We start from the raw sequence: 72089 nt of genomic DNA, 5'->3' as shown, positions 1-72089 counted from the left end.
CTGCCAATGCATCTGGAGTTGTACACATGAACTATGCCTCATTTTTTGTTGTTGTTGAATTATTTAAATGAATTTTATTCTACTGACAATTAACACACACATATATACTAAACGCTGACTATAAGCACATATGCATTAATTCATTATGTACATGTACATTATTTTGAAGTATTGCACCAATGAAGAAATAGAAGACTAGTCAATTCATCACTCCACTCGCTTTAAGTACTGCCCTGCAGTATTGTTCTAAAATGGACTAACGCCTGACGACAATCGCAAAATTGGATGCCATCTGCATGCACCACACATAGATCAGCTAGCAAAGAAAGCTACTACACCATCATGCACCTGTACAAATGCCCTATGAGACCAGTTTGTTTTCCAAGAAATGCTGACATGCAATTGCATACCACGACTTAAACAATCTATCTTCACGAGTGCATTTCAACGCATGAAGGCCAGAGATTCCTAGAACTTCAACATTAGTTTTTATCTTGCGTATTGCTTGCCTGCAATAATGTCCACTCAGTCTATCATTTCTCTGTTTTTTTCAAGTGTTTTCTCATGAGCTGTGACGATTGCGTGGTGTAGAATGTGTGTCTGCATACTTGCTGCATTGGCAACTGAGCATTCTGACTAGTAAACAGAAATTCTGCATATCAGGAATGGTTAAAAAAAAGAAAAAAGTTCAGGATAATTTCTCTGAAGACATGCCTCCTGTTATTAGAAATATATGCCCAAGCATATAACAGTACTGTCAATATTCTAACACATTATAACCGCATCACAAATCAAAGAGATTGCATAATATAATCTTCTACAAGCTTACCTACCTCACTTACTCAAACATTTGAAATCTACAAATAAACTCCACAAAGCTATAGTATACAGTATCTCAATGTACTATTCTATATAATCCAATTCATGCACATACAATAAATACACAAATGATATACATGTACTCATTTTCACAAACATGTAAATAAATGTTGCAGTTTAAAGTCGATGTTCCAACTACAGGACTAATATCCATTCTGCATTTCATATTTAGTCCACAGCCCTTAAAGGGTTAACTGTAGGTAGTGCATAAAACACCACATGCCAACTATATGCACTGCCAGCATTAAAGGTACACTCAAGACTAAACCAATGGCTATCTACTTTCTTCTTAACATTTGCCTTTGAGTAGCAGCTGCTGTTTAGGTTGATCTTGTGTGAGCACCAAACCTTTCTTTTCTTCTTCTTCTCCTTTTTTTTTTCTTCATGCAAATCAAATTACAAAATAAATGTACACAAAGTACAAAGATTTGGTTGCAGCTCAGACAAGGGCCTGTTAAGGTGGGTATTACAGCAATTCATCACTTTATAGGTGCATTGACCACTAACAACATGTTTAGAGTCCATTCTCTGTTTGTAGTCAACACTGATGCATGAATGCTGCCTGGAAAATAGTTCCACTACCACAAGTACTACAATGTATCTCAGAAATGTTCAATCATCCACCTATCTATCCATCCATTCATCTATCTACTTATTTATGCATCTATGTAAATTGAACATTTCTGTGTTTTTGTTTTTGTTTGTTGTTTGTTTGTTTGTTTGGTTTTTTTTTTTTGGGGGGGGGAGGTTGTAGAGTTAGAAATGAATTCATAATTCAATATGAATGCATATTTTGTCTCTTGCAAAGCTTCTGTGATAATAAGCACACAACTTATCAGTGTATCCCAAAAATGCTACAAAACACAATTTGTCTATTTTGTTGATGTTGGTGTAGTTGTTGATGATTTTTTTTTTCAAACTCCCTTCAGGGTTGAATGTAAAATAATCTGGAAACCCAGTTTATGCTGGCACATTCAAATACATGAATATCACTGAACTTGAGAGTTTTGACACACTGGCAGAACCACGTTCTACTTGAGTTTTCAAGTACAACTATTTCTGCAATGCCCTAAAAAAAAAAAAAGTTCACAAAGGTAAACAAGCAAGGGCAGCGTCGCTTTAAGCAGTACAAAGTCATCGTTACATCATTTTGCTTTCATTCTGGGAACACAACTATCATCATCCAGCCTGCAAGGTTGTCAGTAAACCTAAATACTCTGCCTCAATTTGTGCCATGCTTATCTCAAGCTGAAGTCGTCATCATCGTCGTCCTCCTGCCCGTCCACAGCGCCTCCCTCCGCCCCGCCGGCACTGACTCCGCTGCCTCCAGCCCCGCCTGCTGCTGATGACGATGAAGCCTGTTTCTTGGACCCACCGCCTCCCCCTGGAACCCTCAGGCTCCTTGCAAGCTTGACATACTGAGAAAATGAGAACAGAGGATAAGTCCTATACCTCACCGCCTATTAACATGCAAACATCAGTGATTCTACACACTAAAAAAGAAAAATAGACAGAAATAAAAACATGTTCACTCAACTGCATAAGAGTTTTTTAGTCAACCCATCCTTTTGATACATGGCAAGCATATTCTCAACAGTGGAAGATGAATTTTCGAGTCCTTCTGAGAAGTGTGTTTTACCTTTAAAGGGAAAAAATAGACTGACATCTCAATGTTACGTTCTATGGGAATGACAGCAAAGTGTAATTTGACACAGTGAGAAAAAAAACCTTTTTTTTTTACAGTATTATCTTCAAAAGAATGCTAGACAGTAAATGATGCTAACATAGAGAGATTGACCATGAAAATTCTTCTTGTATAGATGTCTTGACCTTTGACCTTTTTGATAATTGACCCTACTGCCGATGTCATCATATCTTTTGAGATATGAAAACCTGACATGGTAAATGTTTAACCCTAATCAGGCTGGGGGGGGGGGGGGACGGAATCCGCCCCCCCCTCGACGTTTCGCGCAATATCTTCGCAACGCGATAAGCTCCCGCCGCGATGTTTCATGACTTTTTTCTTTCAAGTATCGCGCAACTTTTGAGACCCAAATTGTTGCGCCCGCGCGTACCGTTTTGACGCGACGCCCGTTCGAAAAAAATTTGTCAACCCCAAAATTGCTCCAAAACGTGATTTTGTGTACAAATCCAATGCAAATTGTGTTTTTTCAATTAATTCACATAAAAATTCATATCTTCACTTAGAATGGCCGAAATAAATTTATTTTAGCATAATAATGCTTCGAAAAATGTCTGTGACAAATTTTGGCCAAAAACAAACAAAAACAAAAGGTCAAAAAACAAAGAAATACATAAGAAATTCAAAAAACAATAAAATATATAAGAAATTAATTTCGATACAGATTTTTTTTTATCCTATGTCTCAGAAGAATGATACAAGAAACATTTTTAAAAAGAAATTAGCTTAATTGGACCATTAATAAGTGATTTAGAGCCCCAAACTGATTTTATGCATAAATTACAATAATTAATTAATATAAAATGTAAGAAAATTTTTCGGAGAAAGCAACCATACATTTTGATAGAATACGTCGCGGGCGTCGCGTGTGCCGATTTTCGGCGCAATCGCGCGTTCCATAGGCGAGATCTGAAGGGGGGGCGGAATCCGCCCCCCCCCCCCAGATATAGCATAGCCAAAAAAGCCCAGCCTGATTAGGGTTAAACAATATCACAGACAAAACAAGCACCTGAAAATAGAAACTCTGGTCATGACTACAGAACAAACAGAGGAAAATGAAGAGGAGGAGAAGGAAAAAAAAAACAGAAGTGAATGGTGGGTGAAAAGAAAGAGGCAAGGGAGCCAGGGAAGATCAAACTTACACAGTTGTCCATGTATCTGAAGAGAGGAAGGTTGAGAATTTGTGCGAAGGTCTCTTCATCTTGCTTGTCGTAGGATTCCAGTAGATGGTGCAGCGCTGAGGCAACGTCGCTGCCAGCGTAACCATCAAAACTGAGGACGTGGATGGTACAGAGAGATAGAAACACTCACACCACATATTGCCTCAGTCCACGGAAGGGAAATTTCATCTTGAAAAAATTGTCACGGTTTAAAATGAAACCACTGCCTGTATTTCTATACCATAGGATTTCACAGTGTCAAGTCACTGCACGTTGCTCTCGTTCTAATATTCTGATTTAGCTGATGTTCAAACATACTTACTCCATTTTAACCCTAACTAGGCCGGGCTATTTAGGTAGTTGATAGAGCCGGGGGGGGGGGGGGGGGGGGGGGCCTCCCAGGCCCCCCCTCCAGATCTCGGCCGTCGACCGCGCGATCGCGACGAAAATTGGCACACACATTGCCTATGATGTAATCTAAAATACCATGAAGTTAATTTTTCAAAAAATTATCATTTATGCTAAATTATGCTAATTTATGCATAATGATGCATGAAATCAGACTATTTGGTATAAATCACAAAATAAAGCTCAAAACAGGCACATTTTTTGTGTAAATATTCTTTTTAGTGTCCTTAGCAAATGTAATTAAAAAGAATTGTGATATCAGAAAAAATTCCTAAGTATTTTATTGTTTTTTGAATTTCTTATGTATTTCTTTGTTTTTTCGACTTTATGTTTTTCAGTGTTTTTTCGATGAAATTTGTCCGCGACATTGCTCCGAACAAGAAAATATGTTATTCATTGATTTTAATCAATAAAACACCAAAATAATCATGCTTTTATGAAATTTGTCTGTAAGCACAGTTTGCATTGAAATTGTACACGAATTCACGTTTTTGAGCAATTTTTGGTCTGACATGCATGTACATATTTATGCGTAACTTCGAAACCGCGCGACTGGGCGTCGCAAATTTGGTGTCAAAAGATGCGGGAGACTCGAAAGAAAAAAGTCATGAAACGTCGCGGCGATAGCTTTTTGCGATTGCGATACATCGCGCGGAACGTCGAGGGGGGGGGCCTCGGAGGCCCCCCCCCCCCCCCCCCGGCCTAGTTAGGGTTAAAGTACCACATATTGTAAAACCAGATGTATTTGAAGCACAAAATGTTCCCAAATTGAAGCCAATGGGCTTTTTCATGGCACGAATTACCTCTGACATTCAATGTATTGTGTACACAAACATTCTCATGTGCATTTCACTTTGGCGAATCTTGGCTCCTCACAAAATTTGCAATAGTTTTAAGCGCGAACATTTCTGGTTTCACAGTACTTTTTGAGGACATTTAGCGGCAAGGGGCATTACTAAAGAAATATCATATCTATTTTACCTCAATTGGCATTTGGACTTGTGTGATCATTATAACAATAACATATTCATTGATTTTATTTGCCAAATAGTGAGTTTGGATTGCCCTGAGTAAGCAGGTATGTTGATTTGTAGCATCCTGACTGAACATGGATTCGGTACTTACCTCATTGCAATTCCACACATTTTGTCCGCTGCCACGTAGTCTCCTCTTTTGAGGTGAACTAAGACCAGTGCCGATACAGTCTGCGGGGTGAGAATAGAAACATAGTCGGTATTATAAAGAAAAAGCTTTGAATATGCTCCGAAATGAGACATGGTCAAAGAATTCACAAATATCTGACATGGTGATTGTCAGCTGTCTCATTTTGGATGTAGTCTGGTGACAGCCAAGAATACTGAGCACAGCAAAATCCATACTAGGCTAGACAGAGTAAGAGAGAGTGAAAAACAAAACAAAAAAGAAAAGAAAAAAATAAACCCTGAGAGAGAGGCTTGATCATGACTGCATCGATGTGGAATCAAAGTGACTTTATTCCATCACAACAACTTGAACACATGCAGTAAACTTTATGGTGACACAACATTTGCTCCAGCGACAATTGCTCCAGTCCTATTTTCTCCAAGGACTTAGGGTTAGGATTAGGGTTAGGGTTGTGACACGATTTTAGGATTAGTTTGATTGGGGATTAGGATCAGGGTTAGGGTTACATTTGAAGGTAGAATTTGTTTGGCTTAACATGCAAATATTTTATGGGAGCAATTGTCGCAGGAGCAAATGTCATGGAACCAAACTTTACATTCTGAAATGGCAGTAACACAACAAGTGTGGTGCAGAGCAGGAGTGGATCAGTGGAGAGTGTGACAACAGGTCTAGCATGAGAGCAGGAAGAGTGTGGGAATGCAGAGTTTATAGAAATGCAGAGTGTGGGAATATGGTGATAATGATGACAAAGACTGTAAGGAGATGATCTAAATGAGGACACAATACTCACCCTGTTTGTTGCATCGATATCTCCTAAATCATTCCTCATGTCTCTCTCTCTGGACAGGAGCTTGGCAGCCTGATCATAGTCTTGTATATTCACCAGGATCCTCGAAGATTTACCGAGAAAATCTACAATCTGTCGAGGGCGCTCTTCCAGCTATATCCAAAACAGACAAACAAATTGTACAGTCTCCATTGTATTTCAAACAGTTCTCAATTAAAACACACACAAAAAAACAAAAAACAAAAAAAAAACAACAACAACAACTGTGTCAAAGAACTGAATACTTTCCTTCATGTCAGAGGCTACATCTTGCTGTCAATTTTGACATGACAACTTTCCTGAAATGGTTTGACTTTGGACTGGCCAGAGTTGCAAGCAATAAGGAGCTTCCACTTCAGGAACTTAAATCTGGCAGGATGAAGACTTTTGGTGACCTTCCTCATAAAACCATCTGTCTCTGTCTCTTACTTTTATTTGAATCACAAGGGCAAGATATGGTGTGAAAATTTGTATTGCCTTTGTTCATCACGCTTCCATTCCAGTCTTCCATTTGCGCATGAAATGCGTAAATATGATTTATGACAGGAGCACCATTTTGGCAGACTGTGTAAATCAGGGCTGCCAACCTTGAGTGAGAGTTTGGCGTGAGACATTGCGAGGGAGCGGACCTCCTGGCTAGCGCCTGGCGGCCTGCTGTGCGGCCGTACGTACGTATACATACTACGTACACAGTCAGCGTATGTAAAGCGATGTAAAGCACACGTCATAGCCATACATATGATACATGTACTGTAATTTGCCAAAAGTACAAGCTATGCTCACGTGGTATAGGTAGAAACCAATCGTAATCCAATAGCTCGTCTTTGCGCGCGAACCAAACATGATTATTATTGGTTAAGCTTTACATCCGCGCGGGAAAATCTCGAAATTTTGGGCATGGGCATATCGATATTCGGAATATCAGAGAATTTAGAGATATATTTATTTTTGTAGTCATGTACATTCCATTTTGGGGGTTTAGCATGAGATTTCGTTTATCAGAGTGAGACAGTCAAAATTGGTTGAATTGCGTGAGTCTCACGCTCAATGCGTGAGAGTTGGCAGCCCTGTGTAAATTAATTTTTTTTTTTTTTTTTTGTATGACTGAGCAATCTTGGCAGTTGTGACAAGCAGACGCTGAATATTATGTGTGGGACTGTTGGCAGTATGTAACCTTGCGGTTTGACACAGCTATGAAAGAGTTCAACATCAGAGTTCCAAATTAAGGTCTCAAATCTAACAATGTCCATAAACTAATTTCAGACCCCATTGCTCTCTTTCCAGATGTGAGAAATGTAAAAAACATAACTCTTGAAGGTTAATTTCAATATGATCAATTTCATGTCACAGATTTACATCAGCACAGTAAACGTCAAGCAGCACACTGCTACAGTGTACATACAGTGCTTCCATCCAGTTTCCAGATCAAACGCTAATTCCGGCAAAGACCATCTGAAAATTGAGGGTACATCTATCAAAGGTCATTGGGTTTCACACATGCAAAGATTAGTGTTGCAGTCAGTTAACTGTAGTCTTGATTCTACTGTCCTGTTTGTGAAAGCTCCCCAATGGATTCTGCTGCTGAGCGACTTGCACGAGTGATTAAATGCATCTCTAGAAATATCTATTCAGTAAAAAGTAGGGCAAACCATCAATTGTGCCCATAAAATTTCACTGAATATGTGAGCTCCTTTTTCCTTACCTCCACGACATCACATGCCTTCTGGTAGAATTCCACGGCCATCCTAGGATTTCCCGTTTCCAGCATCCTTTCAGTGAAACAAAGAAACAAAGTCTTGATGATACATCATACAACATGGAGGTTGGCCACAACAACCTCTGAACACATCATATATGCCACATAATTTTCAAGAATGATAGTTCGTGTAATGAGACTTGAATGGCAATTCACTAGTGGAAAATTTTCTGCTTGAGACCACAGTCAGAGAATAAAACTAGGTTTAAACAATTTTCAGGGAGCAAGGTTATTATCAACCACAAGAGATATGATATACATTGCATCTGTGCTTTGGGAGGCACAATATTGGTGTGTTGTAAACTTTGCAAATATCAGAAGATGTGCAAAAAAAAAAAAAAAGAAGAAGCAATTTGGCATTTCAGAAGTTAGACAATCCCTTTCTGATGGATTAAAATACTAGTCCCTGAAGACTTTTTCTCCAACCACTAATTGGCAAAGAACTGATAACATAAAATGGTGATAATTTAGCAGGGATTTGCATTCTCACCACAAAGAGTAGCATTATAGAGCAATATATACCATGTGTACTACACAGCTGTTGTGCACAGACAATCCAGCATAGTAAACCCAATTCTCTGAGCACTCATTTCAAGACTGGTGCTCATTTACATACACTACAGCATATGGTTCTTCAGTCACAAGCACAGGTCTATGAACTGGAAACACCTCTACAAAGTACTGTAAGAGCTGTTATTTTCGCGTACAAATATTTTCACAATTTTCGCAAATGGGGAAGTCACAGATATTTTTGTGAGATGCTGCTTTCATGATTTGACACCCAAGACTATCGAAAGTGGACTCACCCCTGTCTGTTCATTTCGCTACTTGATGCAATCAAGATCAGGTGGCAATATTTTCATGTGTTGTTAAATTTGCGGCCCAACAGTGATTCGCGAAATTCGCAAAAAATTAAACCCTTGTGAAAAATAACAGCTTTTACGGTACTTAGCAGTGAAAGGTTGGGGTGGGGTGGTATATCTCACTTGGCAGCTTTCTCCAGAGTGATGGCAGCAGTGTCTGGAGTCCCATGTTCCTGGTAGAGACTAGCAGCCTTCTCAAACAGCCCCATCACTTCACCCCAGTCCTTCATCTCCTGTAACACACAGATTTGACGACATTAATTTCAATTAAGAATGCATATTGATACATACTATCATTTCCCCCCCCCCCCCCGACCAGATTGATGTAGTTTTTCAAGCACTGTGTGATTTGTATCTACGGACTCTAATTTCATAAAGTCGAACACATGACTCTGTATATGGCTGTAAGATGATTACATTAATGATTTGAATGCAATCTTAATAACCTTTAAAAATATATACAAAATTTACAAGTTGATATTTCTTCAGTTTCAAAATTCACAAATCATGAAGAAATCTATATAGGAATTCAGAATGTTTGACAACACAGGTCAGAACTAGATTGCAATTCAAAGGCAGAGTAACTCTCATTTTCCTTTCAGGAGCTTCAGCTGAATCAAGATTGCAATATCTATTTCAAATAAAGACAGAGTACAGATGACACATACATCCCTCCTTAATAGTGGCAAGACAATTCAATGGTCAAAATACATTTGCCCTTTACACATCGAAGCTTATTTAACTCTACATAGCAGTCAAACAACAATGCTCACCTTCATTATGAATGCAGCCTGCTCATATGCTTTTCCAGCGTGAAATAATCTGTGATGTATCACTAAGGAACTGCTGCTGGAACAGATTATGGCATTTAGAGCTTTGCACTCTGAACAATTTACACATTTCACACACAATTCAAATGTGAAAGAGTCAGGGATATTCTGATATATCATAAAGTGATTGTTAACAAAATACCATCATTGTTCTTTCTGTGCATTTTTTTAATGATATGGTCATTAGCATCTCTGAAATCATCTAATATCAGTAAGAAAGTAAGCTGCACAAAGAGGTTTTTAATGTATGACTGAAAGCAAGGAAGTCTCCACTCTGCCAATTTTCACATATTTTACACACTCACCACTCTGCACATGCAATCCACCTCACACCCCCCGTCCCCACGCTCCCATCCCAATACTCACCCTGGATAAACATTATCTACATTTGTCAACTGGGCTGCTTCCGCTCTCAAGCGTAAGCTTATAGGATACAGCCTTTTTCTGCATTTGCTCCCCTTAGATTGCACCTTTAAATCGTTTTTCTTCATTATTAATGTACCATGTAATTTGTATTAAACAATTGTCAGTATTTTGTATTCATCAAGTTTATCAATTCTTTTTCAGATATCCTATGATTTGTACAAAAGAAAAAGGCATTGGTATATTACATTTGTCATGAAATTGCAGAAATGAATAAATATCAGATATCAAGAGCCAGTTCCTTATCCCTATGTCACAATCATTAAAAAAAAAATTAAACCAATCAGGGATGTCAGTTAGAAGGCCTGATATAGATCTACATGTAGCTACTTTGCACACCAAAGGGCCTGAACTTCGATACTACCAGGGCCTGAATTCAGGCTTTTTGCCTGAAAACTAGCTTCCCTGATCAGTCAAGCATTCAAATTATGACTGGAGGCTGCATGAGAAAAAGGTTTCCTTGATCCCTCTTTCCATTCTGTAGTCTACACAATTTCACATCGAAAATTCATTTCATGTCGGCAAAGTGCAGAGAAGGTACTTTATGTTGTGATTATTATCATTTACATTGCAAGGGAAAAAAAAGGAAGTGTTTTCTGCTGAAGACATCTGATTGTGTCTTGCTGATGATGCTTTCATTGAGGGATACTTTCAGAGGAATGTCTCACAGATTCAACTAAAAAGGATACGCATCATTGTTCCTGTGGGCTCCAGCTGCATTGATGTATGCCTTCTTGGCCTCCATGGGTTTCTTGGCATTCTTGAAGCAAATTGCTTTCAATCAAGAAAAACATAAAATCAATGACTTTAAAGTCAGTAACAAAACTTGCTTTGTACAATCAAGATATCATAGATTCAGCAGAAAAGGCTGAACATGCCAATGAAATGGTGATGACCTACTTATCAAAGGAGACTTATAACATTCATGATCGACTTAATAAAGAAGACTTATAAAATTCAATCTAATCCTGCAATTGCAAATGCATATAAATGGCTAGTCAAAAGAACAGTGCTGTATGTCATTTGGTCTAAAGAGCTACAGATTGCTATGGTAGGTTTGATTCATGCAGTGGGGAAACACATCAGGTTCTGGAATATCTCAACTCCATATAGAGGTCAAAATGAATATAAACTGAAAAGAGAATTCATAAATTTAGGAATGACAGCACGAATGTGATAAACAACTATCATTTGCACAATCTTAGACTGCGTCACATTATCACACAGATACACTAGAGCCCATTCACACTTAGGTTACAGCTCTTTTGAAAATCTGGGCTCTCTTGAAAAAGAAAATACAATATTATTTTCAAAGGCAAATTTGATGACCACAACCAGAAAATATAGAGTGTTGTATTTTCTTCTCATCAAAAACTGTTCATTTACTGGTAATAATATCAACATCTACAAAGGAAAAATCAATTACCAGCTTGTTCATACTCGTGAGCTGCACTCCCAAAATCTGGTTTCCACTTGAAGAAAGATGTTTTAAGACTGCAAGAAATAAAAATGCAAACTTATTTTATGAAAATGAAAAAAAAAACCCAAAATAATCACAAAGACAACGCTGCACATTGGCACTGGTCTGACGGTCCACGACCAGTAAAAATCCTTGTCGGACCAGTAAATTTTTCTGGAATGGACAAGCAAAACATGGAAAAACTGGGTACCTATTGGTCTGACAGACAGGTCGGACCAGTAGAAAAAATGGATTAGTGTGCAGCCCTGACAAAGATAAATTTGATAGAAACAATAGCTTGAGTGCCAATGTAATTATGGTGATTTTACTAGTGGAAGTGAGAAACTGAATTTGGAAATGGGTGGCTTTTGAAACTATATCTTACATGATAATTTATATTCTTTGGGTTCAAAGATGCCAGCAATTTCACAATACATAATGCAACATACAAATTACTTTTGTAAAAAGGAAACTAAAAACTAGAAAGGAAATATATACAACTGTATATGGTTGGACCTACTACTCATCAACCCGAACCGCTTAATGTTTATTTGCTTGATAAGAATATTTAACACTGAAATTCACGTAAAAAACTTGACCTCCATGATTAAGAAAATCCAGCACTATCAAATGCCTTGTTCCCTTTTCGATTCGAAGTTTCAGTGCAAAAATATCGCCGTCGAACTTGCGTGGCCTCGTTTCAGCTCCCCGCGGTAAAGCTCCTTATTGAGATCGACCCCTGTTTTTGCATTGACAATGCACGCAAACCGAGTTGTATTGAACACCGTGTTGTACGAAGCTTTTTAGAAACTTCCATAGACATTACATTATGAATCGGTGAATATATTCATTCGAAATTTTGTCCTTGATTAAAACCATTAATGAACAGTGAATTTTCGCGTTTTCCCACACCATCCCCATCAACGGTCAAAGCCAATCCATTTTTATGTGCTCTGCGCGCAGTGAAGTGCGTACTAAGCATTCTGTGCGCCAATGTATATGCGGTCGGTTTCAAAAAGGGTGGTCGATATGTAGTAGGGCTACCATACATATTTTATTATATTTTCAATCATGAAGAATTCAGTGCAAAACACATAAAATGATCATAGTGTTGAAAATTTCGGAAACTGTGGAGGAAAACTGTGTTGATTACATCCATTTTTCTTAAAATTCAATCGGTGATCATATCCAAATGTGTGGCACAACAATTATAATCTAGGCCTATATAGATCAGGTTTCTGTTGTCTTTTTCCAACATACATTGTGTGTTTGTACCATGCCATGATTGTATTTCTGGTTTGTGGCATTCCCAGACTTGGCCTAAGCTACATTAATCATACAAGTTCTTCCCCCATTGTTTTTTTTTTTTTGTGTGTGTTTTTTTTTGTGTGTGTTTGTTTGTTTGTTGATGTTGGGTTTTTTTTTTGAGGGGGGGAGGGGGAACAATCAATTACAAATCTTCATTTACTTTAGTTTATAGGTCCTAAGGATTATTATATTAGAGAAAATAAACAGTAAATGCGTCACTGGCTTTCTGTATCAATTCTACAAATACAACCAAGAAAGGAAAATCGTCACAATTGAGTCATCTTTGACTGACGACATGTCGACTTTCGCAGTAACTTTTGGCAAACGCTCGTGTCGATTTCCATCAGTTTACCGAGCTTGCGAGTACCGAGGGAGAATGACCCCCTATCAGACGGGGCGGGTAACAGCTGACACGGCCGGGCCAATCATCGCTGGCCCGAGGCCGAGCCGTGTGGGTCGTAAGGGGTATACAGAATACGCCGAACAGGCGGTTGAATTGACCTATGATGGAGCCGTACAAATCATAACAGATATCTTCACGATGATTGCACAGTCACTTCGACATTTCATTCGCATGCATCATTATCGAATGAACCTGAATTACAACAGACAAGAAAATACGGGGCAAATTATAATAATTCATACTGTGTAGGCTGTACTAAACTGACCTCTTTTCTGCTGCAGCGATGTGCTCATTAGCTTCGGCAAGTCTCCGTGCATCCGCCATGATCACAAATTTTGTTATGATTAGTCTCATGTCAAGGTCCTTTTTGACACGTAATATCAGAATGACGTGGAGACGGTGCCTCACCTCCGCCTCCTACCGAGTCCCATAGCTCCTATAGCTGGTGTGGATGAGCGCACGACTCACCTGTTTTGAGTCCGTGTGCAGGTATATGCGAAAATATTTTGACTCGAGGCCGATACACGTAGGCCCTAATGATAAAAAATAAAAGCAAAAATAGCAATATTTCAACAGATGCTGATTTTGTTTGTTTACGTTATAGGCCACGTTTCATGATTGTGGAGGTTAACCATTTGGAAGAAACAACAAAATCTTCAACGGAATGACCATGTCTGCATGTGCATTCATTAGACCTATTAAAAGCAATAAGTGCATATAAACCATGGGCATTGATTTCTTTTTGTCATATGTTGTCAGGCCCGTAGACAGGATTTTTCAAGGGGGGGTGCGGTCACTAAAAAAACGGACCTTCGGTACCAATACCAATGATGACACACACACACACACACACACACACACACACACAATTTTTTTTTCTTTGGACGACCGAACTACAAAAGTTGTATAAGAATTTGCGCGCGAAGCGCGCCGCAAATTGTGAATTTTGACTGTTTTAATGACGTTTTAAAGTCTCGAGGAAATTTGTATTTTTGTCTGTTGCATGCAATCGCGTTACGGTATTTCATCTAGGAAATAGTAAAAACTCATTTTGCCAGGAAGTTGCAAAGTTTCATTGTGTTCGAGACTCTGCGCGCGTAGCGCGCCGCAAAATTGAGAAAAGTGATTTTCCTGGTGTTGTTTTAACTTTTATTTTTTCTATTGTATACCCGCGTTAGCAGGCCTGAAGCCAGGATTTTTAAAGGAAGGGGAGATTGCGTTAATTAACAAAACGGTCCTTTGATACTGTCCCGGGAGGGGTAGCGACAATCAAAAGGTGGACACCATGCTCATACATGGACTTTCAAAATGGCCCCTAAACGAGTAATGATCATATGATTTTTTCGGGCCTTAAAAACAAGTATTCCTTAAATGTTTTCTGCACCCTAAAGAAGTACTTCATCATGATTGAACAATGTACCATTTTCCCAAATTTCGGCCTTTTTGATACCCTTTGATTATATACGCTCGTACATCACACTTTCCATCTAATCCGTGAGAAAAAACGACCCCTATTACGCGTTTTCTTTAGCGAGTATGGTCACGGTGTCCACCTTTCAGTTGGAGTTTTCCATCCCATTGGATGCTGATTGGAAGATGAAACATTCACTTTACTATACAGTATATCAGCCGTTGGTATGCGAGTTTGTCAAAAACGAAAATGAATAAGAAAATTTTTAAAACAAAATTAATTGTAAATGTGAACCATTTATATTTTGCCTCCTTGTGGTAGGATATTTCCAGCATTTCCGAACTTTCAAATAATCATTTTAGATTTAATAATATCAAAGGTAGTAGATCCGATTCGCAAACATCTCCAATATCAGTCAAATGTCATATTAACCATCATGCTAAGAAGGTTTTCTTTGTGAAATTTGGAGGTCAGTGAAATTCAAAAATTAAACATCCGTTCGCCATTGGAAGAAGTTGAATGCAAATTCAGACCTCAGGCTTAGTGCTCAGATGTTTTCCTATTTGATTTGATCTGTCTTACTGTGCACACTAAGATACATACTGGAATGGTTATTTCTTATTTATTAAATTATAGTAGCATATTTGGTTACTAGCTGTCTCTAGGCTTTTTCGAATTTGGGCTGCAAAGAGATCCACTACCTTTAAGTTAGAAGAGAGATAAGTAAATAATGATAAAATAAACAAACAAAAAAGAATGAGTTTCTTTTGTAATAGCTAGATACTATCTGACAAACTTTTTACTTTACCATTTTACTTCATAGCTCAGCACTTTCCATTCTCTCTCATACCCTCTTACCAGTGGCGTATCTAGGGAAAACGGCGCCCGGGGCAAGCACGAAAATTGCGCCCCTAATTTCTGAAAAAGTGTTCAACCCCAACACCATCCCAGTCGGGACTTTAAACAAAGTCCACATGATGCTTTTTCAAGCACTTAAAAAGAATCTTTTGAGGGTGATTTAAATGTAATGAATTTTGATAGATTTTGGCGAGCGAGCGCAGCGAGCGAGCCGAAAATTTTTGTATTTCAGCTTACAAAACATGGAATTCTTGTCATTTTTTGCTTACCAAATCTTACAAAATCTAATCAAGATATAGTGACGGCCTTATAGATAACGATTTATACCCAAAAACTGCAGTACGTATGAGGACTTTAAAAAATACTCTAAATTAGTGCGTGCGACTGAGCTGAAATTTGTATATGTCCTCGTCATCATGATGTATTGTTCTTATCTTTTTTTTTATATAAATTTTGGCAAGCGAGCGCAGCGACCGAGCCGAAAATTTTTGTAATTCAGCTTACAAAACATGGAATTCTTGTCATTTTTTGCTTATCAAATCTCACAATTATATTGACGACCTTATAGATAACGATTTATACCAACAAACTGAGGACTTGAAAAAATACTCTTAATCAGTACGAGCGAGTGAGCCGAAATTTGTATATTTCTGCGTCATCATTACGTTTTTTTCTTATCTTTTTTGATTTTTTTTTGCGCCCCCCTCCCTGTATGTTCGAAATCGTTGGCGTCCTCTTTTGATCCAATCGGCGATCGCTTCAGAACGAATGAAATTGCAGTCGCTGCTCCGTGTAACATTTTTCCTGCTAAATATAAAATGACATGAGTGAACACAATAGACTTAATCATTTTGTCCGCGTCATCGTCACGTTTTGTTCTTATCTTCTTCTCTTTTTTTATACAAATTTTGGCGAGCGAGCGCAGCGAGCGAGCCGAAAATTTTTGTATTTCAGCTTACAATCATGAAACTCTTGTCATTTTTTGCTTATTAAATCTTACAATTCTAATCAAGATATAGTGACGGCCTTATAGATAACGATTTATACCAACAAACTGAGGACTTGAAAAAATACTCTAAATTAGTACGAGCGAGTGAGCCGAAATTTGTATATTTCCGCGTCATCATTACGATTTGTTGTTATCTTGTTTGATTCGGGTTTTTTGCGCCCCCCCCCCCTCCCCCAATTGGCCATCGCTTCAGAACGAAAGAAATTGCAGCCGCTGCTCCGTGAAAACATTTTGCCTGCTAAATATAAAATGACATGTGTGAACACAATGACACTGTCATTTTGTCATCATCACGTTTTGTTCTTATCTTTTTTATATACATTTTGGCGAGGGAGCGCAGCGAGCGAGCCAAAAATTTTTGTATTTCAGATCACAGAACATGGAATTTTTGTGTGAACACAATAAACATTGTCATTTTGTCCGCGTTATCATCATGTTTTGTTTTTATCTTGTGTGATTTGGTTTTCTGCCCCCCCCCCCACCATTCTCCCTCCCCCCTTCCGAGCGATTTTTTTCCTTCTTCTTTTTTTCCTTCTTCTTCTCCTTTTCTTTTTTTCTTCTTCTTTTTCGTTTTTTCCCCTTTTTTTTTCTTCTTCTTCTTCGTTTTTTTTTTTTCGTTTTTTTTTGCGCCCCAAGGAGTGGCGCCGGGGCACGTGCCCCCCTTGCCCCCCCCCCCTAGATACGCCACTGCCTCTTACCCATTACATTTAAATGAAATACAACTAAAATGAGTTTGCGTGCCTGCATAATACTCTTTGGAAATTATAAGTGAAAATGTTCTTAGGTTTTGGCTCACTTTAAAATGAGAACCAATAGAACTGTCACAACATGAGAAAATGTGTAAGTAATAATCAACACTACATTTCCGAATTTGGCCTGCAAAGAAATCCGCTACCTGTAAGTTAGAAAAGAGATTAGTAAATAATGATAAAATAAACAAAAAAAAAAAAAGAATGAGTTTCTACCGCCGTATCCAGAACAGAGCCTGAAACGGTGCAGGCTCAAGAAATCGTTTGTACTATAATACGTCTTGAAGTACTGTGTGATACTGTTGACTCAGACTTCTACAAAGCTGTAAGTGAGAATTGTAATCCAATCCGACTCATTACCTGAGATATTTATGAAAATATATCAATAAAGAATGTAAATTAAATAACGATGCGTCACAATGCAGTCTAACGCTCTCACAATGCTATCATACATAGGGTTTTTCACTGACTGTTTTTACTCCGGAGCTCTTGCAATATTCAGGCTTTTGTTATACTATCTGACAAACTTTTTACTTTACCATTTTACTTCATAGCTCAGCACTTTCCATGCTCTCTCATACCCTCTTACCCATACATTTAAATGAAATACAACTAAAATGAGTTTGCGTGCCTACATAATACTCTTTGGAAATTATAAGTGAGAATGTTCTTAGGTTTTGGCTCACTTTAAAATGAGAACCAATAGAACTGTCACACTGCTGACAACGGCAGACAGTGAAGGTCAACGGCTCAAATTTTCGTTGGTAGTCTCGTCACGTGATAGTTCTGTATGGATTGTACATGTTCCCTATGACAGCAATTGTGAATGGGTAGTCTAGCTTTACTGCAAATTTTCGTCAGGACTGCTCAACCAATGGACAAGATTCTTATGTCACAAAAATGGGCAGAACCTCTACTTTCTGAAACCGTGCGCCCCAAGTTTGTGCGATCTTCCGTTCTCGAGATATCCCGTCTGGAAGAATTGCAAGACGGCAAAATATGCTCAAATTCGTCAAATTTGGACTGTTCGCCATAGACAATTCTACTCATAAGGTACTTTTCTGATCTAATTTGCATCACTGCTACAAATGTTACAATAAAGATATATACACATAAATAATCCCTAAAGTGTCCACTTTCAGAATCCGGGCGCCCCAAGTTTGCTTCTTAAACAGTTTAAAAGTTATGGCAGATTTTGTGGAAAAATGCGTCGATTTTTGACCCGTTTTACGTGTTGTATATAGCGTTCGCGCGGAAGCGCGGCTTCGCAGATGACCGAAAGTTTTCAATATGTAATAGCTCGCACAAATTGATACATAACATTTGTGTTTGTGTGCATGGGGACGATCCGATGGTTCATACAACAAAAGGGTTTCGTACAATTATTTTTAACATTGTTAAACGTACTCTTCCACATTTACGTAGCATATAATATGTCTTTATATTCATTTGGATTGTTATCTTGAGAATTGCTAAAAACCGTTATTATGAAAAAGTGGACCTTTCAGAATTTGGGGGGGTGCGTACGCACCCGACGCACCCCCCCTGGCTACGGGCCTGGTTGTTAGAATCTTCTTCCTTCTTTGAGGGATATTACATCTTGTGTATGAAAGCATGGCATATGGCGGGTTAAAGGGCCCTATAGGCCTACTGGCAAATCGTCTGATAGGGCCTACAACCTTGTTCTCTGTACAGGGTGACGTATTTGACAATTTCCCAACAAGTTTCGTAAAATTTGTGATGATAATATCATCATGATATTTATAGATGTATTTTTAGCCTAATTGAAAAATCAACGAACAAAGAGAAAGTACATTATCCACACGGAACGTTTGTGTGTGTGTGTGTGTGTGTGTGTGTGTGTGTGTGTGTGTGTGTGTGTGTGTGTCAATAGGCCACTTAGTGAGCTCCTTTAAAAAAAGTTAACAAAAAAAGTCATAATAATGAATTTTTTCAGAGTTGATAGAGATTATCCTTTCACCCTTCCATACACACACACACACACACACACATACAATGATAATAATGAACACGTGCAATCTGAGGACAACAGACACAAATTCAATCAGCACATACACTGTCACAGACTAACTGGATTCTATATATGGTCATAGGCCAATAAAATGTTTTAACGTGGATGAAACCAAACTGAAGAAAAAAAAAACTATCTGAAATTTGGAGGTAGAAACACACCATTACGCTTTTTCATCGCTGTGTTATTATGACAAGAATCAATTCAGTATAGTAACGAATAGAATCTTGGCTTATCATAGAGCCAAGAGGAGTGACAATTATTCTTTCTTCTTCTTTTTTTTTTTTTGCTTTTTTGTTTTTGCTGAGCTGGACATAATTTCACATCTTTAATCAGAAAAAAAAAGTGATTTAGCCCCATGTGTTATTTTTATTATTATGAGGTCCCTAAATAATATGAGATTTTATTGCCTATAGTAATTTGCTCGATTGAGATGAAAATATCGCTTATAATCATAAGTTTGTCTGAAATCTTTGAATGCATGGTGATACTGGTATCCGTGTGTCAGTCCAAATTTCAAAACCAATTTTCATCAAATAAACTTTTAATTCCTCTTAGAATATGCTCTTTAACATTTCATAAAGTGATTTCTAAATCTCACAAAAATAAAAGCTGAATCCTCATCTCAACTAAAACCAAATCCAGTCCAAATATAAGTTAGTCTGATAAGAAAGAGTAAGATATTACGAGTTCAACGGTAAAATTTTGATCGAAATCGGGTGAAAATAAAATATACGACATTCTGAAGTTTTGCAAATTTTTCAGGAAACGGCTAGTTCTTGAACGGTCAATTTGAATATGCAAATGGCAAAGTGAGCATGTCATTCCCTCACAACTTGCCATATAGGCTCAAATCCTGGTATATCTGTAACTGATCACTATTCTGAAGTTGTTCAACCAGGAATAACATCATGTTTCAGACTTCAATGACAGTAACACTGAATTTTCATCATTTTTTGTAAACGATCAATGGAAAATTGTGAGGTTTCTATTATGACATGATCAGCTCACTCATTTGCATATTCATATCCACTGTATACAAGAACTGTTTTGCAGAAATTAGCAAAACTTCAAAATTTCATAACTTCCTTATTTTTCATCCGATTTCAGTTAAATTTTTAATAATCGAAAGATTATAATATATATATATATATTTTTCATCAGACTAACTTATTTTTGGGCTGGATTTCCTCTTTGATTAAGGGGGTTCCAAGAAAAACGTTAATCTCGTATACATGTATAAGAATAGGTGAGAAAAAGTGTCGTTTCTATATACAGTGGAAACACACAAAATGAAGGGTCAACCTGATTTTTTAAAATGGTTTTGAGTGATCTTAATTTATGAATCATAGATGCGTTGATTGTATGATGGTATTATATTGGTATGAGTATGAATTCGCGTCTGTTTCAGTAGGTGTCTCTACACTGATGGGCGCGCGTCACATTTCCTGAAGATCGTTGTGCTAGGGGTGTAGACCTATATAACAAGATAATCAAGACGGACTTCAGTGTCTCGCCGGGAGCAAAGCGGACCCTTGGGTTTGTTTTTCCAATGGACAAGAGTAAAGAACTGGTTCTGACAAGGACTCATTCTTGAAATGTGCCAACTATATTCCACAGTGTATTCATATACCCCATAGGTCCTAGATGATCATACCAGAATAATCAACACTTTGTTTAATAATGCCTTTGTTTCACAAGCTAAACGCATTAAAGGGTAATGACATCTGGTTACTTTTATTCCAACATATCATAGTCTGCATTTTTTTTTTTAAATACCGATTGCCCCTTCCCCCCCCCCCAAAAAAAAAAAACAAAAAAAAAAAACAAACAAACAAACACATTTGGGTATATCGATTGCGCAATAACCGTCAGAACAGGCTGACAAAATAATGAAACCAACTCTCTTCTAACCATCCAAACATAGGTCCATGCTGTTTCATTACAAAGTAGTAGGGGGCCTATTGATCTCGAACAAATTTCACTCAGGTAGGTCGATCAATCGCAGAAGGGGTATTTAATGGTCCAGCATGGTCCATTTTGCACATACGCCTTTATCCATTTTACCCGAGAGAGACAGAGAGAGAGAGAGAGAGAGAGAGAGAAAGAAAAAAAAAAACCGCGGACATTTTTATTACAGAGATAATGACGAGCCGATGTTCATGTAGTTAGGCCTAGTCATTCACACAATACACTTTCCCCTACATAATAATAACGATAATTGGGTATGAGAATGCGAATGATTAAATCAGAGCGTCCGTTGAGTATAGCGACAAAGGCCCTTTTCCATGCATGGAATGTCACTCATTGACAACATGGACCGGATGTGTTTACTACTGCACTAAGTTCTTAATAAAATTATGCATAGGCCTAATCATAATCATTAACTCCTTTTAGATAGATACCGGTATATTGGCCGTCGACGTTTGCGCTGATAGTCTAACACTTAATTGTCTTGGGCCTAATACAGGAGGGAACCCGGTATGACAAGTCCCCCTTCATGTACCATGTGGATTGAGTGAATGCAATATTAGCAGAACACATCAATGAGAGTTTGGAGAAAATCGGACAATCCGTTCAACTTATGAATTTTTAAAGTATCTGTGCAGTCACTGCTGGATGAGAAGACTACTACAGTGTGTGATGTCAAATGCGTACAACGATAATAATAAGGAAAATAAAAAGAGAATTTCACAAAACTTTACTTTTTTGATAAAGTGCACATTTCTTCGACTTGTTACTGACGTATATGTTAAGGGTATAAATGTTAAGAGTATAATTCTCCCTGCCTTCTAAAAGAGAGAAGTCGAGTATTCTTTTGTTATGCGAGAAAAATGAAAATATGTTGAGTTTTCTTTATTCTTTATCGTTGTACACAGTCATGTCACAATCATCACAAGCTATAGAAGTCTTCTCAGCCAGCAGTGACTGATCAGAAACTTCAAAAATTCATAACTTTTGAACGGATTGTCCGATTTTCCTCAAACTCTCACTGATGTGTTCTACTAATATTGCTGCATTCACTCAACCTACATGATTGTCTATGAAGGTGAACTTGTCATCAGTACTTGCATCGTGAAACTCTATTTCTTAATCATGCTGATATCACTGGCCCTTCACTGAACATAATATATCGAAAAAGGTTTTGCTTCACGCCGTGTCATTTTTCAGAAAGGTGGAGCAACAATTAAAAAATACCTCTGGTAATAATTACTAAAATACAAAACATCTGGTATGGTTGTAAAACCTTCCTTAAAGTAGATCAAAGTTGTTTTTTTATTTTAATTGAAGTGATTTATTTACATTTTGTCGTCATCATTCAGATAAATATCAAAGAAATAGGGTAATAATGGTTGTCCTTGCTTCTCACACTTTAAAGTCTGCTATTGTGTGTGTGTGTGTGTCTGGTTGTGTGGCAAAAAAAATAAATAAATTAAGGAACATATGTGTTCAACGCTTGTGATAATCATAACTGGCAGAAAATACATTGTAGTCTTAGAAAAGATGTCTTCAAAAATGATACATAATAATACCATTTTTCGCCCTCGTGTTCTGCTTTTACTTCTCGGGACATGTACTAGTACTTCTATCGGATCACTGTTAGATATTATGTTCTATGTAAATGTACCGCTGTATTTTGTGATTGATCAGATTTTATAATGTGAACTGATTGAACTGAACTGAGAAATTTCCCACCGTACCGAGTATACTAGCCTCTGTGCAGTGTGATTGTAACAAAAATAATGGACAAGGCGTGGGGCGTTTGAAAATTTGCGGCTGATAGATGGCGCTCTATATTCGCTTCACAATACAAGACTCTGATTGGCCAGATACAAGCGGCGAAATTAAAACGGGAGAGCAACAATAAGTAACAGCACGGCCGCCTCCGTTGATTCGAACTCGAACTCCTGTACCTTAAATGGCGACATAAATTGTCTTCTTCGTCACCAGTTTCTCGTAGAAAAGTCACCACATAGATAAGGTCTTGATTATTTTCGTCAAAATGGAGGAACGACCGCAAATCGACGACAAGTACGAATACAACTGCCCTCAGTTTGTGGACTTCAGCATGCCGCAAACGAACGACGATAGAGCCGATGAGTACTTCGGTAGGTGGACCGATATGGCCTGGTTGTATTGTGCGTGCATGCGTGTAGTAGGCCGTGCAGGCACCTACGCCTAACTAGGCCTACGCTACGGCAAATTTGAAATGTGGTGAACGTATCCAGTCGTTGAAAATATGATAGAGTCTAATGCTAACACTAATGTACTTTCATATCCATGTGAATATCTCGAATTCTACTAAACCAACTTGCACAAAAATCACAGCAGACAAAGGATATTGAATATTGTATAATTAATAGACTAGACCCTAGAAACTTAAAGCTGGCAAATTTTTAATACATGCAAATTTGTGTCGTGAAGCAAATTGAATGGCATACTCGTGAAATAGGCCCCACCACTGCGTGTCCGTACAAATACTACGGCGGCTCGCCTGTTTATACTCGTGAATTCAGCCCCACCGTGTGGCGTTCATCGGTAGATAAGCACGGCGGTGGGGCTCTCTTCCACAGTATAATACTCGTGAATGCGGCCCCATCAAACGGCGTTTACGCGAGATGCATACGGCGGTGGGGCCGATTTCCACAGCATAGCATCTTTCGTCCTCCCTTTCATCCGTTTTTTTCTTTGGTCTTCTACTTTTTATTCTCGGAAGGACTCCCTAATGTCCCTTGACTAATTTAATGGCCAATTTAACCGTAAATACAACCCTACCTAACCCTAAACCCTAACCCTAACCTAACCTTGCTTGCTAACGCACGGGTGCACGCGCACTGCGGTGGGGCCTATTTCACGATTTTGCCAATTGAATTGGTTGTCGATGAAAAGCGGAAAGCGTCAATACCATGCATGGCATGTCACGTGCATGTTGACATCGACTTTCAAGTCGTCGCTCAAAACACTTTGTAGAACTTTAGTCAAAACCATTGAAAACAAACTCACTCTTCGCGAGAGACCATGGGCCCTGGCAAAGGCTTCCTGCACGATTGAGAACTGAATTGTTTACGTTAATGTTAACTGTCAGGTTCTATTCATGGTATCCAAGAAGTGATAACTGATACATCTAAGGAGGAGCTGAAAATCAAAGTGGATGATTGTAGCTAGGCTACTACAACGTTCAATGTGGGTAGCTGGTAGGATGGTAATTACATTATGTTTTTTGATTGAATTAAGTAATTTAATTTTAAGTAGCTCCAGTTACTATGATTTTATGAACCATGCACTATTCTTTTCTTCCCACCTGACAGACTTTGATCACGAGAGTGGACAGCCAATCACATTTGGTGATGAACCAGACACAGAAATCCCTCAGGACTTCCAAGAACCATCTGAACCAGAAAAAGATACAGCTACTCATGCTCACAACACGCATAGCACTAAAGATGAAATTACTTGTGGTAAATGTGCACATCTTCATCAATTCTTTGTAGAATATTTAGTTGGTACTTGCTGCTTTTTGTATTTGAGACTAAGTGAGAAGCTTGTATTTGTCATATTTGTGGAACATTTTTAGAGTAATCTTGAAGCACTAATCCCTGAAACCCTGTTGGACTGACAAATTAATTGATTTACAAAGTTTTTTTTTTGTAAATTTACATTTCTGCACATCGATGATTACTTACACAATCGTACTTCTTCAGATAATAGTACGTCGTACAATGCATTTGAATTTGATATGTTATGTAAGGTTATGTAAATGCTTGAAAAAATCTTTCAGTCTTTTGTTTGGGAAGGCATTTGTACACCTTCCCAATAGAACATCTCAGTAGGGTTTCTTTTTTTTTTTCTCCCCCTTTTTGACAAAATGTCGGTACTTGTAAATGTGAAACTAGTGTAGTTCACAAAATGATTCACTCTTCTGCACACAAAAAACCAACTGTCTTTATGTAATTCCATAGAGAGAGTATCCAGTCCAACCCAAGAGTGTCCAGAGAGTGCAGAACAAGTGGAGCCTTCTGTTGAAATGGCGTGTGACCAGGGACATGCCAGACACCAAGTCGACGAGAGGGCCGGTGAGTGTGAAGAGGAGACTCCTCTGCAGACTGCCGAACCTGCTGTGACGACAGATGTCGGAGCAGCAGATGATGTCACAGGTGTGGAGAGGATAGAGGACCAAGAGACTGAAAAGTGTAAAGAGCATACACGTGTCGAAGAAGTGCAAGAAGTTCGAGAAGAAACTGCAGGTGTAGTGGACAATAGAGAGACCTTGTCAAATGATGACAGTCGTGAGCAAGATGTGAGGACAGAGGATTCAAAAGATGCTGTCATGACAGTCGTTGATGAGTTGCCCGCAGAGGCAGGAGGTCAGAGTGAGACGATGGAAGCTCTACCAGCCGAGAGTACAAACCACGATCAGGAGATGCCGCAAGTTCCATGTGAACCCACGCCGGATGACGTGCAGGATATGGAAGCCACTGAACAACACACAGGTAAACACATGTCTTTGAATTTCACAAAGTGCAACTCTGTTGCTATCCAAGGACCTACATACATGACTTTTGTTAACTCATGAAAGGGATTTTTTTTTTTTTTATTCTAGAGAAGATGTCTGAATTGAATATTATTGGAATCTATGCGTTTCTCAATATCATCAACTGTCTACAGTGTATATTCTCTTGAGATTGAAGCACTAGCTTGTGTGCATTTTCTTACATTTGCATCACTTTAGCCTATGTTGAGAAAGAAAATCATGGTGTCCAGTAGTTACATTTGTCAAGAATTTCTTTCTTGTGAAAATGGAGCATAAAGTATCTAACAATTTTCTAATAATAGTACAATTCTGTGATTGATTGATTTACACATGGATGGTAAATGTATTTTGAGACCTCTCAGACCCTAACTGTCCTGGGTCTTCAGTTTTGACAATATACCAAATGTCTGATGTATAACATTTTGTAATCCTCAACACAGAATCACATCACACTGAACCAGAAAAGGACGAGGCTTCACCGCAGAACAAGATTCCATCAAACCTTGTAACAAGCTTTGAACCCACAGCACCCGTGGCAAGGCCAGCACCAAAGAACATGGTGACGTCATGGGGCGAGAGGAACGATCATGATGGCAGAGAGCCTGTCACCCAGCAGATGGAGACTAAAGAAACAAGGTGAGTGGGAGTTTAACAAGAGAGCAGCCAATCTCATGTCATGCCAAGTACAGTGCACTCCCGTTACAACGAACACGGTTATAACGAAATTTCGTTATAACGAAGTAAAACTTCTGGTCCCAAAATTAACACCATTAAAGTCTACGGTACAAAATTCGCTTATAACGAACACGGTTATAGCGAAATTTTCGTTACAACGAAGTCTTTCCTGAGTGCCACTGACAAAGAAAAACAAAAGAAATGTGCTCCGTTATAACGAAATGCGAATTGCTTTCGAAAATAAGCATTTATAGCGTCTCTGCACGGGCGAACGCTTCACATCACTGTGTGTTCGCTCCTTGTGTCCAGCACAGTTTCTGAGGGGAACTTGCGTTTAATATTGTAATTAATCCAATCCCATTTCACATAGTTTTTCAGTGTATGATCAGTATTTAGCAAACAGAATATAATATGTATGTGCGTGGTTTCCTTGTTTTCGTTATATTATTGTATTTGTTCGGTTATAACGAAATTTCGTTATAACGAAAGAAAACTGCTGGTCCCGAGCATTTCATTGTAACAGGAGTGCACTGTATTGCTTTGGGTAATTGTGAGCTACAGGTAGCTTCTAAGGACATATCATAAACTAGCATTCAAAGAAGAAGAAAAAAAAAAAGATTAATACGTTATTGCGTCTGCTTTATATTTTCAGTATAATCATTGAAAAGAAATATACAACCGATTTTAGATTTGGCATCAAATAAATGTTTGTAGAAATTACTGGTAATTTGAATTACAATTCAGTGTGCTCTTGCACAGTTTACAATGTAACTTGGAAATGGATTACGTATAGCAACATAAGTTGGTAGTGATCTAAAGACTGATGGAAGAACACTCCTCTGTCACTGTTGTTGTGAAAATATACCCAGGTCTACAAGATAAAATTTACTTAGAATACCATGTATGCATTTTGTACATCTTCATTCAGATCCAGACCAACCACCAGGAGGTCAACCCGCTCCCTAAACAATGACAGCAATCTGAGACGATCAGCTGGCAACATGCAACGCCGCTCACTACGCCTCAAGTCCCGGTCCAGTGAATCTCCGGCCAACAAGAAGAGGCGGGTGTCTGAACAGTCTCGCGGCCAGGGTAGTGCAAAGAAAGCAAAGCCAGCGGCTCTCGCGCCAGCTCCTGCCAAGCCCTTCGTGCCGAAGCTCACCATGCCCACCACTCCAACTGTCATGAAGTATGTGGCGCAAGCAAGAATGTATTGTTTTCTAAGTACTCTGCCAAAGAGATCTACAGCAAGAGACCAATATCTTATTTCCTCACATGGAAAACTTATTTCTGAAAGCAACTGACTGATTAGTTTTACATCAAGACATCTGATGAATATTAAATTTACCAGCAGACATTTAGGAATTATGTGTCACTCGATTTTGACCACCTCTTTTCACATTCAAATGTTGTAATTGGCATTTTATTCCTCAAAGTCAAGAATGATTAACTTAAGTTTATTGATAGAGTAATGCACTCAGTACCTTATTTCTGAGTGTCTTACAGATTGAGAAGTTTGGAGTACTGAAGAAGAACACAACAATGTGTCAATCTGAGAAAGCATCTTATATGAAATTGCTTTGAATGAGTCCAGAAAAGAACTGTCATAGATCAGTTTCTCTATTGTTTAAAAGAATAAGGGTAGGAATATGTATATTTCAGAATTTGATAAAATTATCGGAGAAAGTGTTGGAAATTTTTCTTCGTTTTCAACATTGGTGCTATTACGAATGAAAAGTGTGATGCAGTTTTTTTTTTTTCAGCTGTCTTTTGCTGCAGTGTTCCGTACTTTGCTGTGAGTAATACATTATCACACTTCTTTCCAATAGACGCAATAACATCAAGCCAGGCGCCCAATTCAAATCCACCGAGCAGCTCGAGATGGAGAGGATAGCGGACTTCCGCAAGCAGCTGGCAGAGCGCAAGAAGCAGTCCCAGGCCTCCTACAAGAAGGTGCAGGGGTCCACCGCGTATCAGCCGCTCAAGGCGGTCATCGCCCCCACCAAGCCGGAGGCATTTAACTTTGAGACCGACCAGAGGATCAAACAGCACCCCATGGCCACCAGGCAAGATGCAAAGAGCTTCCAAGACAACCTGCGCAAGGGCAGGTCCTCCCCTGTGAGTGCTTCCAAAGATTTGAAATTCAAGATTTATTGCTATTTTCATTTGCATGCAAGATTTTAGTGCTCAGCTCTTCATATTGTGCCCAATTTTTTCCGGATTCAAAGTTAATATGGAATCTTCAGTCCCAAAAGTACTGGCTAATGTACAACTAACTGTACCATTGCACTTTGGTGTCTTGATATCACTTTTAGGTGAGAACACCAACCATTTCAGGCATGACAAGTATATCTTTTGACATTTCTAATAGACCATTTGATGTATGACAACAATCAGAACACGTGTATTTGCTATGCAGTGACACTTGACAATGGTTTTACACATTTCTAGATCCCAGCACAGCGAGGCCCCACAGTGCCCAAGCCATTCAAGCTGACTGAAAACAGAAAACGCAAACTGGACAACACCGAAGCTGCAGGCGTGAAGAGTTCCCCGTACGTCTCCATGGCAACGAGAATAAATCAGTTCCAGACCAAGACGCCACAGCGCTACCACACAAGGCGAAGTGGAGAGCAGCAGAAAGGTGACTTAATCATAGAGTCTCACACCATTGTTGTCATTGAGATACACAACATGTTACTGTAAACTGTGTGGTATCCCACTCTACCACTTTAGAGAATTTCTGCCCCCACTTTTGATTGTGTTTGCATTCTGGATGTTCTCGATATGACAGCTGTACGGGTGACTGTAGAACCAAAAACTCTTTACACTGTTTCAATAGAATGCTTCAAACATATACCTGTTACAAAATGATAGAATTAATACCTTGCCTCACGTGGTCAAGCAGGTGCCAGACACTCTTGCAAATTTGTATTGAGTACAGTACTTATCTTGTTAAATCCAAATAATGTCTGCACCACTGTATTATCAGATATATTATGATGTATGTTCTGAAATACTTGAAAGGCTTGAAAAAGAAGGGCCACAAATTTCCATGTTTAATGTGTCGCCCCCGCAGATACTTCCCTCCGCCAAGAGGCAGTCCAGAAGCCCAAGCTGACCTGCCCCAAGACCCCCAACCTGGAGAGCAGAACCAGGAAGCGACCAATCACGGTGCAGAGCGCTGTCGAGAAGGAGGAACAGGAGGTGATGGAGATGCAGAGGTAATTGGAACACAGAGAATCCAACTTTTATGCCGCTGTCTCTTAGTATAGCCAGAGACTCCAACTCTCCCGCTTTCGACGGGAGATCTCCCGCCGAAAGCCCATTTTTGCAAAATCTCCTGTTCTCCGGCTTGAGTTTTAATTTCTCCCGCTTGAAAGGATTTTTTACTTGGTGTTTCATCGTATGTTGAAAAATAAGCCTTAGATAGCATGAGATAGCATCTGGAACCCTAGAGCTGGACCCCGGCCACAAGGAACTTCGTGCACATCAAGTTGGAGTCTCCCATTTGCTAGGGGCTTCAGGCGGGAGAATCTCCAGGTCAGAAGGTGCTTGGGGTTGGAGTCTCTGTATAGCTGCCACATGATTGTGGTCTGTTGGTTATTCAGTATGGCATGGGACCAGACTACTGGTCATAGAAACTCCAGAGGATTTCTTGACCTAGAGACTCCAGAATTTTATTCCATACTTGTTGAAATGTCCTTCACCATAACATCCATTTCAATGCTTCAACTGCAAATTATTAGATTTGCTTGCATTACCTCCAGTTAACTTACTGTACATATAATCCAGTGCTACTCAGTTGCTCTTCGTTAATTTTAGCCACAGAACTTTGTTAGGGGTATATTAGAGGTCACAGAGTTTACAGTGTAAAAATGGCCAAAATGCTACCTCCTGATGCCTTTAGTCACAAAGCTTTTGATGAAAATGAGGACTTGGTGCAGCTGTGACAAACGTGTTAGATATGAGGATAGATAAAGTAAAGGTAAATGCATCAGGATACTTCAGAATCTTACACACTATTTCATGCTTCACAATGTGTCTATATCATCCAACCTCTGGTTACAAAAGCATAATATGGTTGGTGGAGTAAGATAAGGGTATTATGGTTCCCATAACCTATGGTGTTAGTGACACCTTAACACCCTTATCTTTCTCAACAGGCAGTTTTATCCTAGCAAAGACCATTATCAAAATGAATGTAATTGTATTGGACTGATGTGATTTTTTTCTTCCCACCACAGTTACAAGTTCAAGGCAAAGCCTGTGAACCCGCGTGTCCTGAGTAACCTCAACGTCGGGATCAAGATCGTGTCCCACAAGGAGCCCACCAAGCCGGTAGGGTTCAGCCTGGAGAGTGAGCGGCGGATGAAGGAGAGGGAGTCCAAGAGGGAAGAACAGAAGCAGGAGGAGGAACCCTATGAGTTCCATGCTCACCCCGTCTCTTCCAAGATGCTGGAAGGACCAACAGTAAGAAAACAAAAATACATATATACTGTACGCCAGATAGATATTTCGCTAGGCTTTTATTTATGCAAATTTCGCAAGTCGGGTGCTATTCCCGACTTCAAGAACAAATGAAAATATGAACTCTAATACCGACGTGAATGGATGGGCCCGCATACATTTCTCCATTCAGTAATGTACTCCGTGATCGCGGATTTAACCACTTGCAGTATTGTCTTGAAGTCCTGATTTGCAAAAAATTCGACTTGCTACATATATGGCGTGAAGAGTATATGAGGCTTAGGCATTCTGTCCTAAATTTGGCAAATGTTTCTCCACACATGCTCTTTCTTACACCATCTTGTGCTTTGTTTGCTAATCAGCAATGTCTTGTGACAAGCTTTTGGTGAATAGGAATCACTAAATTCTGGTCCTTTTAATATTACAATGGTCCTCATGTGGATCCATAGCCGTGTTCCACCTTGGGGCTTGATCTTACTTTGTGCGCACAGTTATATATTTGCTTGTCATATGCGTGTTTGTTTGGTTTATTTTGGATGAACAGGCTCCTAATTAATTGATTAGCAAATATAGAAATGTGCATGGCCATGTGGAAGATTAAATGACTTGAAAATATGTGCATACTCATAATCCACTTTATTTTTTTGTAGATAATGTGTAATGATGTTGTAGCTACATTTTTGGCAAAAGCCAAGATCTGCAAAATTGATGTGCACTCAAGAGTTCTTGTCTACCCTATATTCATTGAATGCCAGTGGCAATTCATAAAAATTTCATCCTAGAAAAAGGCTGTCGACTCCCAATTTGCGTAAAATTTCGTACTGCATACATTTCTTGATTTATGGCGTGACAAACGGAGCTGTTCAACCACTCCATAGTCAAACAGGTGCTGGCGCGGTCGTGTGAACTTGGTGTCAACACCGATTGCACTCCCACTCTCTGAATATCCTTCCTTAGTTGAAACTGATGCCTTGATGACACACTCTGTTTTTTCTTCCCAGGGTCTCGGTCCGGCTCTCAAGCGTCCTCTGACGTGCCCCAAGTCACCGGCCTTTGCCCTGAAGAACCGGGTCCGAGTGAAAGAAGACAGTGCTCCCGAACCTGAAGTATGAACCTCTGCGAGATTTATGATACATTGTGATCCTGTAGGGCCAGCATATAAACTTCAGAATGACTCCTGCACTTTGTAATCGATCTGTATTGAATATCTCAATTCTATACTGCCATGTGCGTGTGGGTATCTTTTCGTATGATCCAAAGAAGTGTAGTATTTGAGGCATACACGTATATCTTTACAGTTTAATGATGTAACACAGCTGGAAATCTCAGTCCAATCTAAGTAGCATGTAATAGTTAAACCTTACTGCTGTATCAGTCTATCACATGTCAAAAATTTTGGTAATGCTTGTGACATTCTATGGATTTAGAAACATACCATAAAATAGTGAGAATACTTTGAACTTGGAGAACTGATTCCAGTTTTACTGTATCAGTCTCTCCGCCATCAAAAAAAATAGCCTGGTAATGATTCCTGTAACATTCTATGAAATTAAAAACATGCTGTAAAAATCAGCAGTGACAGTTCTTTGTACAGGAAGAACTGATTCCAGTCTACTGTATCTCCAAGGAATGCCGTAAATGAAAGTCTCTTCTTCCCATCAATGTGCCGCAGGAACACCACTCCCACGTTATCCACGCCAACCCCATTGTCCACGTCGGGGTGCCCTTCCGGCCGCAGCTGTCCCACAAGATGACCGAGGCGCAGCCGTTCTCCTTTGAGCAGAGGGACAAGGAGATGATGGCGCGCAAGGAAGCCAAGATCCAGGAGATTTACAAGGAGGAAGAGAAGGTACCTTCATTGCTACACATGCCTCATTTGTTGTATGTTTCTTTGGACCAGTTTGTGACTGGCTATTTTGTGACTCTTTTTTTTTTTTTTTTTATTTGAGGCCCCCTGAATAAGGTCTTCGTGGCTTGCAACATTATCTAAGTCATTGCATGTGGGTTATTTTGCTGACGAGTCATGCATTTAACAGAGATCTCTAGTTAATGTGACCGTAGAAATGATACATTTTTAATGGCTTGAGTCAGAACAAATTATTCTGAGATTGTTTTGAAAGCATCATGCTCCGCGTGAAGCACTCCCTCATTGAACTAAAGAGCGAGAAGTGTATGTAATCTTGTACTGTGCCAGAGTGAAAGAAACAAGAAAAATGTATCAACTTTTCCCATACTCTTTGTCTGTAGACCCTGTGCAACTCATTGAATGTCTCATGAAGCTATTATTTAAATGTGTTACATTGGGGATTGCTGTTCATGAAACTTGCGATCATTGCAGCCATCACAGCATCAGATGTAAAAGGCTTGATCAGCTTCTCATGCAATGCTTGACACGATTGGGTGATTTTATAAACTTTCAGTGATTGAAAAGAACTATGGAAGACTTGGCCCACATGAGTTGTACCGTCCAAATCAATGAGTCCTATTTGTGCAAACCTCCCTTTCCTCACTCATGATCAATGAATCAATGAAACAACCTTTTAGCCTATCAAGTCTCACAAATTTTGTTGCAGAAGAACTCATCTTGCTATTACGAACTCGGCATCTGTGGGTTTCATTGCATGTGATAGCTATAGTAAGATTAGATGGACCTTGTTAAAATGTAATATGTAAATGTACAGGAAATCAAAGAAATGTACAGATATTAAAGAATCAGTTATACATAGCAATGAAGAGGTTTCTTAAAGCTGCAACCAAGTCAAGCAATCATGAACAACAAAGTGCTAAAATAAGAGGATTTAACTCTTGAAACATTTACAATGAATTGACATTCTAATTAAAAGGTGCAACCTTAAACCGCTGAAATGTGATTATTGGGACTCGATTTGATGAATACCATCAATTATTTCTCTCCTTCCTCTAGGCTCGTCAGTTCAAGGCCAAGCCCATCCTGGAGAAGGTCGCAATGCCGGAGAAAAAGGTGAAGCCCACAACCAAGCCAGAGCCCTTCAGTCTCTCCATGGAAGACCAGGGTGCCAAGAAGGCCGAGATGTGGAGCAAGAAGGTCAGAAATCTGGTTCCATGACATTTGCTCCTACAACAATTGCTCCCATAAAATATCTGCTCACCAAGTCAAACATAATTTCTACCCACAAACATAACCCTAACCCTAATCCTAATCCACACATCAAACTAACCCTAAGTCCTTGGAGAAAATAAGACCGGAGCAGTTGTTGCAGGAGCGAATGCTGTGTCGTGCAGAAACCATGTCGCATTTGCAATCCCCGTTTTCCTTGGCTGGACAGGTGGAAAGTAGTCACTCAGTCTGTTTCTTTGTCTGTGTACTCTTTCCCATCTAGTCGGGGAAAAAAAACCTGATGTGAGATTGGTAATTCATCCATGTTCTCACAAACATGGACAAGTGAAGTATAGATGATTTCATATTAAAGTTTTGCTGTACAGAGGACACCCCATTATAACAAGCTTGCTTATGAGGTACCGCTTTTAAACAAGGTGAATTTGGCTGTTCTGATTTTCCATTACTGTGTTTAGCTAGTCTCTGCTTTAGTACGTTTACGAGGTATAGGTTATAACAAGGTAAAATCAGCATCCTGGCGACCTCACTACAACAGGGTTTCCCAAAATTCTCTATGTACAGTAGTTTGTAGTAGATGGTCAGTCTATTAAGTTTGGCCTATCCTGCGAAAAAAAAGAATTCCTTTCTCTAAATATGTTTTTGAAATGCTGAAATGTATAAGTGCATTCTAATGTACATAATAATGGTACTTCTGTTGATCTCTTCTTTTTCCTTCCTCTACAATAGTCCACTTGCTTTTACATAGATTTTATAGTGACACGTGTGATGGTTCTGAGATGTTTAATTGCATCAATTTTGTGCTTTTCTTTGTGATAGAATGGGAAAGTGTGAATGTTTCTTTGGCCTTGTCTTTTCCAGATGGAGGAGGAGCTGAATGAGCAGCGAGCCATGGCCAGCGCTTTCAAGGCAAAGTCGGCTGAGGTTATCTACAAAGAGCCTTTCATTCCCCAGAAGCCAAACAAGCCTCTCACAGGTAGGCTACGATGCCAAACATTTCTGTCAACTTTTTACAGTTATGGCTAAAACAATCTGCTTGAGATCACTGAAATTGCCAAGTTACATTGGGTGTCTTGATAGATCAGCGTTACATACGAGAGTATAAAAGAAATGTGACCTGCGGAATCACTGTGTTACATAAGGTATCTCGCTGTATCAGACTTCTTTATTATGAGGCTCTACTGTACATGGTGATGATGCTTTGAATTCGATGTTACTTTCCAGTGATCAAGCGTGTAGTCATTGTTTATGAGTGATATAAGTCTGTAACTGTATGCCCCTGTTTGCTTCTTGTCTAGTGCATGTCTCCTGATTCTTTGGTAGACTTTCTGAAATATTTAGTTTCCCTTCATGGCTAGATAAGAATATAAGAATCTCCCTGATTTGGGGATTACACTGTATTTTTGCCCAATGAGTTGCATGCATGCGACATGCGAGTATCTCCCTGATTACTCTTCCGATTCTCCTTGATTTTGCTGGTTGACTGTTGGCAGCCCCGTATTCATCGTTGTTGAGCAAACCAATTCAATCTTAGACCTGTGGCTCTGGTGTGTACACGAGAGCTTCAAGGCTTATCTTATGCTCTTGTGTCTCCCTCCTCTGCTCTCTTTGAATGATCTCCCCAGAAATCAGCGAGTTCACCCTGAACACGGACCGCCGCGCCGTGGAGCGGGAGCAGTACGAGCAGTGCCGGCTGCGGAAGGAGCTGGAGCTGCGCGAGAACATGCACCAGCAGAAGCTGCTCCAGGAGGAGGAGGAGCGGCAAGAGATCGAGAGGATGCGACGGGAGGTGATGGTGCACAAGGCCAACCCCGTCAGGCACTACAAGGCGGTCCACATCCTCCCCAGCGACAGGCCACTCACCGAGGCCTGCAGTCCTCACTTCTCAGACAGGTTCCAGAAGTAGCGAGCGTGGAGCTATGTCGGCTCTACAACAAATGCTTGCAGGGAAACCCTGTTACAGTGATGCCGTGGAGACTGCTACAGTGTAATATTATCTCATAAGTGGTACGTCGTTGTAAACATATAGAGACCAGCTAAATACTATAATGGAACAGTCAGGACCACTTAATTTGCATAGTGAAAAGTGGCACTTGGTAAGTCAGCAGCTTGTTATAACGGGCTTCCTTGTGATCAGGACTTTATGGTCATAAAAAAAAAAAGGATTGCTGCTGGTCATGTCTCAAATAATGTGATGTACTCATCTTCCCCATTTTCCTCCTTGATGTCATCACCTGTAAGACATGCTGTTATTCATTTGGTATCTTACTGCAGGTCAATGAGCTGGCGGGATCACTTTGATACATGTAACAGAGATATGGAGCAGACAGTAATATGTTTGCTGTGTTTGACTTTATGTTAGTGTTTTGGTCCTCATGAAAGCAATGACTGAGTTAAACGTTTTGATTTGACGGGCAGTTGGCTCATTTACTGTAAAACCAAGGAGCGAAGATTCGCAAAAGTAAAAGGCATTCAAAAGTTTTGTCTGCACAATGCATTGAATGCCAGTTGCTAATTTGCGAAAGTTTCTTGCTGCGAGAAAGATCGTCTGCTCTGATTCGCGAAAGTTTCACACTTTACAGTATTATGCGTGCCAGGAGAGCGCTGTCTTGTCCCCAATGTTTCCATCAATTTGTTCTAACCAGCAGGTGAGGAATGTCGTCTTTTGCATTGCAAAGTGTAACTTTCACAACTTAACGACAGTAGTTGATAGTGTTCTACTATTATCACTGCTGCTCCGCCTCCTCTAAATGATGTTGACTTCCCAAACAGTCAAAAGTTCTGTGTTACCAAGCAGCCCTTGATGTACAAAACATACTTAACTTGGTTTAGGTTCTTGGAATACCCATTGTTTGCTGCAACAATCTGTTCCTCAGTTTTTTATTTTGTTTATTTTTTTTTTCCATTTTGAGCAAGCATGAATGGATGGTCAGATGAAATAACTGGTGGCATGTATTGTTATGACACATGGCTCATATAATCTGTAATTGTATCTTATTTTGATGGGAATGAGACTTATGAGATGGGACTTTACATTGTCGATCAGACTACATTTTGAATGTGTATATTCCAATTGCAGCACTTGTACAGCAGTTCCTCTATCATAGTTGAATGTGTGAAACAGACATAGGATATGTTTTTGAAACAAATTTATCACACACACAATTTGCAAGCATCTGTCTTTAAAAATTTGCTGTATTGTTAGTAGACATATGAGTATTTGCTGGTTAGATAAAAAGCAATGTTTATGTACTCTTTTAGTCATGGGTAGCAGCATGAACATAGATATCTTTGACTTTTTTTTTCTTGAGACGTAACTGGTCTACGATCCAGATGACATAAATCTTTGGTGGATAAGGGATTCTCATCTGTATACATCTTTGTGAAAATTGATGTTAAAAGATAGTGCTGTACAACGCATGATCTTGGAATTTGGTTACAACCGAAAGTTTTTAGGAGGGAATGGTGATATCTTTAGCATTGGGCGTACGTGATATTGAGTAGGATCTCTTGTACAGATTGAACCTAATTACACCTGTATATCATGATTGTTCCTGGACGTTGGAACGTGGTTAAAGTAGGGTGCATTTGTAAAACGATTGCCTGGTATGCACATTCACACAACTGGATGAAAGAGAGTATAATCTTCACCCGCTTCTGACCATTGTACATATGAAAGATTTTTAATAGCTTTTAAAATAGCAAGTACTGCATATCGTTTGTTTACTCAAATTTGATATGATATATCTTTGTTTTCCTTGAGTTTTTGAATGGTATGTAATGTTTCAGTGCAGTGCCTAGTGGTTGCATTTCGTGATTGTAGCAGATCAATACATGTGGATGAATCAAATATAAATGTATGTACATATGACTATGAAAGAAAAAGTGGATTTCAGTGCAGATACATTGTACATCAATCGTCATTATTGTAGAACACTTCACATTTCCTTCATAAGGTAAGGTTTGTTCAATTACACCTATTCTTAGAAAATGTCTGCAGTGTACAGCTGTATAGAGGATTTAATTTGCTCTGAAAAAAGACTCTTTATAGTGACCACCATGAATAAACCCATCCTGAAACTTTTTCTTTTTAATGTATGAGCCCCTTGTAAATAATTCAAAATAATGAATCATTAATTTTTAAGCATGCGGTTAGTCTATATTACATCTACTTTTACATGTGCAGCTTAATGTATTGGAAGTGTACAGAGTGTTATCCCAACAATTATTATTTATTTATTTATTTTTTTTTTGGGGGGGGGGGAGGGGGGAGTCGAGAGGGGGACAAAGTGGATTTTTCTCCTGTGCTCATACACTGTAGTTAATAGTATAGTCTGTGTATATATGACTGTAAACACATCCTCCAGTGATCCTCAGCACATGTGATCATCTTAGAACAGGGGTGGATCCAGGAATTCCGTAAAGGGGAGCGCACGCGCCCCCATTTTTTTTTCTTCTTCTTTTGTCTTAACAAAAAAATAAAGGGAGGGGGCGTGCGCCCGGTGCGCTCCACTGATCAGCCACTGTTAGAATACGGACAGTTATATGCAATCAACTTGACCTAAGATATAGCCTGGAAAAGTCCAGTAAAGTAACAACTGTTTTCTGAGTCGGCATCTACCTTTCCGTCTGCGATCACGTCCACCAGCTTCAGCCTGTCTTTGTGTGAGGATAACCAACCTACACAGAAACCTTGCCTTGTGGAGAATAGGATCAAGAAATTGATAGTTGTCTGTAACAAGTCCCTGCTGGTTGCAACAGCCCTGTGAGGGTGCTATCTACTGTATGTCAATCACTGCATGTCTATTTTCATGGTGATGTCAGCACCTGATCGCTCTCTAACTAATACACTGTACAGTATAAACTGGATTGATGGCGGGAGATAAATGTCAAGAATTGTTGGATTGATAAGTTATGCAGTAAAGAAAATTACATTTGATAGCTCTCAATGCATTGTATTTTGATGTCACAGATGTTAGACATATTGGTTTTGAACACATACCTTTCCCCAACATCCGCACATAATTATAGTCCATCTGTGTACATGTTGATTTTTGCAACTATGGAATTTCTTCTTTTTTAAATAGTGAAGGGCTTTTACAATACATGTATTATGATTTGCGCACACACTTCGCTTGGTAATATGATCTTTTATTCTACAAAGGTTTTGCGTGTATCACAGATACCCAGTACCTGTACAGTTGAATATGATTTGTAGATTTTGCCTTCCAACACATGCCAACTGTTCCCTCTCAAGGTAATACTGTGTATCCACGACGAAGCGCAATTAACTTTGGAATAAACAACGCTCTTTTGATGTAACTGTCTTGTGATTTTGTTGTCTTCTTTGTGGAATAAATGAGTGGTACATGTATCAATATGTGGCTGTAGATTGTGTGTTGTGCTTGGGAGCTATGTCATTGTCACATGAGCTGATCCACTGTACATGTACATGTACCAACCGGTGCTGAATCCCTATTGAGCGATACCAGGTGAACTCAAATACATGTACGTACACGTATTGGTAACCTTGCCTAACTCGAATATATTTGGACTGAATGTCTGAAGAAATACATGTAGCTTCAACTAAGAAAATTTGACTTATGAGCAATTGAAATCAATAGATTATACATAAAAGAATTTGAAAAGACCTTTGAAAACTTCGGTCCGAAATGCACGATACACTGTATTAGGATTAGAGACTGGGGCATGACTGCGTTTGAACCACAAAACTGGATATACAGCAGTATCACGATTTTATCAGGGAGGTGTAAGAAAAGGAGAGACAACTCCTGCTCTCCTTTGAAGGATGCGCGGCACCGAGAAGTTATGCGCTTAACTACAGGTGGAAATCAGGTGCTTTGACAAAAGAGAGCATCAGTAATCGGGACTATCGCTCTCACATCTAGAATACTTGCCCCTACTGCATTTCGCTCTCTCTCTTTCAATGTGATGGCAACAATGAATTTGTGTACGTTGAATTGGAGCAGCGAATCAAACTGCAGTGTAAAACTGACAATTTTAACAGTAAATAGTTTAAAAGTACACTGGAGCACGCTTTAGCGTAGTACATGTACTTTATTTGAAAGATCAAAATACAGTATCCCATATTAAAGGATCGAAAACTAACATGCGGAAATGTGCGCATTATAGAAAAATACAAATGTACGTATTAGGTTTTTTAAGAGGGCCTACTTTTCATTTCATTTCGATTTGCGCATTACGAAGAAGCTAGAAATACATATTTATCATATTGAATTATTTCCTAAACTACTCTTAATCAATTCGAGTATTTCATTTAAAATTTTACGGGGGAATAAAGCTTGTAATTCAACGAAAGGTGAAATGCGTTCCTCGTCTCCGAACTTCGCCTTGCAACTAGAGCGGTGCAGAGCATGACTTCAAAGAGTATAGTGGAATGATAGACATCCCATTGTAACGCTTTGAAACCAAACATGTGTTCATGCATGAATTACGAACGAGTTGTCTCTCCTTTTCTTACACCTCCCTGATTTTATGTACAAACTACTAGGATCTAGTACACGTACATGGCAAGTTGTGAAGTGATGATATATCATCAACTCACTACTGTATTTGTATGTTCATATTGACTGTTTTGTGATGATTATTGAAACCTCACAAATTCACAACTTCCCCCATTTTTATCCTATTTTGATCAACATTTTCACTATGTTGTGCTTTAAAAATTTTACTCTCTCTTTTCAAACTAACTTTAAAACTAGTCCAGAATTTCATTTTAACATCAGTCGAATTTCACGCAGGTCAATGTTTGAATCCTTGCACAGCGTTAGAAAATTCGACTCGAGTGTCAATCTATGGCACCTTTTTGCGTATTGATTGTTTATTTATTATACAGTACGTTGTATTATGAGCTGAGCAGTTCAGACCACAAATTGACAGATACGAACAATCCTGTGACTTTTTTTTTTTTTTTGGGGGGGGGGCAGGAATATTCAGATGAATACATCGATGTCACAGGATAACTAATAGGAAGCATTATGTTTGCCTCAATCATGATATGTAATGGGCAGAGAGGGCGGGGGGGGGGGGGGGGGGGGTAATAGAGACCGAAATTACGTACCTATTCTTTCAGGTAGCGTTGTTGAACATCGTCGGCAAAACCATATACATATTGTATCATAGAGTAGGCCTACAGGATTACCGTCGCGCGTGTGACAAAATGTATCGCGACAATATTACTGTATTTAGTACATGCATTTTATTGTTTTTAAGTAAAGTGTTATTGAAGTTTTATGGCTAACAATGTTTGTTGTTGGCAGATTATAATACAATTGTAGAATAATTTATTGATCAGTCAAGTGCATCTCTTCAGCCGATGTGATTCGTGATTATACAATGTAATTTTGTTTAGCAGCACTGACATAGCGGTGAGCATGTGTTGATAGATTAGTACAGGAAGGATGCTCTTTGAAGACAATGCCTTGATCACGATGTTAATACGAGACACTGGAGATACGGAAATTATAAATTGCCTTTGATAACTTTTATATTCTTGGTCACTTATGATAAGCCTGCAACATACACAGTAATGCATATTGCATATCAACTGTTCGAGAAGTACTTGGCAAAGGTTTTTTTTTTTTTTTTTTTCAGGACTCTTTATTTCAGAATGATTTATAAATAGCCCCACGACTGAAATCTGTCTATAACACGCACAAGACAAATATCATTTTCTTCATCGAGTTATCATAACCTTATTGCAAAGAGAATTCACTTGGTGATAGCTTCGTACAAATTCCATATGATTATAACCTTTCTAATGTGACGTTCGTTCGTAACAAGTAGAAACACGAGCTTGATTGTTGAGTAAAACTCGTCGAAAACTCGTAGACAAACTACAGAACTTGTATATAGCAAGGCTGGTAAGGTGTCAGATCGTAGCATGTGCGTTTAGCAATGACAGACGAGTATGAAGTTAGAGAAGCCCCAAAATTATTGCGCAACTTGTACGAAACACAGGGAACGATCTACATTTAACTTGAATGATTACTGCGTAATCTGTAATGAGTAGTGAAGGGTAATGGCTTGAACAAAATATATTCATAAGTTCTTAAACCATCTAGTAAGTGAAACAGTGTTATTTACTTGAATCTGTTCATCTTTAGTTTTTGTATTTCCACAGGAGGCACACACGGCGCAGCTGTTGGGTAGGTTTCTAGTTTTGTTTTGTTTTGTTGGGTTTTTTTTTTTTTTTTTGCTTTGTTTTGGGGGAATGTTTTGTTTTTTTGTTTTGTTATTGTTTTTTTTTAAAGTCACAATTACAGTGCAATTCCGGGCTCACAATGAAAGAAAATAAGCTCTTCACTTTCTCTTCATCAGCCATAGATAATGTTATGTGCGTAAATCATATAAATAAATCGATCTCACGTTTCGTGCGTGAGCTGTCACTGGTTATGTTCCCTATATTATGTGTTGTACATGTACTTAACACTCCTTCTTCGTCGATAGATACGACGACCACCTGTCTTCAGCAGACAGTGTTACACATTCTTCAAGAGGACGTCGATATTTAATCGTCCAGACGGTTTCGTGACAAATAGTCATATGCTTCTGCGATATGTTCCCATGCGCGCTAAGCCAAACATAAATTCTACCCTAACACATATCCTTAACCCTAATCCTCCACAACAAACTAAACTTAAACTATATCACAACTCTACACCCGTAAATCCTTGGAGAAAATAAGACTGGAGCAATAAATTGTCGCAACAGCAAAATGTCGTGCCACCGTCCAGACAATGATTTCGTCTTCGACATTCATTTATTCACTGTGTTGACGCCAGCGATGATTGCATAAAATCATGTTCAGCCACCTGCTCAACCTCTTTTTGTACGCCATATCATAGAGCCAACTATCAACCCTTACTTTGAATCATGGCTGAGAAAAGGTCAAGCGAAGAGTTGCACCTTCTCTCAGTGTTTATTTCTTGATAAGAATCATAACTTCAAGTTGATAATCAAGCGTTCAGTATTTGACAACTCAGAAATGAAAGAAAGCATACAATTGATAACATTGTTCAATAGAGAGAGCGAGAGCACGAAGACTTTCACAGATTTCAGAAAAGTAATCAAAACTCGTTTTCGGCGGTCACTTACCTCCACGGATGGAGACGCTTTAGTAACTCTTCATTGGTCCCACTAGAACAATTTTTCTTTCTTTACATGCTTTATCTTGCGTTTTCTTCATTTATCTCATTGATTATGTTCACTGAAAATACTGCCTACTATAGTTTATACACTGTACCTATATCGTATATCTTGAATTCGTAAATACATGTTGTGTGTGGAACTGCACGGACTTAGATTTGGGGAAGAAACTTGTATCTAGATAGGAGAGGCTGCAAGACGAGTTGACAAACAATCAGCTACATCAACAAAATATTTCCAAACACTATAGCGTGAAGCATCAGAATACTTAGTCTCAGCTTCTTTTTTTTTTAATTGATCTCCTTAAAATTGATTGATTGATATTAGATGATTGTGCACAACGTTCATCACTTTATTCAATGAAGGACTAGATTAACGCACATGGGATTAAGTTCATCGCCGCAATGCTATAACTAGATGTCGGGGAGAACGTGGTATCGGTCGAGAAATGGATAAACAGTATTTCCATGATTTATTTCATAGCAAATACCTTTTATCATATTCCTTCTCTGCCAAAAAACATAAAAAAAAATCAGGATCGGTCAACGAAACTGGATTTTCCAACTGTTCTTCATCCATCCAGTTACTTTGTCCTCTATCATTCAGCATTTATTTTCCTCATCAGGTCCTCAAGAGCTGTACAGTTTACCGCAAACCTCTATTGTCATGGTGATCCGCCTTCCCATCATCTCTCGATTCTGAGCAAGGTACCGTTCTATATTGATGTATCTTACTTACAAAGTCTTCATGATTTCAGCACTTTTTCCCCTGTCGTTCAAAAAGTAAATTCAAGATACAGTATTAATGTAAGCAGTTTCAGTTCTGCCATTTTAGATTTATTTCATGCCCAGGGCATATGTTTTCGACGTCAAACTAAGCCAATACAAATATCTATATCTATGTATATATACATATATACATATATATACTCCTAGATGGGTCATTTGGAAGACATTTCCATTTGTTTTATATGCAAATTTATTATATACATGTTCAATGGCAGTTTACGCAATGGAGACACGAAAATTGTCTCCTTAATGACCAGTTGCCTCCCTAATGAAGACACTTCCCCCCAATATGTCTCCCTAAGGTGCCAACTAGGGATATATATATATATATATATATATATATATATATATATATATATATATGTATATATATATATATATATATAAATATGTATATATATATATATATATATATATATATATATATATAAATATATATATATATAATATATATATATATAATATATATATATATATATATATATGTATATATACATATATATAATATATATATATATATATATATATATATATATAATTATATATATATATATTATATATATATATATATATATATGATAATAATTTCTTGTTCATTTCTCGGGTGCTGGCACAACTGGTGTACTCTTTATAGTTCATGCACCATGGCATCAAATTTCATCTTCATAAAAACAGTGTAGGCTATTATAGGTTAGGAAAAGCCCAGTCTCTACGTGATTGATGCCATGCTGTGCTCACAGTGACAGGATTCGTGAAGATGGAAGGGAACTTCAAGTTAAGGGGCATTCCGGACGATTTTCATAATTTCACATCATATAGTACATAGATCAACAGCTTCATGTATATATTTGTGGAATATACCTGTATTGTAGTCCTTGAGCAGAGAAACCAATACTTTAAAAATCCTTAAACAAATTACACTGAACAATATTATGACATAGGAGACTCACATATTTCAGAAATATTGCAGAGTAGTTCCATTACATTACCGCTTGCTTAACAAGTTCTCTTGTGTATAATCTATGCATGCTTTCTTCATTTGTACTGCTTCCTTGAGCCCAAACTCATGCATTTTTTTTTTTTTATGGTGAGGCTGCCATGTCATCATCCTTGTTCATTGCAATTTGTTATAAATTTTGAAAACATTCTTATTAGTCATCCAATACATTAAACAAATTCTGAAATTCTGTACTCATAATAAGTAATTTATTGTTGTTCAAATGTAAAAGTCTGAAAATCATCCGGAGGTCTCGTTTAACATACGATGTTGTACCGAGGTCGGTCCGTCTTTTCCCATGAACCATCCTGACATTGTTCCGCATTCTGTGTGGAAACATGCCACACCACCTGCTAGTTTATGTCGGCTCCCCCTACCGTTGTGCTTTATCATTAAAGTCAAGTTCACTTTAATGTAGATATGTGGATTGAGAGAATGCAGAAACAGAGCGCATCAGTGAAGTTTGAGGAAAATCGAACAATTCGTTTAAAAATTATGAATTTTTGAAGTTTCAGTGCTGCCATCGCTGGATGAGAATATTACTACAGCCTGTGATGTCATGTGTAAAACGATATAAAAAAAGATTTAAAGAAAATGTCATACATTTTCACTTTTTTTCGCGTAATAAAAAAGCACCTGACTTGCCTCTTTCAGAAGGTAGGGGAATAACGCCACCCGATATGGCAGTAACAAGTCGAGAGAATGTGTACCTGTTTTCCTTTTTTTTTTTTAATATGTTGAATTCTCTTTATAGTTTCGTTATATCGTTCCACGTATGTGACATCATAAAGTTTAGTATAGTCTTCTCATCCAGTCTTCTCAAGGTGCAGAAACTTAAAAAAAAAAAAAAAAAAAAAAAAATATATATATATATATATATATATATATATATATATATATATACTGAATTGATAGTCCGATGCGTTCTATGTTATTGCATTCACCCAATCCATTATGAAGGGGAACTTGTCCTAAGTTTAACGACGTCCGCATCTAAATACAACTCATTATTGAGGATAACCTTCGCAGGTGAGAAATAAAAAAAGAGGAAAGGGTGATCTCCTACCAAAATAATACCATATTGATGGGGGGGGGGGGGGAGACACGAAACAGTAAACACATTACACAGGTGAAACGTATAGTGTATTAACATTTCTCTTTGATATCCCCCTTTTCCGAAATAAAGATAACGATGGAGCCTACTTGTATATTGAATTGCCTGCACACCAAAGTGCACCAAAGTGCACCAAAGTGAAAGAGTATACAAAATGATCAGAGAGGGAGAGAGATAACTAGAGTGATGGATGTGGAGTGAGGGGGAAGATGAAAGATGAAAAGTAAAACACAGACAATGATAAAAGGAGAGGCTTATAATGCAGAGGGACAATAGACCTGTATATAATAAAGAGAGATGGTCGCGACAGCTGCTGCCTGGAAGCCCGTCGCTATAATAGGAATGTCGAAATTGTTCCATAACAGTATTCAACTGCTGTGTACCACTTCAGTTTGATTCTAAAAAAAAATGCAAAAACAAACAAACAAATAGTGGATTCAAACAGGTTTCATCAAAATAGAAGACGATGATAATACAAAAAGACAGGTTTCAAAAGTTTTCACAAAAACCCACAGTGGTGTTGGTATTAAAGTGCAAGATGAAGTGATGATGTCATCGGCTTTCGATTCTCATTCATTTTGTTTGATTGTCGACTTCAAATATACCAATATTATTACTGAAGGCAGAGCTCTACACTAACTTTTTTTTTTCTCTGGTGGCCCTCTGAAATAAAAGGAAAGGTAACAAACAATCCATTTTGAATTCTAAGTGCCCGATCGGACCACCAGAATAGCCTTTTTGGAAATCTGGTGGCTAGACATGATGTTTGTGGCCCGGGCCACCGGGCGACCGCTAATGTCGAACCCCCCCCCCCCCGGTATAATAGGTATTGTATGGTCAATTTTACGTGCATGATAACCATACAGACAAGGAGGGGGGGGGGGGGGATAAAATCAATTTTGCTCATCTATTTCAGCAGGAAGCACAAGTTACCAAAACGATAAAAGAGTCTTAATTTCTGAAAATTTACATGTCGAATTTATTGATGGTCTGAATTCATATCGCAATCTCCCCATATTGTTAACATTTTTAATAAATCGTATAGCAAGGTCACGATGTTCTTACCATCCAAAAAGCAGCCATTGCTCGTGACTACATAATTATATATCCTTAAGCTATTCATGAAGTCTAAATAGACAACTCAATTCCATATTCGAGAGTGTTTATTACTATTTTGTAATACATGCATGCTATCAAGGGAGTCATATCCCACGAGTCATTCAGCCCACGAGCCATATAACCCACGAGCTATCGACACCAAGTAGGTCTAAACAGGCCCACGAGCCAGATATCAGGGCCTTGATATTTGCCGGGCGTTTATAGCGTGTGGGCCTATAGTACACTTCAACTCATGTCAAGTTCGCGGGCCTAATGAACGACTCTTGATTTGCATCGTTTAGTTGCAGCCAGTATATAGCAGGGTATATGATCCATAAGAGAGAAAAATAGAGAAATAAGAGGAAAAAATTGAGCCAAAATGTGATTACACATTTCTTTTTTTTTTCTTTTACAGGTTTTGTCTCCACTGTAAGCCTATATAGCTGGAAAATCTCAGGCAATCTCTTGTTGCCATGGTGATTTTAACGTAAACTACCGACCAATCAGCCTGCCTTATGAATCTAACGATATGACGGGCATTACCTGAAACCATAAGCCAGGAAACAAATATAAGTATACGTGTGATATGCAACATATCGTGGAGGGAGTATGGCGTTGCACCTGTTTGAAACACTGCATCTCCATGATCAATTGAAGTCGAGTTCTCATGGCGAGAGGGCGAGAGGGCACCTCCCAAATTGTCCAAGTTCATCTGTTTGACGACTCAATTTGAGAGAATTCTGAGGGTTTGCAAATCGTAGATCTTATATCGCTACCTATATAAACCATCCAATCCACCAGGCATGATATTATTAATGTTCCCAAAAATGTAAACCTCCCTTGTGTAAGTATATATTATCACAATCGAGCACAGCTCTAAATTCAGTGGCGGATCCTGGAGGGGGGGGGGGGCATCAGGGGCTCGCCCCCTTTCATTTTGTTTTCTTTTTTGTTTTCTTTTATAGAGAAATGTATGCATGGAATCGCACGATGATCCTTGTAAGGCACCTTCCACGGTAGTTTTGTTTTGTTTTGTTTTGTTTTGTTTTGCTTGTCATCTGATTAAACCCGGAAGTGGCACCAGAAATTGCTTCCACCCCCCCCCCCCCGCTATAACGGAATTCCTGGATCCGCCCCTGAGATTCAAGATTGATGCCCAGTAACACACGAAATTCCAGAGAAATGACAACATGCAAGAATACTCTAATCGACGGATGTATGTGATGTAATTGAATTTCAGTTGGGTAACATGCCAGGGTGTCCTCGTGTGACGTAAGCCAAAAACTCCTGGCACTTCATGGTACTTAGTATGTATAGACCTACAGGGAGGTTTATCCACCCGGTGTGGTTAGGCCTATAGTCCGCCCACAGAAACGATGGGGTAGAGTTATGGATTCAGGGTTTTATGTCTTTCGACGAAAAAGCTTGATTGGAAAATGGAAGTAGAAACTTCCTTGATTGGAACAGGGAGGTGAAACAGGGAGACTTCTCACCTCCCTGATTGGAAAGACCCGCGTGCAATACGCGGACTGGGGGGGGGGGGGGATATCTAGGTTATCGCTTACTAATAGCCACTTCGTGGTCCAACTTGACGAATGAGCAGGAAAAACAAAGTCATAACAGTACAACAGGCATGTAGGTGTATAATTCGCTGAGATTTTATAAGCATCTGTGACGTAGCAGCATAATGATCATTTATATATAATCCATAGAAAAAGTGCTTGCCAACCTGACAGCAGTACAGTACAGTTCCTTATCTAAAGCCTAGTATTTGGAAATTTGTGTAGACCTGTTAGCTTTTCCCTATATTCAATGCAAAACAATATATGGATGCTTCTCATACGGGCACTGGTCACCTGCTGGTACTGGTTTATGCCAGTATACATTCTTTGTTGAACATGAAAATAAACGAACAAAAGTGACACGATACGCTCTACTGCCTTTTTATCACCACATTCAGTGGAGCTTAGCTACATACTGGTAGCTTTAATACGTACACACACCTAGCTAGTACTGTAGTAAATGGAGTAAGCCACAAGCTCATTGGAGTATAAAGAACATCCTCTTGCCCCCCCCCCCTCCCCCCACCCCCCCCCCCCCCGGAATGCTAGTACATAATAAGCAAACGCTACCGTGTACAAAGGTCACGTAATGGTTTACCGCACACATGTGTGTGGATGCGGCACGAGAATGACCTATATACTCAGTATACAAGGTGAAGTTCATGAGCAAGCTTGCACTTAAACCTCGTACCTTGTGATTGATCGTGTACGACACGCAGATTTCCTCCACTTTTACCATAGGATTGTGTGTGTAGATGTGAGATCAGACCCCTATCAGCGCGGCGTTCGCTCTGCGTTCGTGCAACACACCATCTCTGGATATCCACCCCGCTGGCTCCGGCCTCCGTCGATGTTGCCTCCTCGCTGTTCAACATCTCGCACTCTCACTATCGCCGACCACGCGATGAACGTTCGGCAGTTTTAACTTACCGTCTTTATTCATGAGGTGAGCCATGGATATACTGTACATGTATACCGAACTTCCAAGTGTCACACAGTTTGGGCTAAGGAGCATAATAAGTGTTTGTTTTATGTTTCGTCTAATAAGCTTAAATATAAAGTGAAACGGCATGCGGCAGTGCATGCATGTCTGCAATGCAGTCATCGCGTGGTACATGTACGTCGATCACGCCACGTCGTACTCGGGCTCGTAGTAGACTTTACAAGGTCGTCGCTACTCTCACAACGTCCTATACAGCATTTGTATAGGTTCCTATTATCGTATCGTTTAATATAGCTGTAAACATATTTTATGTTTGCACAAATATGAATAAAGTAAAGAGCTTGTTGCACCCATAAAGGCTCGTGTTGGTCGGAGGTTTCAAGATCTGCCGCTCATTTTTTTCCCCTCGGATGAATATAGGCGGCCTATCATAGTCAGAGGCAGGGGCGTCGATCGCGGGGGGGGGGGGGGGGACTTATTGTGGGCACCGTCCATTTTGCCCCCCCCCCCCATAATTCCCGAGATTTTCTTTTTTTTTCTTCTTTTTTTAGATAAAAACTGTCCAAATATTTGATCGCCCCAAGTGTGCACCAGATTGCTGAATTTCAATTCTCGGGAATATACCCCTTGTGACGTAGGCATAGCCTACACACACGCATCAACGTACACAATTCACAGCCCAGCCAGAAGTCAATAAGTGTTCATAGCACAGACATCTGGATGAGATGTTGAAAGAAATATTAATGGAAGTAGTAATAAAGTGCACGCCTAGAATAATTGAAATTTGCCGTTGACACTTTAATTTCTGCCAGGGCTGTTCTTTGAGCAATGCATTTTGCAGTACATTATTTTTAGACATACTGTCGTAAAACCTTTATGAAAAATAAAAATGAGCAAGGTATGCAGTAGATGCCATGTCTTTTCTCTTTCCATCGCTTCTTTTTTTTTTTTCTCTCTCTTTTTTTCTCCAGTTTTTCATTTTTTCTTTTAGTCGCAGTATAGGCTTTTGCAGCGCAGGCACCATGTTCACAAGTTAATTGGGATAGTAAATTCTATGCAGACTCAATTGGCCTAAAAGCAATGCAGCGTAACGCGTCTCCATTTCTGAGCAGGGTAGTATGAAATATATATCTGTGCTCGGATGAAGCACAACTGTTCTGAAGATCTTGTTAAATAAGGCGTAGGATAATGGAACAACAGCTTAGTTGACTTTTGGATTACGGACCTCGCGAGCGGCGAAATGCTGACTCCCAAACAATGGTAAAAAGCAAAGCAAAACATATTAAACACAACAACCTTCGGGAGTATCATACTAGGGTATTCATCCCCCAATCATCACACAATGATATAATTATGGCGTGACGCTAAGTTACGATCGACGGCTTGTTATACCCTACCCTACCAGCATAATCAAACCATATCAGGAAGGCCCCTATTGTTTAGTTAGTGACATGTCATTACAGTAAATCCTACGTTAATATGAATCTGTTGTAATTGAAGTTTTGGGTGTTTTTTTTTTTTCTCTCGTTTCTGTAGGAGGCTAGTAGGCCTAATTATATTGAAGTGGATCGTTCTGCGATATTCTAGAAGGCACTCTGATCCGAGATTTAAACTATGATACGTTTTCTACACCTGGTACACTACACCATGTACACATTGCTCATCATCATAAGCGTTGAAAATGTCATAAGCTATACTCTCTGAACCTTGGTCGATGCGCCATAAACTTGATAAAATTACATACCATGCCAGCGATAAACTACGAATAATGGAAACATATTTACATGATTGTAATTTGTTTAGTAGAGGAAGTAGACCTGACAATAATGCCTCATGTTGCTCTGTGGATTTGTGTACTACAATTATTATGCAGCGGTTGTATAAGTTCAGGATTTCCGGATATTGCACTGCATTTTGTGTTTTAGATGAGGGTATAACCCATATGTACAGGTGTGATTATGCAGATGTACATTACATGCGTGAGTTATAGAATATGCCGTAAATCGGGTTTATCATAATTCTTGTTCTTTTGTGTATACAGCACCACTGTAAAGGACTGTAAAGATATGTTTATCGTTAACGCAAATCAAACACTCCCGATGATATGGGCTAACACAGGATGTGAAATCACACTTCCGAAAGATAAAAATGACATCCGACTATCCGGCCATAACTCTCCTAAAACATATCATTAATAGGTACTATTCGAGTCGCTGCCCATGCAAGGAATAATCGTGACTTGTCCATGTGGGGCGTCCCAGACCTTTCTCATTTTGAAATGTTTCACGTCCAATTTTGTGAAGATTAAGGTATCTGCCCTTTTACCATCAAATTTCCCATTCATAATGATTTGTAATATTCTACCTAGGGGCGATAAATGTTATGAATTGAGAAAAAAACTTTTATTATTCTAACCTATTTCTTAACAGGTCATGTTTGGTCCCATAATTATGGGAAGAAACATTTTTACCTTTACGACTTTATCTATCAATTTCCTTTTTAAAATTCATTTCAAGTTTAGATCGTACCAACTTTGGCTATTATGCCTTCTTTTTTTTTTCTTTTTTTCTTTTTTTTTTTTGGCAGACTGATTGGAGTGACATTTTGCTTTTTTTCTTCTTATGGTTTTTCGAGCACACAAACCTTACTTGCGACCCTTCTACCGGGCAGGTGACGATATTTAGGTTGTGTGTGAGATAACATTGGGCTTGTGTTTATCAAAATGATTAACCTTCGAGTTAATTCGCTGCGTAATACATGTGCAATGTCAATACCAGTTTACGCCTCAGTATCTGTCGAAAGAACAATGTGGGGCTTCCACCCCTATATAGAGCGTATGGGTCAGAATACTAGTGTTTGGCGAGTTATCAGATTGAGATATGATTTTTATAGAATTGCCTTCATACAAGACTTCTGTGCATGTAAAATACGACAGACTGCCTACACCACGGCCGTCATATAGACTTATTTGATTATACTGTAGAAGTGAAATGAACTGTGTCAAAGCTACTAGTCTTGTAACACTTAAAGTGACTATGCAATGTAAATGCATGTTTACTTTTATCGGGTGTTTATCGATTTACATATAATATAATACCCCCATGGACAAAAGAACATTTAACATGTGCCATACACATCTTATCATATATATATATATATATATATATATATATATATATATATATATATATTTTTTTTTTACTACCGGCATAATTCTTCAGATTACCTGGATACGCCTATACAGAAAACTTCCAAAATAAGATTCTATCAATGGCACTACCAATTCTGACATCTGTAAAGTACTAATAATGATTAATAAAATAGAGTGCACTCTATCCTAGACTGAGCATAACTCGCATGTTTTTTGTGGGTTTTTTTTTTTCACAAAGAAATTTTATTCATATAAACATTCAGGTACAAAATAAATGTCACATGTACAGTACACAAGGACAAATGATCGAAATTTGACAGGCAACTGCGAAACAATTAAATAATGTAAATGCGATTCCAATTCATATTAGATACAAAACCTTTAGTATTCTCAGACATATATTCGTCTACTTTCTTTGCTTGCTTTAAAAATTGACAAAATTGGCTAAAATGTAACGATTTCTGTTTATTTCTTACAGAAAATATGAAGTATTTGGCATACAAATAAACTACAAATGTGTACGTTGTAACATTTTGGATTTTCTGTCGAACCAAGTATAAAGGAACTTTTAGTAATTTGAATTTTATTCTGTAACCTAATTTCTTGTATTTGAGCAATAAACCTTTGGGTAACGTCACATTCCCAAAACAAATGTGCAATTGTTTCTGTGGACCTCGCGCAAAACGTACAGAGGTGTGTGTCAGATAGCTTTATTGCAAAAAGTAATTTGTTAACACCAATATTTCTATGTAAAATTTTATACTGAAAATAACTAAGTCTTTGATTCAAAGTAGATGTATAAGGAACATTATATATTTTAGTACAATCTGAATTTTGGTTTAAAATTTCTTCCCATTTCCTCTCTGATTTAGGTGGTTGAAATATCCTATCACATAATATTCTATGTATATATCGACATATCTTAATTCATGCATAACTCGCATATTTCCCTGCAGTATGATAAGAAGTGACGTGGAAGTATATAGGGCATGCTCAGTCTAAGGAAAGATGCATAAGTGATTAGTGACATAGAAACACATGCAAGTTATACTCTGTCTTAGAAGTGTAAAGATGCATTCCAATGTCATCTTCTGTTAATCATATCAGTCATATAATCATATAAGTATTTTAGCAATGATTTGCCGAATAAGATGTAATTGACACAATCTTTGTTTGTTTGTTTGTTTGTTTTTTTTTGGGGGGGGGGATGGGGGATGGGGCGTATCCAAATAATATCGAGAAAAATAGAAAAAAAAAGAACATACGGCACATAATGTAATTAAATATATAATTTGACCACATAAGTAATGTTGAGACTATCATTACCCAACGCAAGTCAACATGCATCTGCATTGCATAGTCCCTTTAAAGGGACTGTACATTACTGGTTGAGGTGGGGATTCATGTTCTGACCATTCCTAAGTGATATAATGAGAAACCTCTTATGAAATATGAAAGAGCATGTAATTTTAAGAAGGATTCAACGTTTATTTGATGAAAATTGGTTTTCAAATGGCTGAGATATCAAAAAAGTGATAACAATAAAAGGCGACAGGATCTCTTTGTTTTACCTTGTTTTTGGATATCTCAGCCATTTCAGAACCGATTTTCATCAAATAAACTTTTGATACCCCTTAGAATTGCATGCTCTTTGACATCTCATAGAGTAGTTTCTGAATATCTCGCAAAACGTTAAAAGCTAATTATAAATCCTCACCTCAACCAGAACTGCACACACCCTTTATGATGATTTAAGCGATGATGCGAGGGGTACACGTATACCCCAACCATTTCTTTTGGGTCTTTCTCTTGCATAGCACAATGATAATAAAGTGACGACTAGTTCTTAACACGAATAACTGTGAACGACGGTCTGTATAGAATTCGACCATGACAGCCTACTAAACCTACTTTCTCACGACTTTGTGAGTTTTCACTACCGATAGTTAAGATATCATTGTTCAATTTAGGATACCAGGTTAAAAAGAAAAAGGTGTGAAAGCCCATTTTTATCATCTGTGATATACATAAAGATATCACTCATATGAGTCAAGTGAGTTTATATTTTGTCTTTTCTTTTTCAGGGTATATCAGCGGATGGCAATTACTTCATCGAGGATACATTAAAGATTGTCATTAGGACCATAAAGACTTGGAACTCTACTACGCATGAGTATAGAATACATTCTTCGTAGAAGATGGATGTCGACTTCAAAGAAAGGACGTTCCATGCGTTCATGGTGCTGTCGGTGGTTTTATTTGGCTCTGGATCATGGATAGCCATCAATGCAATCTGGGTGGAGCTGCCCGTCCTTGTCGCCCTGGGTATCCCCGAGGGCTACACTCTAGCTTCCTACCTCGTCATCCTCATTCAACTCGCCAACGCTGGTCCGGTGGCCTTCACGCTCGCCAGCCGCTGCGTGTCTGCAAAGAAACTCGAGGTGCCCGTCATCTACGCTAGCCTGGTCGCTGGCGTCGTTTCTTGCCTGTTGCTCGTATTCTTCTGGGACGTCACGACTTTTTGGCGAGCGATTGGGGCTGATCGCAGCACGGCCTTGCTTATTCTGTCTTTCGTCTTGGCTCTTGTGAACTGCACGTCATCAGTCACCTTTATTCCCTTTATGGTTCGCCTCAAGAGCAACTACATGACTCTCTTTTTTGTCGGACAAGGATTAAGTGCTTTAGCCCCAAGTCTTGTCGCCCTCGGGCAAGGCGTCAGCAACCAAGACTGCATCGCCAACTCAACTTACACGGACGAAATCTCCGGGGAGAACTGTACGACTTGGATGCCAGTGACGAATCAACCAAACTTTTCCCCGGAAATCTTCTTTTGGTTTCTCTTTGCATCCATGGTTCTTTCGCTGGTGGCGTTCTGGTGCCTTCAGGAGCTGCCTGCGGCCAAGCAAGAGTACGCCACCCAGATACCAGAAACTGTCGACGACAAAGAGTCGGCCGAGTCCCTACGAAAGGGTGACGAGCACGTCGACAAACAGACCTCGACTTTTGATCTGGAGGAGGAAGACGTCGTCAAGCATGAGAAACATTCGACAGGCGAATACATCGTCCTCTTCGTCGTCCTAGCAGTTGCCAATGCCCTGAGTAACAGTGTTCTCCCTTCCATTCAGAGCTACTCCTGCGGTGCCTATGGCCTGTATACCTACCTGCTAGCCGCTACACTCGGGCACGTGGCCAATCCGGTCGGCTGCTTCGTTGTCATGTACTTCCCGATGAAGAGTCTAACCATGGTGACCCTAACGTGTCTTTTCGGGGTGCTGGCTGGGGCGTATTGTATGGCTACCGCCGCTCTTAGCCCTGTGCCGCCACTACAGGAAAACGTTTGGGGCAGTGTGCTGGTGGTATGTTCTGTATTCTATGATAAATTAATTTTATTGTGCTAAATCTTACTAGAGATTATCAAGAAGTCGATGAACTATAGGGTCCAGTGAAAAGGAGAAGTAGATGATATTTAGATTGATCAGGTACCCATAGAGTGGTGTATAACTCGTTCCTAAAGGTTGATTAAACTAAAAGAAAAAGAAACAAAAAAAAAAATACGTTGATCGAATGTATCGAAGGTGCATTTTAATATGCAAGGAGACTCGGAAGAGTGTTATTTCAATAATTAATGTGAAAGCGCTTTGACTGCTCTATACCCTTTCCAAAAGTACGTTTACTGATAACAATTTAGACATTGACTCCGAATTGGTCCATTCTGTTTTTGAAAACACTCGATCACCGTTTCAAAGCCCTGTGGATGTACATCTTTCCTTGGTTATATTCTTTTGAATGAATAAGAGGCCTAACTTGTCTTATCAGTTTAATCTGTTCAGGGTTTGCCCTTCCAACGTATTATAACAGTATGTTGAAACTAAAGTTGTTTGTTATGACGAATGTGGATCATTTTATCTCAAACCGTTCTATGGTGGGTTTGATTCTGATTTTGTCAGGTCACAGCGTGGATTATCGTCGGCGGTGTGTTCGCCCACGTCAAGGCCGCCATCGGCTGGATCCTGCGCAACGAGCCCGACAACCACCGCCTGCTGACGTGGTACGGCATCGTGACGCAGCTGGGCTCGCTGGTCGGGGCCTTCATCATGTTCCCACTCGTCAGCGTGTTCTTTCTCTTCGTGCCTTACTACAGCGATCCTTGTGAAGACTTCCCCGTTTGCAAGTAGCGGATCTCTTCTCAAGCTCTGGGCCCTGTTGCATAAAACCCTTACCGCTGGACTTACCGCTCCTTTCTAGCGGTAAGTCTTCAAATCAGCGGTAAATTTTATAATCCTTGATGCTGATTGGCTGTGATGCCTAATTTTGACGGTAGTTACCATTGAAATTCAATGGTAAGTTTTATGCAACGGGCCCCTGGTGTCATGTTCTTGACTGTCAGACAATGTGCTGACTTTCAATCTTTTCAGTCTTTTGTTCCGATTGACACTGGAATGCAAGGAGACTGTAACTATATTGTGTGTATGCTACAAAAAGGCGCAGCATTGTTGTATTGTTTTCAATTTGAATGCACCACCTGTATCAAAGGGTAGCATCTATTCACGTTGCCTTGTTTTTGTACAAGAACTCATTGTTTACAAATATTTCCAGCACAATCAATACCGTGTGTGACATTCCAGAAGATGGAATGTATGACCTTGCACTCAGGTAAGCCACTTCACCGTTATTACGACTGTTCTGTAGATCAGCAGGGTGTTGCCAGTTTGTATGGTGCTTTGGTGCAGAGCGACACCAACGTTAAAAGTACTAATACATCAAGGGTTTTTTTTTTCAACAGCCGGTATTAAAGCTCAGGACTTGGTTCATTTTGTTGACCTCAATTCCAACATCTTGGCAATTCAGGATTTTACTGCGCTTTCTGAATTTGGGGAAAATTTGATAGAGTTGGTTAAAGTGATAAAATCTGCTTACGTCAGAAAACCACAAAATGTGCCAATATAAGATAATAATATTAACTTAATCTGCTAGAATTTGTTGCCAATTTCCGTTCAAAGATCAGGTAAAGATTCAGCATTTGAGTCTTTTGACAATCCTGCAACTGAAATAAACAGATGTCATAGATATGACCAAATGTGGACTCAAATGAAATAGAAGAGTTTATGTCTGCCTTATGAATAGAAGTAATAGATGATAGATATAACAACAGCAACAACAGAAATGCGGTACATAATGTATCTTGTTTATAACGTTAACATTCAGTTACCCTGGTCCCCACAACTTTTGTCCCCGTTATAGGCGAACGGATCGGAATGGCCAGCGAGGAAGTCTTATTTGTACATACGTCAAAATAATTATTTCCTCTTTCTGCTGAAATTTGGTTGGCACAAGGTGGAACTATCGTTCAGCTCATAGACGAGACCGGACCGGGCCGGCCGTCAGAACCGCCAGCTTTAATCCTCGTCCGTAGAGACGGGAACTAACTGTTTAGGTATCGTAGGCCTACTGCGCGGTAAACTGTCACGGTCGATTAGTCCGTCACTCTGCTTGTTCTACTCTTCCAATTTGAGAGAGGATCCGATACGGACAGCATTCACATGTTTTACCCCAATAATTGCCAGATTTTTACCAAGATGCTTCCCACTTGCGTCTTCATTCTCATTGTACCAATTTCAATGGCTTTTGGAAATTACCCCTTAGAAGAAGTGTAAATCTGAAATCTCTATCTACCTGTGTTCACTCTCTGACTTTATTTCATTGGATTTGCCCTGACCCGCTTTATTTTGGTTTGCAACAAACATCAGATCAGTTCCCAGAATGGATTTAGACTTGGCACAAGAAGGCGGACCCCACCGATGAAAAATTATGCTATGTTTTGTTTATTATTTTTTTTCGTTCCGATTTTATTCAGAGAGGAATTCTGTCCTGGATGATGGGCTGTGGTGATTGTGTTAAACTGTTGTCGAGACACAATGAAAAGAATATGTTTGTTTGTTTTTTTTTAAACTCTTTAGCCACTGAACCATGTGTTGTATGGAATTTATAGTTCCCTTCAGTGAATATAGGATGGCATGGCAAGAAATATTTAGAAGCCAAAGGGTGAATTATGTACGGCTGCACCTACATGCATTTTGCATTGGTTATTAGCTCACCTGAGCCAAAGGCTCAAGTGAGCTATTGCCTTCGTCCGGCGTCCGTCGTGCGTCGTGCGTCGTGCGTCGTGCGTCGTCCGTCGTGCGTAAACTTTTTACATTTTCATCTTCTTCTTGAAAACCCCAGGACCGATTTTCATCAAACTTGGCAGGTAGCATCCCTAGGGGGTTAGGAACCCAATTTGTTAAAATGGGCACCATGCCCCACCCAGGGGCCACCAGGGGGGGGGGGGGGGCCCAAACCCCCCAAAATTAAGGAATCTGTAAAAATCTTCTTCTCTAGAACCAAAAGTGATAGAGCTAAGTTAATACTATGAGTTAGTACATTGATGACTGTAGGTTCAAGTTTGTTCATGGCAGAATCAGGGGTGCCCCCCTTGGGACCCAGGGGAGGGGGTGGGGAGGGGTCCTAATGGGCCTAAATTGTACATTTTCATCTTCTTCTTGAGAACCCCATAACCAATTTTCACCAAACTTGGCAGGTAGCATCCCTACGGGGTTAGGATCTCAATTTGTTAAAATGGGCACCATGCCCCACCCAGGGGCCCCAGGGGGCCCAAACCCCCCAAAGTGAAGGAATCTTTAAAAACCTTCTCTAGAATCAGAAGTTATAGAGCTAAGATAATACTTTGAGTGAGCACATTAATGACTGTAGTTTCAAGTTTGTTCATAGCAGATCCAGGGGTGCCCCTCTTGGGGGCAGGGGGGGGGGGTTGGGAAGGTCCCAATGGGGGCCTGAATTGTACATTTTCATCTTCTTCCTGAAAACCTCATGATGGATTTTCGTCAAACTTGGCAGGTAGCATCCCTAGGGGGTCAGGATCTCAATTTATCAAAATGGGCACCATGCCCCACCCAGAGGGCCCCAGGGGGCCCCAATCCCTCCAAATTAAGGAATCTTAAAAAACTTGGGCCCTTATTGTACATTTTCATCTTCTACTTGAGAATGCCTTGTCAAACTTTAGTAGAGCTGTGAATAATTTAGATTAGTGACTGCGTGAAAGGTGAACTTGCGATACTCAGGTGAGCACTAGAACCGCGGGTCTCTTGTATATGATTATATATTTTTGCATTCATATACTGGTGTGTGCGTTTTGTGTGGTAGTGTGCATGTCGGTGTGTTACTATTGCTAAGCGTGGTTCTTTTTGATCATTTGAATGGATGTGAATAAGTATTACATATACACTGTATTAAAAAAATCATAATAAGGGACTTTGACGAAATTATGGTGAAGATTATATATGTTGTCATTTTTTCTTAGCATCTCATTGAGTTGATAAATGTAGAGTCCCAGTACACACAGTTATCCATTGCTTGAATAATTCAGAATAATTACTGACTGTATAATATGTGTATTCTTATTTGATTTGATTTGATTTGATTTGATTTGATTTGATTTGATTGATATGTTCCTGCATTATCATTGTACATGCACATACATGGACATGTATAATTCATTCATTGTTGGTGCCATACATATACATTTAAACATAAGTTATTAACAAAGTAGTTTTTTTTTTTTCTTCCTTGCCTTTCCAATGTACCTTGACCGTACGCTGCTAAAAATGAAATGAAGTATTGCATTCGCACTATACTCATGGCGTTGCTGAGGCCCGCCCGTATCATACAACGACATTGCACATTTGTGTGTCACGAGTTGTAATCTATTTGACTGACGATGTTATTTCTATATTTCTAGAACGTCAACTTTACTGGTATAAATGCAGGTGGTGATTGATGCAGGGTATACGTCGAAAACAGTAACATGATGTCACGATCGTAACTGGTCGTCAATAGATGTTTCGTGAATTAGATTCCATAATTGGAAGTATGTAGAAACATTTTCACCGAGTTTGGGTTTGATGACCTATTTTCAAAAGTACATATATATATATTTCAATATTGATGCGATGTCTTTTTGTAAAACGCTGTCGTTTTGTAGGTGTTGTGAAATAAATGTGTCGTTGAGATACATAATTGTAAAGTCAGAAATTTGTCATATATGACTATAATGCGGAATTATGTTTACGTATGTACACTGCGACCTAAAATTGCACATGAGCTTCAATTTTTCTTGATGCATCTTGTAATTTCATAATAGTAGCTGCATAAGAAACAGGTAGTCTGCTGACTTTGTTAACATTTCTCACACACATACACACATACGGTGTGTGTAACCGACACTTAGCGACGTGGCGAAAACCGGCAGAGGCGAACGAATATTGCCTGCTGACCTTTAACCCTGCAAAATAACAATTGCTGACCTTTAACCCTGCAAAATATCAACTGCAATTGCCTCGCAACACTACCTCGTATAGGTAATAATAGAAATTACAGCCCTCTGTAATTCATGATATTTATCTAAAAAGGTCTTACATACCCTCTAGATCTGTCTTATCAGTGTCCATAGCCCCATTTCATAAAAGATGTTAGGATAGCAACTCTTGCTCGAATGTCAACTTCCAATAGCAGCAGGCAATCAGGAAGTTGGATTTTTGTCGTTACCATGACAACTGTCATTCCAGCAAGAGTTGCTATCGTATCAACTTTTTATGAAATGGGGCCCATATCTCTCCAACAGGGGGCTTTGACATTATCCACATCTGTAGTATCAAGGATGCACGCTTTTCTTCAGCGTGACAGGACGGACGGAGAAATAATTATTCTTTGAAGAGCCAAAACTGATGATGTACAACAAACTGACATGCAACGTAAAAAAAAAACAACATCATGGACAAAAAGATTGTCTTTGCACAGCAAAGTTCTAACTATTTAATTCATTAACAGCAATTAAGAAGAATGACAAAAGTATTGAAAGACACGGATGCATTTTAAAAAAGAGAGTCAAAGAGAGTCAATACGTTGTTTAAAGCTGCTGTACGGTAATTAAAATAGTACTGAAACTACATACATATCAAACTACAATAATGGAATGTGCCTCGAAGACGGATGATTCGTACCTTTACAGAATTCAAGTTACGTTGATTTCACTTCATCTATTACAGCTGCTTCATGAAAGACTTATTGTGATTAAACAATTTGATTTAAAAAATACATGTATATACACTATCCAATCCCCCTACAGATTCACCACAACTCCAGAGTTTGCTTGAATTTATGTACAGCTCACACCGATCTATATAACAATACATGTTCTGAAACTACAATAACCAGACGCAAGAGAAAAGATGAACCCATGACCACCTGCTAACCAAGAAATAGCAATAACTTCCTCATATTAATAAGCTTGCATGGTTAACGATGATTCGTTCCTATAGCAACAGGACATGTTGAATCCGTTGTCGTACAAACAACTCCATCCGCTGTGTTTACCTGTTTAGCATTTTGCATTGATTTACATGAATCCTACATTGAATTATCATTTGCTAGCTTCAGTAAGGTTCCAGGTTATTTAGTGATAATGCATAGAGAATAATTTGTACATTATCATATTGTTCAATATCAACATCTTAAAGCTTCAGTCATTTTGCATTAAGAGAAGTACATAATCATGGCACAAGACTATACAATTTTGTTCGCACGGAGAGCGAATGAGCAAGTGTGAGAACGTATGAGTCAGAATAAAACCTTCCTCCTTATTGAAAGAAGAGGAGAATCAACGATTAGAGAGTATTGTGAAGAAGAGCAACAATATGAAAATACAAAAGCTTGAATGAAACTAGACTTGCAGTTTGCTAACGACTGTTGCAAATAACAACTTAAATTGACTAGTTGGTATACTCTTTCATGACGCTTAATAAAACCACACAAACAAAAACGTGCGCTATAATATTTTGACAGGCACTATAGTCTTGACAGATGTTTCCATGACCGTTACTTGATATTGCTTGAGCACATTCCGATCTACCTCGTACGCACGTCTGTCAATCCTTGTCGAAAGCATGTTGAAATAGGTTTTTATTTTTGTGTGTGCTAACGTATATCTTTTCGAGGTCATTGTATTCAAGTGTATATCATGAGAAGTGCCATGCCATTAACGATGAAATGAAACATTCTCCTGATGAAATTTAAATCGATGACATTCATTATAAACGAACAAGAGGATTCCACATGTAACGATTTGGTCACGTGATCATGAAGGCTCTCCGGCGACGATCAAGGACGCCAATGAAACGATTTCTCAATAAAAACCAACTGCGTCTTTATCGTAATTGATCAGATTTGATTGAAGTTTCCACTGACTCTTCATTCATGCTACCATTTATTAAACATGGCCACATCAGTAAAGTATTGCCTTCGATGGTTGTTTATAAAAAAAAAGTGTTCTAATCCTTTAATATAGCTGGACTGGTGCATGTATCTTGGAAAATCTCATGTACCTATGTCTCTGGGTTGGCTCTTCTGGTTGCAAGCGATAAATTCAACACATTTATTTACTGATCGTACAGATTATGACATTGTAAAATGACTGTTATGCTTTGGATGGCGTGGTCAGTATTTCTCATTGATGACACTTTAATATATATGTTTACTCCCTACCATTGAACTTCCTATCAATTCAATATTGCACTCACTTGTCCTTGCCTATAACTAACGATTATTCCTCTGTCTTGTCAGAAAATTGCATTTTCTGCATTACTGACAAAAAAGGAACATCCTCACTCTCTCATCCCATTTCTTTCAATTTCAGAAGTCTCCATTGCTATCTTGATTTTATGTCTTCTCTTCCCTCACTGTAATTGAGAAGGAATGAAAACATCCCCCAAATAATTATTATGTAGGAACCAGCATGCTTTTACTCATGATAGTTTTGTTTTGCTTTGTTTTGTTTTTTTGTTTTTTTAATATCTGTGCAGCCAAAACTTTATAACTAATGCGTTATGATATACTGCAGAAACATTAAGTAAACAGAGTTAGAGAACTGATATGATTTTCTTTATTGTGAAGTTTATAGGGAATACCTTCAGTCACTTAAAGCAGTGCGTTGTCTCAGATTGTATGTGGTCCTTATCCTGCTTCTTTGAAGAATGCTGTTATTCATTTATATTAACAATAGGGTACAAAACAGAAAAATAAAGACACAATGAGAAAACCCTTGCAAAAGAATTTCTTCAGTGATCTCACAGTACCTCATCTGTCGTACCTACTCAAGGTATATCTGGCACTACATTGCTCCCAGCAGGGGTCCTGGAGAAATGTGAAAACAGTCACGTAGTGACTCATGGGTCATTGTGTATTTCATGTTTCGTGACTGCCATCATTATTTTCTTCGTTTACTACGTCAACGCACTCTGCAAACATCTTGCTGCCATGTCAATTTATAAGCATTCATGCACTTTAACATAATATACCTCAACCCAAACTTACAAGGATAAACAGAGTTACACAAACGCACTCGGGTATACTAGGTTCAGCCGCTTGATACAATGAGGATGACGAAAGACAGTTTCAGACCATCTATGCAGATCGGTTAATAAGAAGTCGGTATAGCAGACAATCAATCGGCAAACAAAACACAGTATAAGTCCTACGAAATATTTGTAGGCCTAGATAACAGAGAAAAACGCTGCAAGATCCCCTGTTAAGACCATTATCTTTACTCTTTGTTCCTTGTCTATTCTCGGTGATTTTTGGACGGTTTGGCTAAAAAGGAGTAGTGAAAGACGTACAGCCGAATGGAGATGAAGTCAGTTGTGAAAGAAACCCTCGTGCACGAAGACCTGGCCGTGTTCCGTCTCCTCTAGAGGGCGCTTCTCTGAAAAGTAAGCGAGCAATCTTAGCATGCCTGTACAGTGACGGGGCGATCGTTAACGGCCTGTTGACGATCGCCCCGTCACTGTACAGGCATGCTAACCTGGAAACATTAAACTGCACATTACTTGAATATGAGACCATTCTAAAGCAAATAATTTTCATACAACAATAGACATATAATTTACTCTTAAATGAATCCCACAAGGATTGGAACAATCATCCCCCAGCATTCCCACTGATTCCCACTGATCAGTTACTAGCCATCCCCTTTAAATAAATACACATGTCGCATATGATGTCGTATATGATGTCAGCTGTTTGCTCTTATGCATATCGTCAATAAATATTGTGAAAAGTTTTTTTAGTTGCATGGGAAAAGAAACAAGAATACCTCTGCTACACATGTGTTACACCCTTGTCATAAGCAACACCTTGGAACAGCAGCAACAACACCACCAACTACCAATTAGGCCTACATTATTACTGAAGTTTCGACTTCTGCTAACTGCACTGGACAACAACAACAACAACAACAACAACAACAACAACAACAAAATTGTAACTACGTACAACGAACGACAACTACTACTGCTGCTGTTGCTGCTGCTGCTGCTGCTACTACCCCTGGTCTACTTTTGTACTACTACTACTACTACTACTACTACTACTATTACTACTACCAGTGGCAGATCCAGAGGGGGCACAACCGGCGCACACCCCCTTTATTTTTAGGTAAAAACAAAAGAAATAAAAAGAAAAAAAATGAAATGAAACCCGGAAGTGGCATCAGAAATATTAGTTGCGTCCACACCCCCTTTTACCTTTACAGAATGCCCCTAACTACTACTACTATACTACTATTACTACTACTACTACTACTACAACTACTATTGCTACTACTGGCACGTCTGCTACTACAACTCGTACAACTGCTTCTTCTTTTATTGACACAACAGGATGTTTTCATCAATGTGACTATTTTATGTGCAAAATAAGTACGAGACAAGTCGCTATTATGCCACGGCGAAAGCAGAAAAAGCTTGGCCAAAAATTGGCCAAGAGGGAGAAAGAGGGGGGAGGGAGAGAGAAATGTAAAACGCCGTACCAAAGCAGCGCAGCGAACAAAATCCACAAACACATCACGTGACTCAGGTTCCTCTACTGCTATAGGGTGATGCTCGTTATTCCGAAGCATCGTTAATCGGAGACTAACGAATTCCGAATATCTAGTTGTTCGTTATTCTTAAGATTGTGGCGTCATTATGAAGGTTCGTTATTCCGAATGTTAGTTAATCCGAAAATGGAAAAAAAAATTAAACTAAAACAAAACAAAACAAAGGTGTATAGTAATGACCCTTCGGAATTACGAACCTAATTTTGCTTTTGGCATAACGAACCTTATTCAAATTCATGAAATTCTTCCGTCGAGATGTTTTCATTGCAACTGATTGACAAATTGCCCTACATCGACGTAAATAAGCACTTATTTAAGTCGATGTGGGGCAATTTGTCAATCAGTTGCAATAACGAACCTTATTTCACTTTCGGATTTCATTATCGGGTCAACGAACATTCAGAATAACGAATCTTCGTTCATTTTGAACCTTAGGATAACAAACCTTTTTTTCCCCATTTTGGACTAATGAACCTTCGGAATAATAACCTCATTTCATTCGGATTAACGAACCTTTGGAATAACGAACCAATTAATTTTCGGATTAAGGCACCTTCCGAAGTGCGAATTGTATAAAAGTATGCTGCGATATCATAACTTGCTGCTGTGGACGCTCAAAAAGTAGGAACAAGCGGGGAATTCCGTATTGCCTTACCTGTCTCATTCTTCAAATGAGAAATGATGTGATAAAGAAAAAAGGATTTTCATTATTGACGGCAATGAAATCACAATTGTCATTCTACAATAATATGGTGTGCTGTGCGGTATAAATCAAAACGTCATCATATTTATAGAGCTATACTAGTTACCAAGGCTTGGGCCTGTTCAGCGTTCTTGATAAAGTTTAGGGCGTTTGCTGGGTGTAGCCCATCACTCGATATTGATATATAATTATTTCAGGTTTTGAAATCAACGAAGTCTTGCAAAATTGGTATAATATAGCCGTCATAATGATAATAATCTTGACCCGTCATTTCCTTTTGCTATATCTCTATATCTATACCTCATTGACCCATGTACAGAAAGTACCGGTGATTGTCTGGCTAACCTTATCCTACGACGCACTCGCACAGCACATGCATAAATACATACACAGGCTCACACACACACACACACACACACACACACACACACACACACAGACAGACACACAGACACACATTACAAACATGCAAAAACAACAATTTTATGCTCCTTTTGTATGGACTTACTTTCGATGTGTTCGTCTTCAGGTCGAATTTTGTTATCCACACTCCCTCTCTGCCACCACCACCGCTTGTGTACGGCTTTCAGCCCCCTGAATGAAATGTCAAAACGTAGCCATGGTAACAGTGAAGTGAAGATAGAGCTGTTGTATCATATATATATATATATATATATATATATATATATATATATATATACATATTTATACATATATATATATACACAATATATATACATATATATACATACATATTATATTATACATATGTTATACATATTATATACATATGAAGAGTTTGTTTGCAAAAACCGATAAGTCCATATTTGCCAAATGGAGATATTTGCGATTAAAGGTCAAGAAAAATAAAGAGAATAATAAGAATTTTTTTGCTTCTTTTGAACATAACTTAAAAAATATACCTTTATATATAGTGACCAATATATCATTTGAAAGGTATTATTTTGTACTTTATGACAGAGATTGTACTTCAAAATCTTCAAAAATGGACTTATCGGTTTTTGCAAACAAACCCTTCATATATACATATATATATATATCCCTCCATTTATATGTTTGGTTTTATTGTTCCATATTCTACATTTTATGAATGAATCATAAACATATCAAGAATTGAACGTGCAAATTGTCAAATACACACAAAGAAGATGGGCATGAGATATCTATTCCTAAGGGCGTATGGATTCCCTTGCATATTTACGTGCTTGCAGGCACGACAAAACAAAGGCATTATACATTCAAACGTAATCATTTTACCAATCATATGGCATACTGCTATTTCAACGAAGATAATGTCAATCACCACGACCTTGTAGCCTTATTAAGACGTATATGGCAGACGATCATCACACTTCACTTCATACAAATCTTCCCTGTTCAGAGGTGTAATACAACACTTGATATCCCCGCGGGGGTTATATTCCCAAGGAGATTATATTTTGGCATTGTCTCAAGGGAAAACACAACTCCAAAGGGACTGTCAAGTGTTATATCACAACGATATAGACAAGGCACTATTTGTTATATCATATACATTGTATTATTATACATGCATAAATACACATCATTTCATTGTAATCGAGTCGCCAGAGTCCAATGTTGGAATCATAATATTACCCGACGTGACGTCACTGCAGACAATAAAAAAATAAAAAATGTATCCTCGCTTCATTAGTCGAGTGATTGCATCATGAACAACCCCAGAACAATATTATTTCATATAGACCATAATATAAGTCACTATGTTAACCATTGTTGCGTGTTTTCTTCTGATTGGTAAATATCTTTCTTCCCAACGCGGCATTACTGAAACAGTTCAACCTAGGATGACCTTGGTCCTCACGTTATTGCTCCTGCGACAATTGCTCCGGTCTTACTTCATCAAAAGGACTTAGGGTTAGGGTAAGGGTTGTAATAGGGTTTTAAGTTTAGTTCGATGCGAGGATTAGGATTAGGTTGAGGGTTATGTTTGTGGGTAAAATTTATGTTTGGCCTAACATGCAGATATTTTATTGGAGCAATAAAGTCGTGATGGTGTGACGTGATCAACTTTAGCAAGAGATAAATAAAACCTATTCCAGGAAATCTATGATCATAAGCACAGGAGGTATACCAAATCGCAATAATGTCAAATCACTCACAGCGTAACGATGGCTACAATCAGGATAACCAGCGGTACGGCAACAAGCACAGAGACACCGACAATCCACCCCGTGCTCATCCCGGCCGGTGCTACCTCTCGCTCGGGCTCGACCTTTCCCAGGGTGACTTCTGCCACTGTGGCGTTGATGGCGTCCTCGATCAGGTGCAAGTTGTCCATGATGATTTCGTACAGGACTGATTGGGAGAGGAACTCGCCGTCACCTGGGTGTGACGTCACGAAATGATGTTTGAATATATTGACGTGGTTATATCAGTGAGTGTGAAAATGTAGCAAGATTTGCAAATTGACAATTTAGCCAAAAGTTGTCAATATTTATTCCTGTTGGTACTTAATACACATATCGTGACAGCAGCAAGAAAAAAAAAAAAGAAAATAGCAAACAATATATATATATATTGGTCAGTAAGAAAATTAGGTATGAATTAAAAATGAATCATACAAACCGAGAATATTGGCATTTACAGTTGGCGCACATTATTTCAATTGACATAAATTCGCCAAAAGATATAAATGACATTGAACGCTGAAAATTTTAAATAACTTGACATTAAAATTGGTGTCGTCGACAACAGCACCCTACCGGTGCCCGTTGTCGGATTAACGCTCAGGTCATCGATGCCGCGACGTCGCCGACGTCGCTGGCCAGAGATCGAACCCCCTTCCGCACACAGCTGGTTGTCGGGCAGCGGTTTGACATAGGCTGCCACCACGAAGCTGCCACCCTGCTCCGATGGCTGAGGGTAACCGCTCACTATGGAGACATCCGAAGAGGTCACGTAGTCCAGTGTTAGTGGACTGGGATCAGATGAGGTGTGGTAATGGGCAGACGATTTCGAGGGAAAAGGAAAGAAATGAACAGTGCTTCCGAGCAAAGAAATTTTACCATGTTGATTAAAGGTGTTGAGTAGAAATATCTTGACCCGAAGAATCAATAATGAAATCATTTTGTTTTTGTCAAGTACCTTTTCCCTCACTTTGAAAGGCATCGTCACTGTTGAGATAGGGCTTAAGGTTTCCAATTTTTTCGTGTGATGATTTTTTTTTTTTCGTGTGATGATTTTTTCGTGTGATGATTCACCTCTGATGAAATATAATGAAAGTGCAAACAATTCTACGAGGAATTCAGAGTTTATCGATGAAAATCGGTTTTGAAATGGCTGAGACATCCAAAAACATCGAGAGAGCTTGATAAAAGGTGGGACCCACCTTTAATTACACTTTTTCTTACTTTTATTTTTGATATCTCATCCATTTCAAAACAGATTTTCTTTTTTTTACACATAAAAGCTTTGAAAAACTTTGAATTCCTCTTAGATTTGTATAAGCTCTTTAATATTTCATATAAACTGATTCTAATAATCTCGCAAAAAGTAAAATCTGAATCCCCTACACTCAACCAAAACTACACTGTCCCTTTAATGTTACATCATGGATGGCTTCACAATACATAGGGAAAGCATTACCATTATTATAATATACTGGGTGGAGCTGAATCAGTCAGACCCATCTACACCGGAATATTTCTCCCAAATTAAAGATCGATATTATAATGCTTGAGATAACAGCAAGCGGGTGAAATAAACTGCAAGGCCAGCCATGCAGAAACAATCGTGCCAAGTTAGATGATTATTGGTGTCATGTGAAGTCAAGAACGACAGGAATTGATGAACCAGATCATACCGTTCCGATAATGTTTCCCCTTATCGACTAACCGATAACGTGGAAAATAATGACAGCGCAACGATAATATTTCGTCACAGAAAGTACGTTACTTGCGCCATTGTTGATGCAGGAACGAAAACATTACCACAGGTTGCCTGGTCACACAAGTCAGTATTACTCACATTACATGTATAGTGAATATTCACTGAAGTAATGATCACCAGTCTTTGGAATGATGCTGTTAAAGCGACAGGAAATTGACAAACATAATAGGGGGCCTACTTCGTAGATAGCGGTAGAAAATGAGATAAACAGATATAGATAAATTAATGTATGAAGACGTGTTAATCTATAGATAAATAAAGAATAAAGGTATATAGAATGGGTGATTAACAGATATATATATATATATATATGGACAAATGATAACAATACATTTACTGATATAGTATATAGATAGATGTAGATAGATAGATACTTAGATAGATAGATAGATAGATAGATAGATAGATAGATAAATAAATAAATAGATAGATAGACAGATAGAGAAGTATACAAATAGATATATGCATAACGATAGATAGATGATAAATAGGCAGGAAAATACAGATATAAGAGAGAGGGAGAGGGATAGAGAGCGAGAGATGGGGGAGAAAGAAAAAAAAAAGAGATGCTTGATATCTTTCGTACTTGGTTTTTGTTCCTGATGAAGGGCAGCAGACAGTGAAGTGGGTGTTGCAGTAGTCCGTCGTCATCTGCGCGATGATGCCGATTAGGAGCGGTTGGATTCTCTGCCACTGTCGGAAATTATATTGCAAGAGCAGCAATCTCAGATTAATTTTGTCGAATGGTGATTATAACAGTCATGTGCACTCGCTACCCTTCTGAGCGCATGCGCTCCAAATTTTCAATGGTGATGGACACCAGTGTTTGCTCACAAAGGTCAATGATCTTTATCAATGTCAAAGATCTGAATAGACTCTGGGCATGAGGTCAGAGATCTGTGAATGGAGACGAACGAATCGACGTTTGGGTGTCGAGATATTCTTCACTCAGACATGAGCGTTTACAGGTAATTGACATATATTATTTCAAATTCGCATTGAATTTGGAAAGGATAATGAAATCCAAGAAATGAAAACAGTAATAATATATTGAGAAATAATGAACTTTGGAGAATTTGTCAGGGGCAGTGGCCTGTAACTGAAGCGCATATCCTTTCTCATCCTGTAAGGAAGAGTTATATGATAATTATTATCTTTAGAATTTATGGGGACAGGTCACGGGTTTTTTTTTTTTCTCTGATTCGCGTTGTAAGTTATCTTTGAGCAAAAATGACTATTGCATACATTACATATTGCATGACTTGGTTACATATTATTCCCTGCAAAGGTTTCTTTTTTGTTTGTTTTTGAGTGAATGTACTTGTAAAGTCTCTTAGCATGATCAATGCGACGACTTTGTCGACAACTGATCTGTTCTTCTCCATTTTCAGGGAGTAGTGCCAAAATTAAAAAGTGATGTAGAGTATACTTAATACATGTATTATCGTGGCATCTTTAAACACCACAGCGGCAAATAAAGCCCAACGAATTATCAAAACTTACCTGAAGTAGGGATCCACTAATGGAGAGAACCACCGAGTGTTGAATTTCTGCTTTCGGGACTGAAAAAAAAAAAGTATAAATAAATAAACCAAGC

At 38.8% G+C, this 72089-nt stretch overlaps 3 protein-coding genes across 3 annotated transcripts; 2 read left to right on the top strand and 1 right to left on the bottom strand.

Annotated features, from left to right (window-relative positions):
* Positions 1–2038: 2038 nt before the first annotated feature.
* Positions 2039–13505, bottom strand: LOC140233398 (gamma-soluble NSF attachment protein-like). Its single transcript, XM_072313505.1, has 10 exons — positions 13447–13505; positions 11438–11505; positions 10701–10785; positions 9532–9580; positions 8882–8991; positions 7842–7908; positions 6104–6253; positions 5275–5354; positions 3724–3853; positions 2039–2297 (listed from the first exon to the last, which is right to left on the bottom strand). The coding sequence occupies exons 1-10, from the start codon at positions 13503–13505 to the stop codon at positions 2118–2120; spliced, it is 978 nt and encodes a 325-aa protein (XP_072169606.1). The 3' UTR covers positions 2039–2117.
* A 9655-nt stretch (positions 13506–23160) lies between these two features.
* LOC140232496 (targeting protein for Xklp2 homolog) lies at positions 23161–38234 on the top strand. The gene is made up of 14 exons (XM_072312590.1): positions 23161–23349; positions 24550–24699; positions 25201–25731; positions 26213–26408; positions 27376–27636; positions 28277–28565; positions 28899–29091; positions 29527–29671; positions 30695–30920; positions 31919–32023; positions 32590–32766; positions 33841–33981; positions 34873–34987; positions 35637–38234. The coding sequence occupies exons 1-14, from the start codon at positions 23244–23246 to the stop codon at positions 35915–35917; spliced, it is 2916 nt and encodes a 971-aa protein (XP_072168691.1). The 5' UTR covers positions 23161–23243; the 3' UTR covers positions 35918–38234.
* A 16817-nt stretch (positions 38235–55051) lies between these two features.
* LOC140233409 (solute carrier family 52, riboflavin transporter, member 3-A-like) lies at positions 55052–57028 on the top strand. The gene is made up of 2 exons (XM_072313515.1): positions 55052–56209; positions 56801–57028. Exons 1-2 carry the CDS (start codon positions 55052–55054, stop codon positions 57026–57028), a joined length of 1386 nt encoding a protein of 461 aa, XP_072169616.1.
* The last annotated feature ends 15061 nt before the right edge of the window (positions 57029–72089 follow it).

The sequence above is a fragment of the Diadema setosum genome, chromosome 9 (assembly GCF_964275005.1).
Source record: "Diadema setosum chromosome 9, eeDiaSeto1, whole genome shotgun sequence".
Lineage (NCBI taxonomy): Eukaryota > Metazoa > Echinodermata > Echinoidea > Diadematoida > Diadematidae > Diadema > Diadema setosum.
This window is presented reverse-complemented; position numbering and strand designations above follow the sequence as displayed.

Coding starts and splice junctions, on each gene's coding strand:
- LOC140233398 (XM_072313505.1), bottom strand. CDS start 13,505: ATGGCGGATGCACGGAGACTTGCCGAAGCTAATGAGCACATCGCTGCA. Junction 6,254..7,841: donor AGGCATGTGATGTCGTGGAG/GTAAGGAAAAAG, acceptor TTTTGGATATAG/CTGGAAGAGCGCCCTCGACA. Junction 2,298..3,723: donor TCAGATACATGGACAACTGT/GTAAGTTTGATC, acceptor TCATTTTCTCAG/TATGTCAAGCTTGCAAGGAG.
- LOC140232496 (XM_072312590.1), top strand. CDS start 23,244: ATGGAGGAACGACCGCAAATCGACGACAAGTACGAATACAACTGCCCT. Junction 30,921..31,918: donor AGATGCTGGAAGGACCAACA/GTAAGAAAACAA, acceptor TTTTCTTCCCAG/GGTCTCGGTCCGGCTCTCAA. Junction 32,767..33,840: donor TTTACAAGGAGGAAGAGAAG/GTACCTTCATTG, acceptor TCCTTCCTCTAG/GCTCGTCAGTTCAAGGCCAA.
- LOC140233409 (XM_072313515.1), top strand. CDS start 55,052: ATGGATGTCGACTTCAAAGAAAGGACGTTCCATGCGTTCATGGTGCTG. Junction 56,210..56,800: donor TTTGGGGCAGTGTGCTGGTG/GTATGTTCTGTA, acceptor TGATTTTGTCAG/GTCACAGCGTGGATTATCGT.